We start from the raw sequence: 72089 nt of genomic DNA, 5'->3' as shown, positions 1-72089 counted from the left end.
CACTGATCTGTGAATTATCATAATTCTTGGATTTGTGAGGCTGTGTAAAGATACTGAACATCGTATATGCAATTCGCATACATACCTCAGAGGAACACTGTCAGGTTTTAGGAATGCTGTAGTAATGCATGATATTAAAATTGGGCTGGAATTGTTAAAAATCAAAATGAAACTGATAGAAGAGGAAAGAAACAAAAAGGAGAGTACTTTGTGTTCAGGGAGTCAAGCTTTCTGAATTAGAAGAATAAAGTATTATGTCATTAAAACACAAAGTACATAAAAATATTACTGTTTTAGAGAGGAAGCCAGCAAGACAAGTCAACCTGCTAATATATATCTTAAACATTTAATGTCACATACCTTTTGACCTAACATTTTCATATCAAGGAATAGGTGATGTTCACCTTCTTTTTCCACTTAAATAATACATCTTTTTAAAATGTTTTTCAACTAAAAGTTGCTTTCTTTTGTTGTCTATTAAAATTATGCAATGCTTGATAAATATAAAAGAATATATGTTTTAGAGGTATACGAGTAATGAAGCATACTAATGACTTAAAACTAGTGCATCTGCCATCCAATAAAGACCTAGACCGTTATTTACATGTTCATATTTCTTGCCTATTCTTCCCATTTTATCTGCCTTATATACTTAGTAATCTGAATTTTATCTTTTTTTCTAAAATGGTTTTGTGAGACAGATGTATATTCTTTTCTTTCATTTTGCAAAATTAAGGTATAATTTACACACAGTAAATCTCATACATTGTGGTGTACAATTCTGTGGGTTTTGACAGTCATGTACGCTGTCACAATGAACATACGGAACAGTTCTGTCACCTCCCAAACCCGCCATGCTGCATTGTAGTCAACGCCTCTTCCTCCCCTAGCCCTTGGCCACTGCTGATCTGCTTTTTGTCTCAATAGTTTTGTTTCCAGAATGTCATATATATGGAACCACACATTATGTGGTCTTTTGAGTCCATCTTCTTTTACTCTGCATAATCCATTTCAGATTCAACCCTGTTTTTGTATGTATTACCAGTTCATTTCTTCTTATGATGAAGTAGTATTCTATTGTAGGGATGTACTTACTATAGTTTATTGACACATCAGCTGAAGGACACTTTGGCTTGTTTCTAGTTTTTGGTGATTTGAAATTCATATACACATTTTTGTGTGAAGCTAAATTTTCATTTCACCTGAGTAAATACTTAGATGTGAGATTTCTGAGTCTTATAAGTGCATGCATGTTTAACTTTATAAGATACAGAAAATATTCCCAAAAGGGCTGTATTATGTTGCATATTCACAAGTAATTTATCAACATTTCAGTTGCTCTGCATCCTTCTCAGCACTTAATATTATCATTTATTTTATTTTAATTTTCCGTAAGCCATTTTTTTGCTAGTGAAATTTCACTGGGTTTTAATTTATACTTCTTGAATGACTAATGATGTTGATTGGGTATCTTTCATGTGCTTATTTGCTTTAGTGAAATATTCAAATTTTATGCCCCTTTTAAAAATGGGTGTTTTCTTTCTTATTGGATTTTGAAAATTTTTATGCACAGATACAAATCCTTTAACAAATATGTAATTTGAAAATATTTTCTGGAGACTACAAGATGGCTGCAGAGTAAGTGGAAGCTACACTTACCTGCTCCTGGGATAAACTGTATTTACAACTAAATTTTAGAGCAATCAACCTGAATAACCAACTGAAGCCCAGCTGAACTGAAATATTAAAGCGAGGGTTTACAGAAGAAACCACATAGAGATTGGTAAGAAGTGTGGAGATGTGGAAAGGGCTGGCCCCTGCATTCATGTGCAGCAGCTGAGGAGCTGGACAGGTATCTTGGCTGCAAAATTCCCTTCCTCCAGGAATCCCATGTGCAGGGATCCCAAACTCAGAGCAACAGAGATGGGAAGAGGAGCTTTTATAGCATCTGGTGGTGAAAATCAGTGGGGATTCCGTCTGCCTAGGAGAAAAATGAGTCTACTAGAGACCCAGGTGCCACCTTCCCAGGTTGAGCACTCCTGTTGTTACAGCACCAGCCTGGGGAGTGTACTGCCCAGTCTTCCAGCTACTAGCATTACCACTCTGCTGTGCTCAGGTCCTGAAGAGGGGTTCTGCTGGCTGCGCTCAGCAGGGATCTTGGGGCTCTTTTTTTGTAGAAGCTCTGGGCAGAGACTCAGACAGTGATTGAACTGCGTAGCTTTGGAAAGAGGGCTATTCTTCCCCCAACTCGAGTGCACAGCTGATAGGCCACCACCCACACCAGTGAAATCACTTGGCCTGTCATTCCACTCCCTGTGGCCCTGTCCTGCTGAGTTCAGATCAGTCCCCAGGGGGATCAGAGTGCCACATAGAGCTGGGACTTTCAGAGCAAGGCTTCCATGGGGACTTTTGTCCAGGAATTAGATGGGTGAGTGCTGGGTTGTGTGGCTATGTCATAGGGGCTAATTCTATCTCCTTTGCAAGCTCAGCTTGTGCCATTCTCAAATATGCCAGTGGGAGGCATATTTGACCCACCTTTCCCTGCCGAGTCCTATGGGAGAACCTGAGGGCTGCTGGGAGATGGGACATTTGGTGCGTGTCTCCCCCAGAGGCTTTTGCCCTGGAAGGGGAAGTTCTCGGCCTCCTCCTATAGGTTTGCCAGCAGTACTCTAAATGCGAGATGGTTTGGGTCTGTCCTTCTGAGTCCAGGTGTCTCTGCCCTGTTGAGCTTGTTCCTACAGAGGGGATGGCTGGCAGTTCCCACAGCAGTGGGGATCTAACACTGACATCTAGGTCCTTGAAGACCATGGGAGTCCTCCTAGCAAGTGCAGTCTTGAGCCTCTGGATCTCCATCACAAGCACTTACAAGACAGCTTGAGTGGGGACTCCCATGTGCTCCTTCTCTGAAGGCCAGGTGGTCACAGCTAATACGGCCTTTCAGGAGATGTTTGGCCTCCTCTGAAGCCAGATTCAGAAGCACCAGTGGTCTCTGGCCCAACCCCATGCTGCTCCTTGCAGCTGGAGAGGTCCACAAAGGAAGTGCTGGATGAAGGCCATCTGCCCAGCTTTCCAGGTTCACTAACTTAGAGTAAGGAGAAGCTCTTCCCACCAAGAAGCAGTTCTCCGCGGGCATCTGCCAGCAGGAAGCTCAGCAGACCCAACATTTCCATGCCACGTTTGCTACTGCTGTCACCACTGCTGTGGGATCAAGGCGAGCTGCCTCCGTCTCCTAAGCGGCAATGCTTTGCTGTTGACAAAAACCTGCCCATCTTGGAGAACACTGAGTGTCAGTGTAAAAAGACCTTGGAAGATATATCTGAGGTCATGGCTGACTGCAGTGCCACTCAGCCTGCCCCTTCTTTCTCGGCTTGGCGATTGCAGACACCTTACCCCTGGCCACTCAAACTTGGCAGGTCCCTCCTATGTTACCATCTGGGCTGACCTAGCTGTGTTGCCCCGTAATCTGTTTGTCCCTTTACCTTCTCTGACACCAATTATTGCTCAGGAAACAGACACAGTCCTTCACTCTGCTCTTGCTCCTCTCACTGATTGTCTTAATTCTTAATTCCCACATTTTGGGAATTCCATCTCATGAGAATGCAGGTCTTATCCCATTGTAACTACAACAGATCCTGTTTCTGACCTCCTCACACCTCATAGGATGCAGCCTTCTCCTTCCAGCCACCCTTCTGTCAAAATGAATGCGTGATACCTACGTGTGTGCATTCTCCTCCTTTTCTCTTCGCCATCCCTCTTCCAATCCCTTCTACCAGTAGCCCTGTTACCACTGCCCAGCCCATCACCCCTGTGGCTGTCTCTTCCAACCTTATAGCCAAGGCATCTGCCAAATCAACCTCTCAGCGTACTTTAAATCCTGATATTATTGAAATGGACGCTACTCCCTTTCCTGTGCTGCCATAGTCATATCTTCTCCATACTCGAGGATGAGATTTCTGCCAGTTTATCAAATCCAATACAGCATGGAGCATAGGTGCGCTTCCGTTTCCTTCACTGGCCTGCTTCCTGCATTGAAGGACTCCTGCCCTACCTCAAACTATCCCATTGACCTCTAAACCACACCTCAGCTCACCTTAGGGTCCCCTGATGGTCAGCAGAAGGGAGCCTCACTTCCCAGTGCTCCTGTTAGCACCACACTACCCTTTATGGATTCTGTGTTCACCTATGTTCCAGTAGATAGCATCTCTGCAAATTTCAGTCCTGCTGTGCTGTTGACACCAAGGCTATGGATACCACTCTTTCTTCTCAGGTTGTCCTTTTCCATTCTTCCCCATCTCCTGGTTAACCTCTCCTTATTGTCCATGGCACCGCCTAATTCTGACTACCCACCACCCAGTGACAGCATTTCCTTGGCAGATATCTCTATCCATTTATTTAAAAAATTGTCAGCAAATGGACTGAAGTTTCCACCCCTATCCTTGGACTCAGGAACCACATCTGAGCCCATATCTGGGGCCAATGATGGGCAGCAGCATCTTTAATGTTGGGAAAAGTGCCTGCCCCACCACAAGGTGTGGGCCTGACTTCTGCAGCCCAGCCCGACAGGGGCAGCATAATGCACTCAGATAGTACAGGTTTTCAAAGACCAGATTCCACAGTTGACACCACAGGCAACACCCAGCTGGCCATTGATGACAACTCACATATTCTACCGTTTGGCCCATCCACTGTTACTGATGTTGGAGTTGCCTATAAGACAACTGACACTGGGGGCAGTAGCTCCATCTTTGCCGGTACATCTGCAGGCCCACTTGTAGTTATGGGTCCTGCAGCTCCCATGAATGGCGGGAGCATTGGGGTCAGTATGTCTACCCCAGGTCCCACTCATTCACAGGCATCCAGAGCATCAACATTAGAGTGGACTCAGGAAATCATGAAGCTTCTGGACATGAAAGCTGACAAATCCTTCCTTTCTCTTAATAGTGTCTTTCAAAAAGAAGATTCTTCATTTTGTTAGTGCCCAATTTATCAATTAATTCTTTTAGGAACCGTGCCCTTGTTGTTGTATCTAAGAATTTTTTGTCTAACCCCAAGTCACAAAAATTTGTTGCTATGTTTTCTTCTAGAATTTTTATAGTTGCAAATTTTACATTTAAATTAGCAATCCATTTTCAGTTAATTTTAGTATATTATGTGAGCTATGTATTAATTCTATTTTTGCATATAAATAGATGATTGTTTCAGCAACGTTTGCTGAAAATAATAATTTTCTCAAATATTAAAATATTTTTAAGCTTTCTTTTAATCAGAGCTTTTTATTTTTCATTTTTACATTATTTTTATTGTTTTGTCCATTATCATTTATCCCCCATACCCTCTTCCACCTCCATGCATCCCTCTGTCCCCCGTAATCACGACACTGTTGTCCTTGTCAACTACTTTTGTATCTTGTTTTTGTTGAAAATCAAGTGAACATGTGTGATCTACTTTTGGACTCTCTATAGTTTAGAAAAAATTGATTTGTGTATCTACCCTTTAACCAGTACGATATTGTCTTGGTGTTGGAGCTTTAATTTTTCCTTCCCTCTTTATTTTTAAAGATTTTATTCATTTATTTTTAGATAGAGGGAAAGGGAGGGAGAAAGAGAGGGAGAGAAACATGGATTGATTGCCTCTTGCAAGACCTCAAATTGGGACCTCCTGGCCCACAATGCAGGCAGGTTCCCTGACCGGAAATCAAAACCCGTAACCTTTCTGTTCACAGGCGATCTTCCGTCCACTGAGGCACACCAGCCAGGGATGATGCTGTAGCTTTAAAATAAATCTTGAAATCAGGTAGTGTGAAATTGGGTAGTTCATTAAAAAATTATATTGGCTACATAATTCCTTTTCTATCCATATAAATTTTAGAATCACCTGTCTCTACAAAAAGCAAGCAAACAAGCAAATTGTTGGAAATGTTGACTGAAATTAAACTGAATCTTTAGATAACTTTGGGGACAAATGATATCTTAACCATAATGAGTCTTCCAATCCCTTAAAAGTGGCATATCTGTCTGTATTTACAACTTTTTATTTCTTTGATCAGTGTTATGTAGTTTTTAGCAGACAGATCTTGCACATACTTCTTTAGATTTATAATTAAGTCTTTAATGGTTTTGGTGTTATTATAAATTGCACTTTTGAAATTTCAGTTTCAAATTGTTCATTGCTAGTATATAGAAACACTATTGATTTTTGTATAGACATTTTATCCAAAATTTTGATTAAAATCTCTTATTGTTTTAGTAGCTTTCAAAAAATAAATTTTTGGTTTTAAAAAATCTATATAATTTTGTTTTCGGTGAATAGAGACTGTTCTATTTCTTCCTTTCCAATCTTTATTTATTTTATTTATTTTAATTTCCTTATCACACTGTCTTGGATGCCTGGTATATTAATGAATAGGAAAGCAGATGTCCCTGCCTTGTTTTGATTTTAGGGAGAAAGCATTCAGTTTTTTATTAATAAAAACAATATTAGTTGTAGAATTTTTAGATGCCCTTCTATTCCTAGTTTGCTGTACATTTTGAAAAATTATAAATCATTGCTGAATTCTGCCAAAATTTTCTGATCTTCTGAGATGTTGGCATTTTTTTCTTGTTTATTCCATTGATATGATGAATATATTGATTGCTTTTCAAATGTTAAGCATATTAAGAAAATAATCCTCAGTTGCTCGTGATGTCGTATTCTTTTTACATACCGCTTAATTCAACTTGCTGGTGTTTTGTGGAGATTTGTGTCAAATTTGTATTTTTCCTTTCTTAAATATTTGGAAGAGTTTGACCATGTAATCATCTGGGTCTGAAATGTTCTTTGATGCAAACTTTTGAATTAGGAATATTCTTTAATTAATAGATATGGGATTATTCAGGTTGTTTGGTACTGAGTTTCATTAGTGTCTATATTATCTCTTTTGAATTATTAATATTCATAATTTGTGTCTTCTCTTTTACTGTGTTGCTCAATTTGGCTAAATATAATTTTTTTCAAAGAAAGCTGTGTTTTCATTGATTTTTCTTTATGCTGTTTACTGTTTTCAGTTTAATTGATATCTGCTCTGACCTTTGTTATTTGTTCTCTTTGCTTTTGGTATAATTTGACCTTCTATTCTTAGATCACTTCTTTAAAACTTTAATTCTTTTACAATGTAATCACTTTAATGCCATAAATATCCCTTTAAGTATTGCTTTAGATGTATCTTATAAGTTTTGACATCGTGTTTTTTCATTTTCATTAAATTAAAATTATTTTCTAATTTCCTTTTTTACTTCCTCTTTTACCTTTGAGTTATTTAAAAGCATGTTGTTTGTTAAATAAATATATTAGAATTTTGCAGAAATATTTCTATTAATGATTTCTAGTTTAATTCCATTATGGCTAAGAACATATTTTGTATGATTTCAGTTGCTTTACATCTGTTACTATTTTGTTTTATGATCTGATACAGTCTATTTCATGTATGTTTCATATGCACTTGAAAAGAATGTGTAGTCTGTTATTGTTGGGTGGAGTGTTTTACAAATGTCAGTTAGCCTAGGTTGATTGTTTATATTGTTAAAGTCTTTTCTATTCCTTCTGAGTTTCTGTTTACTTATTTTATTAATTACCGAGAATAGAGTGTGAAAATCTTCAGCAATAATTATATTTGTGTATTCGTCCCTTTAATTTTGTAAGTTTTTGAGTAGTATGTTTTGATGCTTTGTTATTAAATGCATGCACATGTAGGATTAATTTCTCCTAGTGAACGGTTACTCTTTATTCTGTTATTTTTCTGAAGTCTACTTTTTCTGTTATTTATATGGCTACTACAACTTTCTTTTGTTAGTGTTTGCGTGGTGTATTCACTACTATCCTTTTATGTTCAACTTACTTGTGTACTTGTATTTAATGTGAGTTTTTTGTAGACAATATATTTGGGTGTTGCTTTTCTAAATAATCTTAGAATTTTAGCCTTTAAATTGGTATGTGTTTTGGCATTCTATGTAATAATTGATATTTTTGGATTAATCTACCATCTTGCTAGTTATTTTTGATTGTTCCATCTGATTTTGATATTTGTTTCCTTTTATATTGAGTATTTAATAAGAAGATTCTATTTAATAAGATTACCTAGCTATTGGTTTATTATCTTTTAACCCTTAAAATTGTTTCATAGGTGTCTTGGGTTTTAAATCTTTACTTAATCCTATTATATGTTTACATAATATTATGTTGCTTCACATGTAATATAAGGACCTTATAATGTTATACTTCCAATTCTTTCGCCCATCTTTTGGGATGTTGTTATAATTTTATTTTCACATATGCTATAAACACACACAGTAAATTGCTATTATTTTTGCTTTTATAGTCTACTCTCTTTTAGATCAATTAAAATTATAGTTGCTTTCATTAATGTTATTTATAGAGCTACTCATTTTGTGTGTGTGTGTGTGTTTATGTGTGTGTGTTTATATCCCAATATGTGTCTGGTGTCATATTCTTTTTAACTAGGAAACTTCCTTTAACATTTGTAGTGCAAGTGTACTAGTAATGAATTACTTCAGCTTTTGATTGTATGGAAAAGCCTATATTTGGCCTTCATTTTTGAAAGATCTTTTCAATAGATATAAAATTCTGGGTTTATATTTTTTCATTAGGAATCTAAAGATATGGGTTGGTCACAAAGGTGTTTTTTTTTTCTTTTTTCTATACGAAGGCTACAATAGCGCTTAGTTGTCTATAATTTCACTTGAAACAATTTTGTTAGATTGTATTGTGACAGCAGTCTTATCAGCATGCATTTAAAGAAACTTATCAAACTTGGTGAATTTTTGTGTAGCCATTTTAATAGTGAAGATGGAAGAAAATAAGCAATTTTTTTGGCATACTGTGCTTTACTATTTCAAAAAAGGTAAAACACAACTGAAATGCAAAAAATGATTTGTGAAGTATATGGAGAAGATGCTTTTGAAATATGTCAAAAGTGCTTTGTAAAGTTTCATGTTGGAGATTTCTTGCTGGACAATGCTCCGTGGCCGGGTAAGCCAGTTGAAGTTGATAATGATCAAATTGAAACATTATTTGAGAACAGTTGATGTCATCCCATGGGGGAGGCAGTCAACATACTTAAACTATCCAAATCAATAAAGTTATTGATGAAAATGGAAAATATGTCTATTACTTTGACTAAATGAACTTGTTGGCCAACCCAATATTTCATTGTTTTCTGGTTTGTATAATTTCTGACAAGAGTGTGCTATATCATTTAAATCTTTGTTTCTCTGTGTGTAACTTGTATTTTTTTCCTCTGGTTTCCTTCATAAATTTCTCTATCTTGGTTTTCAGGTTTGAATATGACATGATATGGGTGTTGTTTTATTTACTATTTTTTTTCTTGGCCTTCTTTGAGCTTCTTGGACCTGGGTTTTGCTGTTTTCAATTAATTTTAGAATTTTCTTGGCTTTTCTCTTCAATTGTTTCTTCTGCCCATTTGTTTTCTCATTTTTCCTTCTTTTAGTCCAATCATACACATGTTAGACCATTTTATCCACGAAGTTCTTGAAAGATCTGTTTTTCTCCCATCTTCTTTCTTCCTCTTCTCCTCCTCCCCTTCTTTCTCCCCTCTCCCCCTCTTCCTCTCCTTCTCCCCCCTTCCTCTTCCTTTTCTCCTTCTCCTTCTTCTTCTTCTCCTCCTCCTTCTCCTTCTTCCTCTTCCTCTTCTTCAGATTTTAGTTTGGGTAATTTCTATTGACTTGTATTCATGTTCATCAATTCATCCCTCAGCTTGTTCAGATCTCTTTATGAATCTGTCAGAAACATTCTTCATCTGTCATCTTTATTTCTATAATTTTAGTTTGATTTCTTCTCATATTTTCATCTCTCTGTTGACATTGTCCATCTGTTCATGCAAGTTTTCTACTTTTCCACAGGGCCTTTAAAATATTAATCACAGTTCTATCAGATTCCTGGTTTGATAGTTCCAACATCTGTCGTATCTGAATCTGGTACTGTTAAACATTTTTACTCATGACATTGTATTTCTTTTTTAGCATCTGTGTGTGTGTGTGTGTGTGTGTGTGTGTGTTGTAATTTTGGTCAAAAATGGAACACATTGCATAGGATGCTATATGCAGGTAAATACTATTTGTAAATGGACATGCCTATTCTTTTTTCTAGCCCTTGAGTCAATCTGTTCTTGCTATAATTTCTTTAGTGCTCCAAAGTTTTAAAATTCCCCTAGATTGACATAGTATGCAGTGAGAATCATTGTACTTGATTCTCTATATACTTGTAGGATACATTTCTAAAAGTAGAATTACTGGGTGAAAGGCATTTTGAAAGTTTTTGATAAATATTTTATGACAAATTTAAATGTTATTAGAACATATAGAGTATGTTTCTAAAGTTTTATATTTTACTAGTATTTACTTATTTTATAAGCTATTTTACATGATTTCCTACATGGTCAATATTTTCCCTTCAGTGGCAGTATTATCTCATCTACATGGAACATCTTGTAGGAAGGAGATGAGTTATAGTCTTGGCTTATCCATGAACTGGTTTTTTGACTTGAATAAGTTAGTTGACTGCCTCGGCTCTCTGTATCAGTTCATACATAAACTGAAGATGTTGAACTGGAACAGGGGTTGTTAAGTTTTATTTCAAGGATGAGAAGATGAACCTGATAAGTACTGCTTTGGAACCACGGCCCTTAATTCAAACAATGTGGTTGTGCTTTTATCTTTTTCTTTTTTTTTTACAAGAAAAATGCTGAAAGATTTCATTTGGGAAACAAGAGGTTCTGCAATCAAAAGCAGTTTAAAATCCCTTTGCCTAGGTGGATCTAACATTACTTCTAGTTTTAAAATTTTATGACGTATGATTTTGTATCCTTTGGAACTGTTGGATTTTCTAGTATTTAAACTCCAATTATGGCTCTGATTTTTCCCCCTCTGCATTCACTGAGAAAATAAAAGCAGTTATTTAAAGTAAATTTAAATACAGAACACCTTTTTCTATATCTTGGCTTTCATGATTTTCTTTAGTGTATATCCATAAGCACACATATTGGTCATTTTGCAATAGAATGCTTCTGTCCTCAACCCCATCAATTTTTAAGTCCTAGCATACTCTCTTAATCTCAGTATTGAATGCTATCACTATATTTCTTTTGTCTGAACACTACTTCCACCATAATGAGTTTTTGCATTTCTGTGGGAAACACTAATTACAATAGGCACAAGAACAGAACTCTTGGTTTGTCTCTTAATCAGGCTTTCTCAAAATAGCCACTGAGGCAAACTGACTCATGCTCCCACGTGCCTGATTATCCATTTCACAATTTTTGAAATTCACTCAATTTGTATCTATGTTAAGAACTTCGCACCTCTGCAATTTCCACTTTTCCCACTGCCAAAATGTAACCTTCTCTAGAAAGTTTTCTCCTACTAACTAGGAAGAAAAATGTTCTCTTTTCTCTTATTGCAGGCAAAGTACTTGTACTTTGTCTATAATGAGAAAACAATGAAACTTTATTGAAATAGTCTCCAGTAAGGCTGAGTTTGTAATATTTTAACCTTCACTAAACTGAAGTTTAAATATGTTACCTCTGAAAGGAAATTTAGTGGAGAAATATGCATATTAAGATCATAGGAGATACACACACACCCCCCCCCCCACATTTTGAAAAATTTTTAAGATTGAAAACTCTCATTTCTACTGTAGATGACAATCTGTAAAAATAACCAAATATATTTAGGAATAGCTCAGCATATTTTCTGTAACTTAGAATGACCTTTCCTTGCTCTGAATTGTGTTTTACTATACTGCAGCCTACTTACCAGTAAAAATTTAAGTAACTTTAATTAACTTACGATAGTGGTTGCAATGGTACACCTCTGAGATCCCCAGTTAGAACCAAGGCACTCATTTCCAAGCTGTTAGAAATGCTTGCTGAAGAGTCACAGCTGAGTCCCTCACTGAGAATTGCCTTCAACTAAAAAGCATCATCTTGACAAAAATCACATTCCATCTTTGGGGGCAGTTTGCTATAGAGAAAGTATAAAGACCTGGTCCTCTTGCCTTAATTTGGGGCACTCTGATGGGCCATCCCGGCACCAGAGCTCCTCATGGGTATGGCTGAGGCCTTTGTTGAGATAGCACTGAAGCTTGCATTCTCCTTCTGCCACCTGTTTCCTTCACTCTCTTACAGGCATTGTTTCCAAGACACTCCTAGGAAAGTATCTGCAGAGTTAAGATTGCTGTGTAATCTTTCCTCCTCGCTCCTTTGACTATATAATTGTGAAATAAAGAAAAAAATGGCTGTTTTTTAAAGAAATCTTTCTATTGCTCAAGTATTGTGCTAAGAACTTGAGAGTCATTAAATATGAAGTGAGAATTATTATCTTGATTTACAAATGAAGAAATTTCCTTTTGAGAAATTACATTCTTTGTTCCAGTCACACAGCTACAAGGTAGTAGAGCTAGGATTTGAAACTATGTCTTTTGCATTCCAGAGATATGACTCAGTTATGCTGCTTCTTGCATCTCCAGGATATGTATTGAATTTTTGAAAGGGCATATCTGGATAGAAAACTATTTTAGGATTGTAGCAGTAAAAATTAATGACCATGTTTTGAAAATTAGATTTTGTTCAATTTTTATATCATGAGAAGACATCATTTTTGGCTAAATGATTTTTTTGGGCAGTTAAAACCGTTATAATTTCTTTTAAGTTAAGACACAAAATTATGTGTAGATGCTGGGTAAAACTGAAGTTTTATCTGATTCAAAATCAAAGAATATGAAAATTAATTATAGGTGAGGAAATTTCAGTTTACTCACTACTTGACTTTGATAAAGTTTGATCTTTGTTTTAATCAACCACTGATGTGCTAATGTTGTTCTAATTAATGAATTTTCTAATTGTCCCTATTGTAGACAGTAGCCAGCATTCTCTCTATATAACCTGTGACATAAAAATATACCTGATAAAAGTACAGATTTTTTTCTGCTTTTAAATGTATTTCCAGTGGAAATGGATTGACCACATGACACAACTTATTTTGCCTACTATGAAGAAATTTACTTTATATAGTTAAGAAATTCAACTGAAAACTCTTTTCTTTAATAGGCACACATAGAATATAGTCTTATATTAGAGAACTGGCACAAAGTAGAAACATGTATAAGTTGCTTCTTTTATGTATGTGAAATACTATTGATATTTATACATTCTTTGTAATAAAATACTGTATATTTGTATGAAACTGTGAGCTTTCACAAATATTATCTTATATAATTCTCATCATGATTGTGAGATAGCTGGAGTGGGTGTTATTAAGGTCATTTTCTAGACAGGTAAACTGAGTTTAACCTAAGTGATTTCAAATGGCTAAGAGGTCATCTGACCAATACTCTTTTTCTGCACTGACATGAACATATAAATGTCTCTTATTCCTTAACAACTCCTTCTCTTTTGCTACCATTCTGAAGTATAATGTTTTGTTCTTCCTTGCATGGGAAAATTAAAAACAAAACAAAACAACATACATGTGCTACACTCTCAAAATATGAGACCACTATTTTTGAATGCTTTGCAATCTCAAATCTGTCCTCATTATTACAAAAGAAAGGCACTGTCATAGGTTACCAGAAATCCTCTTCTTACAACATTCAGAAGCATTACCACAGATCACAGGTTTCAGATGTCATTACTTACCTTCCTTCCTAAGCATATTATGTGTTTCAAGGAACATTCCTGTCCTTGTTTTTGAAAACCAAAAATGTTTCTTTTCTTCTCTTCATTACCTTCATCAATTCTTTTTCCTATCCTTCAAATACAATTATTTACCAAAGGCATATACTTGACTTTTACTTCTTATTTCTGCATATTGAATTTATCATTAATATTTATGGTTTCATTTATTACCCCCACCTACATGAGAGGCTATATAGTACAGGAGTTAAAACCCTGGCCTCTAGATTTAAACAGAATTCAGTTTGAATCCAAGTTTCATCATTTACTAACTCTGTGACTTTGAGAAGCTACTCAGTTTATGCATGTGAAAAATGGGTTTACCTTGTTTATCACAGGTGGTTGGAAGGACTAAATGAAATAAAGCATATAAAATGCTTGGCCATTGAGATTCCCAATGTTTTGTTTTGATGAAATGTATACCCTTACCATAGTGTCCACAAGACAATTTAACATCTGGCTGCTTCCTATATTCAGGCAAGAGATATCGATGGTGAAGATAATTTGGTGGCAGATTAGATGTAGAAAAGTAGATGTATCAAAGTCATGTTTCATAAGAAGGACATACTCATGTGTGTTAGCTTGGTGATTGCAATGGGGTGATAAAAGTCGGTTGTTCTAAAATAATTCTGAAGTGTCAGTCTCATAAAATTGGATAGGTGGTGGTGGTATTTACTAAGATAAGGGCTACTGGAGGAGGACTAGTATTCTGAGGTAGATTATAAATTAGGTTTGGGGCATGTGCATTTTTAAATTTCTTTAAAAAACCTAGGTGAAATAGTTGACTAGACAGTTAAAAAGGTAGCTAACAGCACTCAGGGAAGACATAGAAGAAAACTACTCCTGAGGCAATTTAAGTTGAGAAGCACATTAAAAGCAACACAAAAAGAGTACTACAGCTGAAAATGTATACATTCATGAATGTGATAGATAAACTTATATAAAATACAAGTGCAAAGATTAAAATTATGTTAATAAATATAGAAGACATATTAGGGAGTTTGTATGTATGCATAATTGGTGATTCTGAAGCGAAAAAGGTAATTGAAATATTAAAAATAAAGATTACTAACCCTTGCTGGTGTAGCTCAGTGGATTGAGTGCAGGCCTGTGAACCAAAAGGTCACTGGTTCAATTCCCAGCCAGGGCACATACCTGGGTTTTGGTCCAAGTCCTCAGTTGGGGGTGTGCGAGAGGCAATCACACATTGATGTTCTCTCCCTCTCTTTCTCCCTTCCTTCCTCTCTCCCTAAAAGTAAATAAATAAAATCTTTAAATAAAAAAAAGATATACTAGAAGAAAACTTTTCTGCATTAAACAGTTTTATTATTGTTTTATTCAAAATATATTCATTAAGTGACTAGTTGTTTTTCAAATGTAATTCTAGGCATTGGAAACATAGTATTACAAAATGATAGAAAAGGTGACTCTTCTCAGGGAATGTGTATAGTACAGCACTGAAATGCACACCATGTCCCAGGGAAAAGTTAAATAAAACAAGACATACTGTTATGAAGTTACTGAATATGAAGATAAAGAATTTTATGGGTATATAGAAAAAGAATGCAAGTCACCTATATGGCTGACAAATAATGGTGGCCTTCTCTATAATAAATCTCAGTAATAAAACGGATGATCGGGGCCTACCAAACTCTGAGAGAAGAAAGTATGCCCTTAGAATTTTAACACCCAACCAATTTTTTAAAAAGTATCAAGGTAGTGGACAAACATTCTCAAGTAAATAAAAGTCAAGCCATACCTTATCCATGAAACTTAGTTGGAAAAAAATATAAGAACTGGACAATGATATTCAGCTGAACACAATACAAAGCAAAATAAAAAACTCAGGATAGTGGACCCATGCTTGGCATTAAATATACCTAAATATAATTATACTGAAATCATATAGTAAATAACTGTGGAAATTTTTCTAGCAGAACAAAATACAAGTGTTATAAATCTTACATTTAAATATTGTAAGTTGGGGAGAGAAGAGATAGGACTTAGCGTTCTTATGTAATTTCCTCCTCTTTCATGGTACAGGTTTAAGGTCATGGCCTCAATTTAAACCATGAGTTTTTTTCCCTTCCTGAAGTAATGATTTTTATTATTAACAAATATTAAATATTTGTTAATATTTAAAATTTTTTTGTAACTTGTAAAGTTACAAAATACCATTGCTTACAGATTCTTCTAGGAATCTGTGTCATACACTAATGAACGAACAGGTGTCCAAACTATAGTTTCTTCAGCTTTATATTCCTCCCTGATGTTAAAATTCAAGTAGATCAAGTAAATTAAAAATATGATTCCATTTGTACTGCTGTTCTTTCTGTCTTGCTCTCTCTGACTTTCTGTGCTTCTGTCTGTATGTTTGTGCAGGGATGACTTTTAGAGTGAGAGTTTCCAGGTGATAATAAGAGTTGCTTCTTGAGGTTGGGAGATGGTGCAAATGTGATCGATGTTTTATTTTCAGTTATAAATAGTCATATATGGAGGAAACCACTGACAAATGAAGTAAAAATCACCTCTGGAAATGGATTTGGAAATAAAGGTAGTATAACAGGAGGATTAACCAAAACTTTTGGTACACTTCAGTTCCAGATCAAAAGTCAGTACACTCTAGATGATCAAGGGCAACAGTATTTTAAAAATCTATAGTATTTTAAAAATAGTATCCAAACAATAGTATTTTATAGAAAACTTTCTAGTTCTGATTCATTTATTGACTGCTTCAGAACTGACTTGGTAATTACTTCAATTTCAAACCTAAAATGATATGAAGATATTTTGTAATTATTTTGAAGTATTATACTGACATTTTTTTTTCAGGAGATTCTGTAGTTGTTATATTGTGTGAACAAATGGGCTGAGATTTTACTTGTTTTAGATCTTGGTCACATCTATTGTTTATATTTTTATTTCATATTCTACACACACACACACACACACATTTTTTAAATAAAAATCTTCTGACATTTGAGACTGATTTAGTAAAATGGACCAATATTTTTCCACTATATACAAAACAATCCTGAATTCGTTCCTTATAACATGCCATTTATTTCATTTCTCAGCATCTACTTTCAAATAAAACTTTGTGACTCAAAATTGCTTCAACAAGGCTTGACTTTTATGTCACCCCGATGCTGTTGGTAGCATTTGAAGTCAGGATTGCATTAGCTATCTTGGCCTTAGAAGTAATCATGCTTCCCAACGTAGGACTTTTGAAAACATAATTCTCTACCTCCTTTTATGGGTCTTTTTTTTTTCAGAAATGTTTCATGTATTTGCTGTCAGAGACCTGAGTGCATAAGGAAGGTAGAATCGGAAGGAACTAGTTGACTTGGGGACCAGGGATGACAGTGGGAACTGAATCTACATCAGGGGTAACTTCCATATACAGTGGTTCAGATGATGCTGTGATGGAACCTCTGCTCTGTTTAACTAGGACAACTTGATGTCAAGAAGCTCAGCTCTTTTCCAGATTATGGAACAAATCTTATCTTAGAAGCATTTCCAAAAGAAATTAGAAAGACTCCTAATAAAATGCCTTGGGTCAGGGATTAGATTCAAGACGCTGAAGGACGGGTCTGTTAGGAAGTAATAATTCTAATCTCAGAGGAATAGGAACCATGGGAGGGAGGTCGGTCTTCTTGAGGGCTAGTCATTCATAAACTTCTGGCAGGCAGAATCTCTCCCTTAATCATTGTGACCTGTCCTGTTTAACATGTTACCTGGCATAGAGGAGAAACAAAATATTTTATGATAAATAAATAATTAAATAGACAAAAAGAAAAAAAAAGAATCCTAGTTTTTTCTTAATGGGGAGCAAATTGTACATTTAGTCTTGGAAATGAAGTTACTAGAATGGTGAATATAAGGAGTCATCTAATGTATGAAACTAGGGCTCCTTCACCATCTTCCCACCAGCTTGCCTCTCCTTTTAGAGATTTACCCATAATGGGGATGTGGCATAAGTCAGACTACCACATCTAAAATACCTGCATCTGGATAAAACAACCAGGAAAGGTAAAACGAACAGACCCCCCTGGCCCCCCAACGACAACAATCAACCCCTCCTCCAATGACAATAACAACAAATTAGGGAAAATGCCTTTCAAAAATAGATGCCATGTTATATTGATGTAATATTTTCCCAGAGTTAAATTATTACATTTAATAAAGATTTTTTATGTTTTACAAAAAGTTCTATATGAACATATTGAAGCCTTTTGGGGTTATATAAGAATTTTATGCCTTGAAAAGATTAAAGCAGAGAACTTCTAAATCAGTGAGCAAGAACAACTTCTACCTACAGAAAATCTTGCTGCCAAGGTAGGAAATGGCAGACCTGTAATATTTTTGCCAAAGACGGAATTTCTTGGGCCCCAAATGATATACCTGGAGATCCTATATTTACTGGCTTTGTTCTTATTGCTAAATGATCTTTTATTACAAATAAAGGTGACTTTAGTTCACCTTTGGACAGAGAAAAATCATTTGCAAAAGCTCTATGCTATCCCTTCTTGAGTTATTTCAAAATGGAAGTTTGGAAATCCATTTTTCCGTAAGTTCAGGAAGAATTTATTTATCAAGAGCCTGTCCAATGTTTCTGGCCACCATATACAACATCATGGAAATTCAATTGCTTCTAAGGTAGTTGTTTTGGGCCTTTGTATCCCAGCTGGCATTTCAGTTTATAGGGCAGAGGCATTTTTGGTTTGGTTATAAAGCTTTGAGTCACATACACTGTAAAGGGAATAACATGTACTATAATCTGCTTTTATGAACTAAATGTTGTTTCTCCCTAAATGTGGTATCTATTCCCATGTGTATTAAAATATTTATTGTAGAATTTAAGGGAGACTTCTGGTTTGTTTTGGCCTTTGATAACCTTGTCTCATTGAAATAAGAGTCAAGGGGAATGGATTAACACACTCCTTAAGACAAAGCTTTCTCCTAATAGAAGTCATTTTGGAAGAGAATAAGGAGGGTTTCCCTGAGGCATCTAGTAGGCAGAGTGGACAGAGGAGACTAGACACCTGGAGTTGGCGGAGCCTTGATTTAGAAGGAAACTCTTTAGTGAGTTATTTTTGACAATACAGTCTGTGTCTTTGGCATACATGTTTCTTTGTTGATTGAAATGCTCTACTATTTTTTTGCTACCTTAGAATCGAGATGATTTTGGTTTTCAAAAAATTCTTTTAGAACTCTGTGATATACTGATACTGATAGAACTTCTGTCTGGACTGCTGGGAGTGGGCTGAGGCTAGGGAACAGGAGGGGCCACTGGGGGAGACATGACCACTTTGGGCCAAGAGGAAGTATGGCCAGGTCCAATGGGTGGGGCCACACTGCCCAGGTAACTGAATGCATGCTTCCCCTGTACCTGGGCAAGATAGTGGTAAGAGGAAGTTCTTACCCTGAGCGTGTGCAAGGCTAGCAAGATAATTGAATAAGAGAGAAAAATCCCTCCTATCCCTTCTGGTACCAGATTGGGGATGTGACCAGGGAAAGCAGGCACGTGTGCAAAAGAAGTTAAAATGGCAGTAGAGGGATGTACTGGACCAAAGAAGGCTGTCAGTCTAGCTAGGGGAAAGCAGGGATTGGTTGGGAGGGGGACATACCCAAAACACATGAAAGTTTAGGAAGTTAATTAGCTATTCTGAGAAAACATTTGGTCCCTCCCGCACCCAAAGCTAGTATAAACCCAGGGAAACAAGGACAGCTCTCTGGCTCCTGCTCATTGTTAGCTGCTTGGGACCTGCACTCAGACTGTGCACTGGCCTGTCCTCTCCATGGGCCACATGATCGTAGCAGTTACGTGGCCCATGGCTTCCAGGAAAAAGTCTCTCTCTCCCTCTTTCTCTTGACAGATGATGGAACATTTGCCAGTGCATTAGTGTGAACTCTGGCCTGGCCGTACAGGAGCTTGCGGCCCTAGAAGCTGCATTGCCACTGGCAGCACTTGCTCCACATGTAGCTTCCAGCAGGGACCTTGAAGCCAGGTGACAGCTGGGAACAAGCTAAGCTACCTGGATCTTTGCTTAAAGACTGCTTCAGACTCCAAAGAATGGTGCTTTAAATGAAACCAGGAACTCTGGAAACTGCATTTTGTTTTGGGCTAGCTGAAGATGGCTGGGTTTTACTCGGATTTCCCGGAGAAGATGGGCTTTGACAAAAAGTGTTCACTGTTCTACAAGATCATGCAGTATCTAAATAAAAACCTCTTTTCTTTCTCACCAGCCTCTGCTTCTAGGTTTGCCTTTTGGTGGCGGTAGGCAGCTGAACCCCACTTTTGTCTGGTAACAAGACAGGTCATTTTAAACCAAAAATGTAGACTGATTGAATTTGGACTTTAAAAAATAAACCTTCTTTTTTTTTTGAAAGATGTTATAGAGCTAAAGTGAAAAAAATATTTGCTGTTTGGTTTCTGTTCATAGGCACAAGCTTTTAGAGTTTAATTTTTTGCTTTATATATGTGTAAATAAATAAATCCAACTATTCCCTGTGATACTCAGCCTGTGACAGAAACAATTCTCTTTACTTAAAAAGCAAAGATCATTTCTCATATAAATTTTGTTATTAATTTATGTTGAGGTAATAACTCTTTAAAAACTGGAATAAGTCAAAGACATACGTTTGACATTTTAGAATGGTAAGATCTTGACTTAACTGAAGATGAGGACTTTGGTTACTGAGGGACATCGTTTTCTCTTTTAATTAATTTCTTTTTTTAACATTTCTCCCATCAGAAGGTAAATTTGTTTGTGGTGCTTGACCTTTAAGTATTATATCTTTTTTCACTGGAGTCTTGCAGTACCAGGAGTAAGTAAATGTAAGATGAGAAAAAATTTTAAAACAAGGCCAAAACTTCTCAAACTAAGTTTGCAGGCAGGAAGTTTTCTTCTTCACTTACACTGAGAACTCATGATCTCAAGTGCGTCTTTATCTTTGCCTTCTTGGTCACTCTCCCCAGCCTTCAGTGCCCATGTATCTTGTGTTCTGTAAATGACTCTTCAGATTTACTCTTTACATCTAAATCCATCAAATGTATTCCTTGAAACAACAACAAAAAAATTATACTATTCGCACTGCTATCCCTTTCTTAGCTCCACTTATCAAAGTCTACATATTCTATAAGCTCACTTTTACTCCAAATCTCTATTTTCCCATCTTTATTATTTTTCCATCTCTCAGTTTGGAATCAAAGATTTGTTCTTTGTTCTCATAAATTTAGTAAATGTGTGGATTTTGACATCTACTACATGCTATTTTCATTTGTAATTTGTTTTTATTTGTTCTTTCCTTGAGGGCAGACCTCATTCTAGCTTTTACAGACATTTCAGCACTGAGGTAAAAGATGTTTTAGCATCTGGGTTGGGATCCATTTACTCCCTTTACCAGAGGTTAAGGGTGGGATAAGAGGTACCTCCAAAGGAAAGAAAAAAAAGGAAGTTGTTGTAGTCTAATCTCATTGTTAATTTAACATCTAGGTAAATAGAATAATGGTATTTCTGAGAGAATGAGACATCAATGACTGTAGTTGATGCCACTGGCCAACAATTACCTATAGTAAATAGAATCTGAGAAATATAAAGTTCCCTGGAGAAAGTTATATGGGCTATACAATAATGTAGGGCAACTTTTTTCTTAAAGGGTTAGATAGCTAATATTTTAGGTAGCAGGCCACATGATCTCTGTTGAAACTACTCAGTTATGGTTTGTAGTGGGAAAGCAGCCATAAACTATATGTAACAAGTATGCCCAGGAAACCACTCCTGTAGTCTTAGAAATTTCTCTATGCTCTGTAGCCTCTTAATCATCCCAGTCCTTGAAATCATTAGTAAAGCTTGATTCTGAGTGAGATCTCTGATTTGTGAGGGCCAGATTTATCAACCCATACCTGGATGTTAGCTCAGGCACTGTGGTGTCTAATAGGAAACATTAACACAAATATATGAACAATAAATATTTGTTGAAAAAAATTACTCTGGGACACTTATCTAAGTCTCCTATGTATCTAAGTGTTATTTGTATTTTTAGTGAAGAGATGCAGGATTACACGTAAACTTTGCTGGTCTGGATTGGGAATCAAGTGGCTTATCCCAGTAGACCTCAAACTATCTCAAGTAGGTAATAATCTTTTCTGACCATTTATCATTGTTGATATCCCTTATTTATCTATGGGTATACTGATGTTCATATTGTATAGTTCTTGAAGGACCTTCCAAATAAACCAAACTTGTATTATTTAAAAAATTTTTCAATTACAGTTTACATTTAATATTATTTTGTATTAGTTTCAGGTGTATAGCATAGTGATTAGACATTCCTATATTTTACAAAATGTACCCCTTGATATTTCTAGTACTCAACCGGCACCATACATGGTCATTACAATATTATTGGCTATATTTCCTATGCTGTACTTTACATCCCCTTGGCTATTTTGTAAGTGCCAATTGTACTTCTCATTCCTTTCAACTTTTTCATCCAGTCCCCTGATATGTCCCCCCACCCTCCAACTTCTGCCAACCATCAGCCTGTTGTCTGTATCTATGAGTCTGTTTCTGTTTCATTAGTTTGCTTATATTTTTCTTTAGATTCCACATATAGGTGAAATTGTATGGTATTTATCTTTGACTGACTTATTTCACTTAGTATAATACCTCTAGTTCCATCCATGGTGTCACAAATGGTAAGATTTTGTTCTTTTTCATGGCCATTTACTATTCTTTTTTTTGATCTTTTATTCTCCTTAAAGAAGTTCCTTTAACATTTCTTGCAGTACTGGTTTGGTGATGATGAATTCCTTTAGCTTTTTCTTGTCTGGGAAGCTCTGCCCTTTGATTCTAAATAATAGCTTTGTTGGGTAGAGCAATCTTGTTTGCAGGGCCTTGCTTTTCATCACTTTGAATATTTTGTATCAATCTCTTCTGGCCTGTAAAACTTCTGTTGAGAAATCAGCTGACAATCTTACAGAAGCTCCCTTATAGGTAACTAGCTGTTTTTCTCTTGCTGCTTTTAAGATTCTTTGTCTTTAACCTTCAGTATTTTAATTGTGATGTGTCTTGGTATGGGACTCTTTGGGTTCATCTTGTTTGGAATTCTCCGCACTTCCTGGACTTGTATGTCTAGTTCCTTCACCAGATTAGGGAAGTTTTGTGCCATTATTTTTTTATGTAGGTTTTCAATTTCTTGCTCTCACTCCTCTCCTTCTGACCTCCCCATGATGTGAATATTGGTACACTTGAAGTTGTCCCAGAGGAGCCTTAGACTACCCTTATTTGTTTTGGATTCTTTTTTCTTCTTGCTGTTCTGACTGGGTGTGTTTTGCTTCCTTATATTCCAAATTGCTGATTTTATTCTCTGCTTCATGTACTGTACTATTGATTCCCTGTAATTTCTTCATTTCAGTTAGTGCAGCCTTATGACTTTTTAAAATGGTTTCCGTGTCTTTTTTTTTATGCTCTTCAAGTTTTCACTAAGTTCCTTGAGCATTCTTATAACCATTGAACTCTATATATGGCAGAGAGTTTAGGAAAGTCCAAAGCATGAGACAAGAGATGTTGTTTGTATGGAAAAGCTACTGGAAGTGGCTTGGGTGGGCCTGCAATTTGGGTAGGATGGGATCTCAGGGAATCAACAGGGTGGGGAAAACTGAGCCAGGTTGATGGAGACTCAGATATGGGTCTCCACTATGTGGGGAAGAGCTCAGAAAAGGAACAGTTGCTTCTGCCAATACTTCTGTAAGAGAAAGCTACCCCTCCAGCCTTCACTTTGAAGGAGACAATTCAGTTCCTCTGTTTATGTTCCTGGTACCTTTTGAGCTTTTTTTCCCCCCAGTGCTGGAGCTCAGAGTGAGTGAGTCCAAGTAAGTCCATGCATTGGCCATCTAGACAGAAAGTCTGGGACTCCAAAAGCCCCTATCTCACTTGGACACCGGTTGGTTTTTACAGCCAGAAGTTATGGGAATTTCTATTCCTGGCACTGAAACCCAGGCTTTGGGATTCTGATGTGAGTCTGGGACTCCTTGCTCCTTAGGGGTGACTTCTATGGCTGAGATATCCATCTCAAATTTTAACTGCCACATGGGGGTGTGGGACCCACCCATTATGCATCTTTGCCCCTTTTAGGAGTCTCAGTGTGGCTTCTTTATATCCTTAGTTGAAGGACTTCTGTTCAGTTAGATTTCAGGTGGTTCTGGATGATGATTGGCTATTCTATAGTTCAGTTGTAATTTTGATATGGTTGTTGGAGCTTCTGAGTATTGTGTTTACCTACATGGCCATCTTGACTGAAACTCCCTATAAAGCTATGTTATTTATTATATTTTGTTATTTAAAAAAGGTGATTTTTCCTAAATATGTTTCTTTCAGTAATACTAGAATATAGGGATTAGTGTCATAGTTTGGTTTAGAGAAGCTTCAATAGGCTTGACCCTTGACATGGCATTTCAGTTAAGCACATAGCTTGAGAGATCCCTTTACCTTTTCTATTTCTTATGCAATTTTAAGTGACCTCAATGTATGGCAAGAAAAGAGAAGAAACTCCTGATTGAATACTCCATTCCTTCAGACACATTATTCTCTTATTTTGGGTGAGAGGCAGAATTAGGCAGAGATGGCACTAAATCTTGTTATGTTACCAACTAGCTGATTCTTTGACCAGTATACATAACTTCTTACAACTTGTTTCTTTCTTGTAAAAATAGGAAGTATACCTTTATATGTAGATTTAAAGAGAAAGCTCATTTATAAGTTGAATGATTATTCTTGTTATATATTGGCTTTTAGACAAGGTATATGCATATGCACATGTATCATTCAGAATTACAGTCAAATGTTGACAAAACTTCCCTACAGATGTTCCTTAAAAAAAAAGGCAAATTTTATTTTTCTAGTATGGTTTAGGAAGCATTCTACTGGAAGGCAGAGGGTGAACTGGAACAATATTTTATTATCCTTTATAGTCCTATTAACCTATTTCATCTGCTTTCCTTTAGCACAAATAATATCTCCCTCAACATGTTGACTTTAAAGGGAAAACCCCACTACACTAGTGCCAAATGCTGGTTAAGTGCTGATTAAGTGAGTTCTGAATGTATATATGGCTTGACTAAAATTATTTATTCAGTCATGGAGGAAACTAATTCACACAGCAGTGCCTAATTGGCATCAGAGAGGCATTTTCACAATGCCCTTAGGAAAAGCAGGAAGTTGATTAAATAGAAAAAATGCACATGGAAATAAGAGTACAAAGTATGCATAGAAGAATAAAGATGCAGTTGTTAAATAATCACCATCACGATTTCTTTTTTATGAGAAGTTACCTTTGATTTAATGCAGGAGAGAGCACCTGGGAAAATTTCAAATTGGAGTCCCTCCCACTTCTCCCCTGCTTATACTAAGAATACATGGCCCAGAATTCAAATACTGAATATAAGAGAGGCAGGTAAAAAGAACAGTGGAAAACAGATGGCAGCAGTTACAACTAGCAAATTCCCAGTTGGTGGCTCTCACATTTAGAAGCGGGCATCTGTTCTTCTTCCCCACTGCAAAGTGGTTTTAACTTGGAGGTGTTAAAAATATCTAAGTTGCTGTTTTATTCATTTCTGCTATTTACTGACTTTAATGACTTACAGTATATCCAATGAAAAGTACAATGTTTACCCAAGTGGCAAGAGACTCAAAACAGAAATATGGGATGCTGTTGAAAAACCTTGTGGTCTAGCAATCAGCATGTATGGTTTTATAGGTATAACTTGCTTTATGAAATATATGGGCATCTTACCATTTGTTTGTATACATTGAAATATGCTTTAAAATACACCTGGAGCACTGGATGGTTCGGGAATCCCAAGAGAGTCATAACCTCTCTGGCCTCAGTTTTCATCTCCACAAAATGGGAATAATAATGCCTACATTGTTATTCTGTTGTGCAGGTCTGCTGTGAACATTAGAGATCGTGTCAGTAAATTGTGTTCAAAGCCCCTCAAATCTTGTAGATGATTAATAAATGATAATGCATTTTATTATTTATGAAAATTTCTATTTTGAGATAAATATCCATTCATAAAAGATTAAAAATGTCAGGTGCGTCTATATTCATGAGTAAGAAAATCTTAACGATGAGAGAAAAGAGGCAGTCTTTATACTTGTGAATAAAATATCAATAGCTTCTCATTTTTATGTTATTGTAAACATGTCTTTCCCATAACCATTTATAACAGGTTCCAGGAACAGAGTCCTATTGAATGTCATTTAGCCCAGTACCTGATAAAGATTAGATGATCAACGGGTATTTATTGACCACTGGTTAACTCATTTTCTTTCCTCTTTTGCCTTAAAATAATTTTTACTTATTGTAGAAAATTTGGAAACATAAAAGCATAAAGAAGAAATAAAATGTATAGTTTGCAACTCAAAACTCTTATACATAATTTTTAAGACTAATGTGTATCTTAGGTTATCACATTGAGGAAGCATTGGAGTAGTAGGATTAATTATGGATATTTTTCTCTGCTCATAAAACCTATACTGAATAATGGATCTATATACAAAGAATGTGTTTGTAATAACATATTCTAACTTCAAAAACACTCTGAATAGTCTTTTTTAATGAGGCATTATTACTATTAATAATCACTAACAATTGAGCAAGAGTCATGTACCAGGCACTATATAAAGGCTTTATATGTATGTGTATAATTTTGTATAAAATATATATAATAAAATAATATATATACACACACATTGAAGCCTCTCAACAACTCTACATATGTAGCACTATTATTTACAAATGAGAAAATCAGAGCTTTTGATATTGTAGGGTAAGTGGAGGCAGTCTGGCTTCCTCATCCAGGTGTCTGGGTAACTAAGGAAAGCAGTTTCTCACAATCTTGAAGGGGTCTGATAAAGCAGTGTTCTCATAGCCTTGAGACTGGGTCCAATAAACGGTTCCCATAACATGAAGTGGGCTCGTATGTGTAGCATCGTGCTGCATTACCTAACAGTGTGGCCTTTTGCTGGCTTTGTTCATTCTAGTACTTAAGAAGGTAGGGACTTCCCTCTGTGCATGCATGCATGGGTATGCAGCTTGTAGCCTTTGTGGCTTGCCCACCTTTGAATAAAGGCATGTCATGCATCCCCATGGCTTTGTGCATTTTTTCCATCTACTTGAGTCTTTAGTGGACCTGCCCAGCCTAGACAGGATGCAACACAGGTATTAAAGAATATGCCCCAAAACTCATGGCAGAGTTAGGATTAAATCAAAATTAGGTGATCTGAGTTAGGATTAAATCAAAATTAGGGGATCTGATTCTACAGTATGCACTAAGCTCTTCTACTTCTCTTTCATGTAGTGGTAGGAGACCAGATTTTGGAATTAGATATGTTAGAGGGAGGTACACTTATTTCCTCACTCCTCATGTGGCCTTTCATGTGGAGGGTGGAGGAAATTTCACTTGTGGTCACATTCTGTCCCTTCATTCTCCTCTCCTCACATTAAGAAGATTGGCGTCTCATTTGTAAGGAAGTCTCAGCTGGTCATCATTGCCTTAGCCTTTTCCTCTCTTTTCTTTATTCGGGGTTTACCTGTGTATACAGAAGCATTCTCAGCTGCTTCCTGGCAGTGCAGTCTCTGTCTTTGTGGTTATGACTAGTACATTTTTATTGGGGGGAGTATAAATTCAATTCAATAATATATGCCAGCCTATTTATTTATAACTGAGTTACCCTCTCCTGTTTAGCTCTTTGTCAGTAATCCATCTGCCTGATAGAAATACACCTAAGTTTGTTACATGCTTAGGCATAGAAAGAAGGGTTATATTTTGACTTTCTATAATTTTTAGAAAATAGACATATATACTTTTCTAATCTTCAATGTCTTTGTTTATGTGAAACTATAGGCTTCTCTACCCTATGCCTCAGTTTCTTCAATTCTACTACAGTATATAATTTTTCTTTTCTCATAGGGTTTCTGTTAGGCTTAAATGAGTTAATATGTACAAAAGCACGGAGAAGTTTTTTTGTTTTTTGTGTGGTTTTTTTTTTTTTTTGGAAAAGAAAGGAGAAACAACCAATATGCAGAAGTTGGCTTCATGTAAGTAGATTAAAGTTAGAGGGGAGAGGTGACTTTGGGTACATTGAATGCTTGTCATTCTGATCATCCTGTGACCCAGGCCTGAGCTTTGCTTATGTAATTACCTCTATTCCACAGAAAACCCTGTGAAGTAGGCATTATTTTCATCATTTTATGATGTGGATACTGAGGCTTAGACAGTTTAAGCTACTTGCCCAGGGTCTCATAGCTGACAAAGAGGAAGTCTAGTATTCCAAACCAAATCTGAAGTCCGTATTCCTTCTAGCACAAGACTCTGATGATTATAGAAGGAGCCGGGGCAGAGAGCAGGGGATCAGATTATAAAGTCTCCTGTGAGTGTGGGCCAGTGTCAAGGGGATCATTAAATGGCAGCAGAAAGCCTGAACCAAGCGGGGAGAGCCAGTGCACAGCTTGCAGAAGTAATGGTTTGCACACAGGCATGAGTGTGCTGTTGTTAAAGAGCAATGATTTTCTATTATTTCCTCTGTTTAATTAGAGTTCAGATTTTAGATACTGGTTTGTCCACATAGGATCATACAGCTTGTGATCGAGTTCTCATCCTTCAGAATTCTACTACTGTGTCTTTCTACTACATACCCTGCTTCCTGCAATAAGATACTAGGAGTCATCTCTTCTTGCACCACTATCAGCTTTCTCAGTTCATCAGAGATGAAAATTATCCTTGCTTTTATAAAAAGGAAACTGGGCCTCAAAGTGATTGAATACTTTGCCCAGGGTCACCTCCCTAGTAAGTGCAGGTGCTGGTACTCACACCTTATTCTGTTTCCAAAGCCCCTGATCTTTTTGCTCTTTCTTGAACAAACTGGTATATTAAACTAGTATATTAAATAGAAATGAGGGAATCTTCACTAGAAGGCTTTTTCCTCAAAGCAAGCCTAGGAATCCCTTTCCTGCTTGTAAGTGCACACATTAGTATGATCTCCATGTCCATCTATAAATTTTCTGTAGTACGATCAATTCTGAAACAGGCAAGGACAAACTTGGGAAAATAGCTGCTCTTTATAGAAAGTCCGGAATTGAAAAGAGAATGGCTATGCTCTGTGCCATGAATTTTTCAATAGGAATGTTGCAAGGGATGGAAGTCTTGATATATATGAATTTTTTTTAAAGCTCCATATGAGAAAATCTTCCACAAGGGACATCCCTTTTACCAAGTTGGCAAAGACTAAAAATGCAGAGTTTCTAGGATCAAAGTGTATTCACGATGTGAAGAACTATCCCCTGACAATCACTGTAGAAGAGGGAGGTTTCCTTTAATCTTTTTTCCTTTGTTTTATTGTTTTTTTTCCTTAGGGGAAAATTCCTTTTATTTTCTTTTGCTGACTAACTCTTCCCTTTAATCACTTTCATCTCAAGACTCATAGCAATTTCCCCCCTTTACATTAAGAATGAATATAAGTGCATATCATTTTGAGTTTCTATTTCAGGGCATTTTTCCCCCAACTGTTCAAAGGTAAGCAACAGAAAGTTGACTTGAGAATAGCACTGAGACTTCAGCAGAGTCGGAAGTTTTCTCTCTCTTTTCTCTCAGTACATTCTAAAGTTGAGGGAAAGAATGTGTCCTGTGGCAACAGAAAAACAATCTGAATCAGTCAAAGATCATTTATAACTTTTATGAACTAGAGAGAAAAAAATAGACTTTTGAAAGATCTTCAGAATTCAGGGAAGAATAAAGGGAGCTAGAGGTAGTTATTTATAAAAAAACCTTAAAATGTTTTGTAAGAGGCTTTTGTACTAAGGGTTTTGCAAGCTTCATTCAATGTGCCCCCATTTTTAGTACAAATGCCAAAGTAAGGCGGAAAGAATTACTGCTCAGAGCTCCTTGTCTGGGGGTCTACCGTGAGTATTCACAATTGATGTCAGTGTTCACTTCTGGATTCTTTTCAAAAAAGTTTCAATTTATCAAGAACAAAATCATCATTATCTCATTATATTATGGGCCCTGGTTATGAAAAAAATTGATTACCTGATCTTTAGTTCCTTGTAATATTCTGTCTATAATTTTGTTGCTTGGGGATTATTGGACTATCAACACTCTTCCTGAATAATCAATCTGGTTAATTTAGCCTATAAACCACTTTTCCCCTTGTGTCTGATGTAACATATTGTTTAGTAATGTGCCCAATAAAGCATAAAAAGTAACTCTCCGAGAAATGGAAAAGGAAGCTGCACTCAGAGTTTGAACTTAGGCATCTTGCATTTTACCCGTCTGCTGGGATGTGTGGTAAATGACACTTTTATTTTGTTTTTAGCCATATGACTAACCTTACCTCATTCTGCTCAGCAGCTGGACAAAATGCACAGTGCTATATTGTGAAGTGCCTACTCATTCTGTATTGCTTTTATGACAAAGCTGTCCCTCCACATGTCTGGTCTGCCCTCTGACCCAAGGCGTTTGCTTCAAGTAAACATGCCAGATGGTAGAGAAAAATGATGGGTCAAAGAACAACCCTTGAGGGTCAAGAGTCACCAAATCCTTCTTCACAAAGCAAACTTAAAAGCAACAATTTCTCCAAATGCTGCGGAGTGCTTTCACAGTGGAAATGAAGGTGGGGAGGGTAGACCTTAATTACATATTTTGCTTTCACAGCCTAATGGGTTTAGGTATGATGTCTATTGGCTAATTTAAACATAAGCAATTTATGGGAAATGATAAGAAAACAAGTTAGACAGATGGATCCATCTTATACCCAGCAGAGAGCAACAAGGTGAACAGTTTGTGTGTGAATGAGCACTCTCAGCTCTGGCTAGAAAATTAGAGACAATTTAGATTCTTTTCCTTTTTTTAGGGGTAATTGTTGAAAGTTGAGGACAAGAAGATGTCATTGTCTAAAATACATTGGACCGCTAAAAAGGCTCTAGTAACCTCACAGGAAGCATTCAAAGGAGATGCTTCTTTTCTTTGTTTAGTGTGGAGCTGTGTGAGTTTAGGTGTATGAGCGTTTGTGGAGTTACTACTGTAAATACCTCAAGCACAAGGATGTAAAGAGTGTTTTATATTGCTGTTTGCAAAAGTAATGTAGCAAAATGTTTATTAGCCACTTTGTAGGACTGTGTATCTTAGAAAGGACATTAGAGCAGTAGTTACTCCTTGAAAATAAGCTGGCAATAGATAGGTAATGTTAATTCTATTGCAGATACATAATGATGATTGTGTAATGTACCAGTAAAATGTATTAGATTTATACATAGAATCCTAAAATACTTTAAAAAATAATTTAAAGTGTGAACAAATTCTAAATTTTTCCCATTAAGGGTGTTGAAATATACCCATGGGCTTCGAATTCTTTCTGGGCTAAGTATTATCATGTACAATTTTCGGGATGACATGTGTCTCTCTCAATTGCTAAGACATAGTGGCTCGTCTTTTAAAATTAATTCTCTAGCTGGAGTACAGTATAAAATAGAGTTTAATTGGTATTCCATATGTACAGGTTTTTTCTAATGCTAAATCTGTGTCCTAATAAGTTACCAAGCTTCTATAAAATACTATCTATGAAAGAAAGGTAATAAAAGTTACTCTTCAACTATTATCAAATAAATATTTACTAATATGAATTTAATATTAATAACTGTATGCTATTGAGGGGTTACTATGGGCTGGAAACTTTGTGAGGTACTTTAGTTCATTCCTAATTTAATTTTCCTTACTGTACTAAAATCAATAACAACTAATATTTAGAGTTTACACATTACCAATTGCCAAGTTTATTGTTTTATGTATGCATTCTTATAAATCCTCAGAACAATCCTAGAAAGTAGGTAAAGTTCTCAGAGCCATTTTATAAGTGAGAAAACTGAAATGCAGACTGATTAAGTCACTAACCTGGATCTTAAAATCTAATCCAACAGCAGAGCTAAGACAGAGCGGCTAAGCTAGAAGTAGAATATAACTCTATGGCTTTCCATAGCCTATGTTTGTCCTTACTGCCGTGCCAAGGATGATAACTTTGAGGGTTAGGAACCATATTCCAGGAAATCCTACAGAAAGTTATTAGGCTTAGGTGGACTTTGAAAGGTGTCCTATTAAATTTCCTACCCTCAGAGAGAACTTCCCTTTTCTTAGATCGATATTAACTTATTTGATTTTCAAAAACTCTAGGGAATGATATTTCATTACATCACATTATGATTATAATTGTTATAAGAATTTTATTTTCCTTAGGGACTCTACCAATATATAATGCCTCTAAGAGGTAGATCTTTTAAACCATAGGAAAGAACAGAAATGATTTAAAATGATACAACGATATTGTTGAAGATGTAAGTCCCAGAACTCATGTAAGTGAAAAAAGACATTAAAAAAATATTTTATTGTTTATACTATCACAATTGTCCCATTTTCCCTGCTTTGCCGCCCTCTGCCTAGCCTGACTCCTACTTCCATGGTCAATCCCCACACTGTTGCCCATGTCCATGGATCCTTCACGTAAGTTCTCTAATACCTTCATTTTCTTTCAATCAGTCCCCACCTCCCCCGCCCCTCTTAGAGCTATCAGTCTATTCCATGATTCTATGCTTCTGGTTCTATTTTGCTTATTACTTTACTTTGTTTATTAGATTCCACTTACAAGTGAGATCATATGGTATTTGTTTTTCACTGATTGGCTTATGTCACTAGTATAAGAGTCTTCAGTTCTACCCATGCTATCACAAAAGGTAGGGATTTCTTCTCCTCCTCCTCCTCCTCCCCCTCCTCCTCCCCCCCTCCTCCCAATCCTTCTTCCCCCTCCCAATCTATCCCCTTTCCCCCTTCCCTTTCCTCTCCCTTCCTCCTCCTCTTCTTCCTTCTTTTTCTTCTCTGCTACATAGTATTCAGTTGTGTAAATGTAGCACTGGTTTTTTTTGTTTGTTTTGTTTTTTTATCCACTCATCTACTGATGGACACTTGGGCTGTTTCCAGATTTTGGCTATTGTGCATAGTGTTGCTATGAACATAGAGGTGTATAAATTCTTTTGAATTGGTGTTTGGGGATTCTTAGGGTATATTCCAAGCAGTGGAATTGCTGGGTCAAAAGGCAGTTCCATTTTTAATTTTTGAAGGAAGTTCTATAGTGTTTTCCACAATAGCTGCACCAGTCTGCATTCCCACCAACAGTGCACTAGGGTTCCCTTTTCTTCACATCCTCACCGACATTTGCTGTTTGTTGATTTATTGATGATAGCCATTCTGACAGGTATGAGGTGGTATCTCATTGTGGTTTTAATTTACATCTCTCTGATGGCTAGTGATGTTGAGCGTTTTTTCATATATTTATGGGCCATCTGTATGTTTCCTTGGAGGAGTATCTATTTGCCCATTTTTTAATTGGATTGTTTGTCTTCTGGGTGTTGAGTCATACGAGTTATTTACATATTTTGGCTATTAAACTCTTGTTTGATGTATCATTGGCCAAAAGAGATGTTGAATAGCCTGAGCAATCTTGAGAAATAAGAACAAATTGGAGGAATCATAACACTTGGTATCAGACTATACTTCAGGGACATTGTAATCAAAGCAGTCCAGTACTGGCACAAGAACAGACATATAAATCAATGGAACAGAACAGAGAGCCCAGAAATAAGCCCATATCTTTATGGTCAATTAATATTTGACAAAGGGAGCAAGAGTATACAATTGAGTAAAGACAGTCTCTTCAATAAATGGTGTTGAGAGAAGTGGACTGGTATACGCAAAAAATGAAACTAGACCTCCATCTTACATCATCCACCAGAATAATGTCAAAATGGATAAAAAACTTAAATATAAGTTGTGATGCCATGAAAATCCTAGAGGAAAACATAAGCAGTAAAATTTCAGATAGCTTGTGTAGCAATATTTTAGCTGATATATCTCCTAGGGCAAGGGAAGCAAAGGAAAAAATAAACAAATGGGACTATGTCAAATTAAAAAACTTCTGCAAGGTTAGGGAAACCATCATCAAAATGAAAGGGGAACTGAATGGGAGAACATATTAAGATATTTTTAAAATAATTCATTTAACCAGTTTTTATTTGTTGAATTAGCAGGAATAACTGCTCTCTTGGAGGATTTCCTGGAGAGTGATCTATGACCATATTTTCTTTAGAACTGATGAACAAGGTAATGATGAACAGGGCCATAATTGCTGTATATACCCCCTTCTTTCAGGATTTGTCAATGTAATTACCAGATCCCCTGTATTAGTTACTGTTGGGGGCTGCTTTGAGAGGTATTGGGGACTGTAGTCCCATGCAAGTGGGGGGCCTGGGAGAGGCTCTGTTAGTCTTAGCCAGAAAACTGGTAATGAGGTTGATAGGCAGGACCCAATTATAGCTCCAAGGGTCCCTGGGGGAAATCAGGTCTAGAAATAAATTACACTCCTTGAAGCATGCTTTGTTTCTCCCTCAAGCTCTGTTATTCTCACACCAGATAACCGGCTCACGCTGGGAAGGAAATTTACATTATTCATAGACCCTGACGCTAAACCATTTGGCATCATTATATTTAGACTCATCTCAGAACCAAGGAATTTGGTGTGTTTACTGCCATTTGTCTTCTTCAAAACATCACCTATTCTCTGTAAACATTAACATACTGTTATAATGAGATTACCTATACATTCCTGCTACCTATTCCCTGCTGGTAACCCTTTCAATAAAAGCCATTGAGCACGAGGGCCCAGGGCATTCCCCACTAGAGGGAATCGCCATCCCCTCTCCTTGACAGGCAACTGTCTCTGGAACAATTATTCCATCTGCAGTGAATCTGGGGACTTTGTGGGCCAGTGTCCCCTATAGTTACTATGGATGCATAACAAATCACCCCACAATTACTGGCTCATTACAATAATACTTGTTTACTATCTCACTTGGTTCCTGTGGGTTCAGAATTTTCTTGTGCTTGCCTGGAAGTTCTAGATCAGGGTCTTTAATGAGTTTGCAGTCAGATATTGGCCGGGGCTACTGTCATTTGAAGGGTTGACTGGGGCTGGAGGACCCCCTTCCTAGGTGGGTTCTCACATGACTGGCTAGTTGGTGCTGGTTGTGACCGAGAAGCCTCAGATCTTCCTTACATGGACTTCTCTATTAAGCTGCTTGAATGTCCTCGTGGCATGGTGGCTGGCTTCTATTAGAGTGGGCAATCCACAAAACCAAAGTAGAAAATAGAATACCTTGACCTAGCCTCAGAAGTTACATCCTGTCTTTTCTACCATATTCTGTTGGTGTCACACAGGGTCATAAGAGGCCATTTTAGAGGCTGGTACCACATTGTCCTGTTTTATCTACCTGGAATCCTGGCAGTGATCAAAATATGCTGTTATTGTAATGTAATGTTTCTCTTCTCTTTCAGAATTTAAGATCTTTTGGTGCCTATGTCTTATAATTTATTTTCTCTTTCTTTAGTACATAGGTATAATATTAAGAAGCCCTTTTTTGGGGGTCCCTTTCTATCCCTTCACTGTGGGCCTGGATTTGGTGACTACATTATTTGTTACTGCAGAACAAACCACATTAAATCTTAGTGGTTTAAAATAACAACCACCACCACCATTTTTCACTTATAATTATGTGGGTCAATAATTTATGCTGGCTAAGTTATGTGGTACTGGGACCATTTGCCTTGCCTGTGGTCACTCATGTAGCCCAAGCCATCTGACAGCTTGAATGGGGCTGGAGAGTCAAAAATGACTTCACTCAGTTGTCTGCTCTTTAGCAGGTTTTCCAGTCTTGGATTCTCCTTGATGTGACTTCTCCGGTTGTCTCACTTGGCCTCAACCACATGTAGGTTTCAGAATTTCAACCACAGTTAGGAGAGGATATAAGCAGTTTTCAGTTCTCTGCTTGTAGTATGTCTATAAATATTCCACTCGCTAAAGGAAGTCACATGGTCAAACCAAGATTCAAGAGATTGAGAATGCTATATCACTTCCTGCTGGGAGGTTTGGCAAAGTCACACTGCAAAGAGAAGTGATACAGCATGGGAGGAACCATTATGACCATCTGTATAGCCTGCAAAAAAGACTTTTTTTCCTGTGTTTTTAGATAGCCTTTTTTTGTCTGTATCACCCTTTCAGGTACATGGTCACTGAGGCAAAGACGTAGACTGGCATATATTTCTGTATCCTGGCACCTTTTCCACTGCTATGTAAATATTTATTAAATTGAATATGAAAACATTTTCAGGGAAAAGAGTTTGTGGAAAGGGCAAGTGGAGGATGAAATTGAAAGACTTGTGCTTTATTGATAATTTTGACTGGATTAGTTACTTAAACAACTGTTCAATCCAGGCAAAAAAACAGCCATTTGATTGTTAAAAATTAGGCTACTAGTAGTTTGTCTGAACTGACTAGTGGTTTGATCAAAAAGGTTGGACAAATTGTGGGGGTCTAGGCAAAATAAAAGTATGATGTGCCAATCAATGTCAGTTTGACAGTACATTCTTATTGCTGGTTCACATTAGACACCTTTTCAAAGGTTACCCTTGATATGTTCAAAAAATGTACTGGGTGGTTAAAAACTTCATTGTTGCCAGTGAATTAGTTACTAAGTAACAAGGATTAACTTGTTAGCAGCAATAACAGTTTTGCCTTTAGTGTTTAATTTAGAATCCTGTTTTTTCATCTGTGGCACTGGTTTCCAATGTGAGACACCATATGCATATATTTAATATTAAAATATTTTTTATTAGGCTGTATAAACAATCTAAAATTCCCAATGTTATTTGATTTTGACTAGAATTTTATTGACAGAATTGCAGTGTGGCAATTCTGATTATTTTATCCTGATCAACATTAAGAAATATCTAATTAATGAGAAAAGAAAATCAAATTGATGCTTACATATTGTAGCTTATTAAGCAGATAATCTTTCATAGCATAAGATCTATATGAACAGATTATAAAGATATTCTTTGCTAAAAGTTGGGAGACTGAGTGAGGGCTGTGTTAAGTGCTTTAAAGTACAGGTTAACCAATATAGCTGTAAAAACTAGGTTTCATGAAAATCATGTGAATTAAGACAGCTATGATAAGGATGGGTATATTAGTTATCTACTGTTGTCTAAAAAATCATCACAAAATACAGTGGTTTAAAACAATAATAATCACTCTTGCCTCTCATGAGTGAGGAATTTAGATAGGGTGTAATAGGATGGCTTGTTGTGGCCCCACATTGTTTGGTGTCTCAGCTGGATTAAATGAGAGGAGTGGCTGGAATAATATGAAGGCTTAGTCACTCTCATGGTTGATGCCCAGGGAGCCGAGGTGGATTATTGTTCAGAACACCCACATACAACGTGGCCTGGGCTTCCTCACAAAATGGTAGTTGGATTATAAGGATACAGAGACAAGAAGAGATAGAGATAGAGACAAAGATAGAGATAGGTAAGAAAGGGAGAGAGAGGGAGAGAAAGAAGCCAAAGCTGTGTTGCTGTATATGACTTAGTTTTGGAAGTCATACATCATCACTTCTGGTGCATTCTATTCATGTAGACATTCAAAAATCCAGCCTGGCATCTAAACATGGAGAAATAAAATCAGTCTCTTAATGGGGAATGGCAAAATGCTAAAATAGAAGCATATGTGGAACCAGAAATATTGCTGTGGCCAATTTTGGAAAATATAATCCTCTGTCATGGAGCAGAAATAATCATGATCACATTGTATTTTAGACTTCTTAAGATTTAAATAAATTAATTAAATAAATAAATAAACAAACTAATATAGAATTTTTTGACTTGCGGTCTATATAAATATAATTAATAGTGCTGGAAAGAGCCCAGAATGTTGATTCTAGAGGGAAGGTATTAAATAGAATATCTTTTAGAGAATTCAGGAAACATGAGCAATAATTTCTTTTTGTCGTATTGGTGGTACATTTTTATTGCAAGTGACAGAAACTGAACTCAAGTTGATTTCATCAAAAAGGGAATTTATTGACTTATGCAACTGAAAAATTTGGGGGATAATGACGACTGTAAGTACAACTGGACAAAGGCCTCAAATGATGCTTTCAGCAATGTTTCTCCATCTCTCAGCTTTGCTTTTCAAATTTTATTTCTCAGGCAGATTTTCCTTAAGTCTTAGAAAAGGAAGCTAGCAGTAATTCTAGGCTTATTACTTTCAGCTTAGCAGCTCTTATTGAAAGAGTGGGTCTTTTTCCCCATAGCTCAGTCATAGTTCAACGTACCGAGACTCATTGGGCTGGACTGTTAAAAAAATGACTATGAATGCACCAATTTCTGAGTGCTTATGACTGACTAGCAAAGTTGAATCATGCAAATTTAATGAATTGAGAGCCATACACCACCTTGCACGGGTCTTTCACAGGAATGGTAGGGGTACAATGCTGATGTACTGGTGCCTGCGGATAGAACCCATTCTGGCTATGGTAGAGGGGATGACTTTGGTGGTTGTCAAGAAAAGACTGAGATACCCAGCGATCAATGCTGTATGGAAGAAATTGAGAGCTGGAGTCTTTTGATTGATTTAATGAGTTAAGTATCAATCTGGCTTCATTTTTATACATTTATTTGACACATAGTTATTGAACATCTAATATGTGCCAGGAATCGAATTTTACATAGTTAGCTAGTAGTGGAACTTGAGTCTAAGTGAGAATCAGACAGGGCAGGGCAGGTCTGGCAACTGTATGGGGGTCAGGAGGGTACAAAACAATTGTGTGAGAACCTCAGAGCTTCTTGGAATGTTTCATGCTGAGAGGATGTAAGTTTGAAGGAAAGTGAACACCCTCATTATTGGAGGAGAGAGGCAAGTGCAGCATTCTCTCTCCCATGCAGAGCAATTCCCTAAGCCCCCCACACCACCTCCCTTGATTTATATATTAACCCCATAGAAAGCAGTGGCATTAGAAGTCAGTATGAAGGAGTTGTAAGACTAGTAGCAGTGCACTACAACATCCTCCTGCAGAGAGAAACCCCAAAGAAAAACAATCTTCTACTTAGCAACTGAATAACTGAGTAGCTTTCATATCTTGAGTACAGCAGTGTCTCAGATGGCAGGAAATAATAGTTCCTGGTAAAATTCCAATAGGCATAATTCATGCTGATGGGAGAGTATTTATTTATGAACTTCCATTTGATATTCTCTAGGTACCCCCCAAAATATCCAGGAGCACTTTTTACAGCATAAAAGTAAAGGTCATTTGTATTGCATATAGTTTGGTGTAGTTCAGTAGTTCTTAGTACTTTTGGGTATACTGTTTAGCTGTCTTCAATACCAAGGGCTATAGAGTGGCCCAGAATTAAAAGACTTCAAAAAGTCTGAATTTTAGAATAATGCATGAAAAACTATAGTAACATTTAGGGGCATGTTGGAAGTAGCCACATTGTTTCTCAAATATAATGATTACATGAACAGTGATTTAAAAGATTATCATGATTATCTAATGTATCTTCTGGTATGCTGTGTCAGAAATGTTTGGTCTTGTTTAAGATCTTGCACAGAAGATGGTCAAATTTACTCATACATCTCTTTAAACAACTCTATTATCAGATACATTAAAGAAACGAAGGAAGCTTAATTAGCATGGTGCTAGACCAGAAAATATAAAAGCATAAGACATTGAAATTACACTAATAGTTGGCTCTAATTAAAATATACTTAAGTATACCATACCAGAGCAAAGGGAAACATACAAGTTCACAGGGGAAGCTACTTGAATTTGACTTTGAAAGACGAGTTGAAACAAAGAATCCTATTCCCATTTTGCAGACTGTTCATCTAGGGGAACCAGGGCTTTGATTTACACCTTAAAACCAGTCATAAAATATTAGAAATAAATTGTATGTAGAGTTTATATAAAGCTGTACCTTTTATATGCACCTCTGATTTCAAATGAATGTTCATCAAAACAGTTTCATTTATTTATTAATTTTATGAGGAAATTTACATATATGAACTTACACATATGCTTTTAAAATAGTCAACTTTTTATATAGTAGAACACCAAGCAAGATTTTATTTGAGAAAAAAATTCTGTTCTTCATAATGAGGTTGGAAACCGTGGAGGCAGAAATATTTTAAATTGGCTATTTAACTTAGAAACGAGTTCCTATTTTTAGGATCTTTAGTTAGTGCTGAATTTTTTTTTCTTCCTGTTTACAAACTAAGTGATGTGCTTTACAAGTTATAAGTGAAGGGTATCTATTATTCTGGTTATCTGCCTGTGTAACACCAAAAGACATTTGTAGAAGAGGAGTGTTGAGTGGTCAGGTCAACTGCCACTAAGTAGCTGAGTGATCTGGTCAAGTACCTTCAGCTCTCCATGCCTTGATTTCTAATGGCAATACCATAGCAAATGAAACAAGGATCAGAATGTATTGACCTCTTGGTAAATACTTATTTCATTTCATAGTAGATTTAACATTATATTATGATGTATAACACAGGTAGAGATTCTGATAATTATTATTGTTGGATTGAAGATAGTGGAGTCAAATTGTCCTTGTTAGTGGTAGTTTTCAATAATAAACTAAAATAATAAAATAAGTAAGGCCTCAGCTACTGAGCCAATCATGGGAAAAGAACCTTATAAAATTAATAGATTATTGGTCATTAATATAGGATACCCTATCATATATTTGACAGGACTCTTGAATCCATGTGCCAAAAAAATATTTTGGTTTGCTTTAGGGAAAATAATTCACTGGCAGACAAATGGAAAGCCTTGCATGCAGATCTGCGAGAGCTCCTTGGTATGGCCAGATGCAAGGGTCAGATTATGCTTTTGTAATCTTTCTCTCTTCTGCTCCTTTCTTACTTACCTCTTTCCTTTTTGCTTGACTCTTTTTTTCTGTGGTTGCTTCATTTTTAGCCAGGTTTTCTCTCTATTATGACATGTGGTAAGTCCAGTGTAATATCCTACCTCTTTAACAATTCTTGTAAAAGTCCTCGGTGTCATCTTTGTTCTCTTATTGCTATGGACAAGGGGACCGATGTTACATGTCCATTCCTCAGAACCAGTTGTTGGGCCAGCCCCAACCAAGTATCACAGGCTGAGAATAGGATAAGCGCTAGCCTTCCCAAAGGAGGATATAGCTTCATTCACCAGCAATTGGAGTGCTGGGAAGGTGCTCTTTACTGTCACTTCCTAAGTGGTGGACAAGAAATTAACCTTTCTAAACCTCACATTTATCACCTCTTCTTGATAGGAATAATTACTCCTGAGGTTTAGGTTGATAATTAAATGGCTTAAGGTATTAACAAGCTTCCCACAGTAGTTGGCATTAGGCATCCTTAGTACATCTAATTCTTTCCTAGTTTTCAGTAGCATGGAAATAAGATTGCTGAGGAAGCCAAGTGTAAAATAGGAGTCTGAAATTTCTTACGTAATTTCACTTTCCTTTTCATCTCATACACTTATAAATGGAAATCATGAACATCTGTATACTATTCCTATATGTTTGAGCTACTTTAGGCAACAAGCAAACACGTCCTGTGCACAAGGAGATAACCTTAGCTCTAGTCCTCTTTCAGCACCTTGCAATACTCAGATAGTTCCATTTACCTACCCATGACAGTAGAAACTGTCAGACCCTAACTGTCCATGTCAAAAATGTCACCAGAGGCAAAAACTATCTGAATTACCTCAATATCTGTTACCTTCTAGAGAATATTAGCCACTGTGGTCACTGGAGTCTAGAGAACTGTGGGGCTATCAGTCAATGTGTTGATTGGTAATTTGCTGCTCCCCTGTCTTGTTAATGTGAGGACAAAGCTGTGGTAATAATGACACAACCTGAGGAACAAGCGGCAATTTCAATGTGCTGTTAAAGCCATGGTTATGTAGCTTTAGAAGTGCTAAAAGTAATTAGTTGTAACTGATCTTAACTGTCAAAGAAATGCTTGGAAGGAAGGTTGTGAGGTATCCTTTAAATTCTTGATTGATTTTTGCTGTAGGTTGTTTTTGTAATTTTTCTAATAATAAACACTGTGTGACAGTAGCCTTTCTTCTAGCATGTATTGTGATCTTCGGTTTCTTGGTTCTGACATAACCCATTAGTGGCTGCATTACAAGCCTGGGTTAAAACACAAAGCTGGTCAAGTCTCATTACAATGAAACCTTTGTTTAACAAAATGGTTCTCATGTCTCTTTCCATGGCAATAATAAATTCCAGTGGTGTAGAATAAAACATTTTTGTATCACAAAGTATTTGAAGATTTTTTCCAAAATCCTCTTAAGTAATTATAAAATCATTCATTGCTTATTCAACAATTAAAAAATATCTTCTGTGTCTACTGCTTAGCATTGAGCCTACAGCAGTAGATGGAATAAAATCCCTTTTCTCAGAGATACCACATTCTAGTGGATGGCAAAGACAATTATAACAAAATATTTATATTGTTATATTTTATTTATATTACAATATTATATTAAATTATATAAATATATAATTTATATAAAAATAAAATATATAATGTTATATAATGTATTATAGATAGCATATAATATGTATATATTAATATATATTATTATATTATATATTACATAATATATAATATAATATATCTTAACATATAATATACAATATATAATATGATATAATAAATAATAAAATATATTAGATAATAAAATACAATATATTATATAATAAAATATATAATAATACAATATAATATGTAATATAATAAATGATATATATTATTATATATAATAAAAAATATATATGATTATAATAGTTTGCTAGGGCTGTCATAACAAAATGCTGCAGACTGTGTGGCTTAAACAAGTGAAATTTATTTTCTCTCAGTTCTTGAGACTAGAGTCCAAGATCAAAGGGTCACAGGTTTTGTTTCTCTAGAGGAATCTCTCCTTGATGGGTGGATGACACCCTCTTGCTTTTTCCTCAAATGGTCTCTCCTCTGTTTGTATCTTTGGTGTGTTTCTGTGTGTTCAAATTTCCTCCTCTTTCAAGGACACTAGTCGGATGTGATTAGGGTTTAATAGGCTCTTTAAAGTCTCTATCTCCCATCCAAGTGCCAACCAGACCTGACCTGGCTTAGCTTCTAATATCAGATGAGATCCAGCATAGTCAGGGTGGTATGGCCATCCATCAGTAGATGAGTGGATAAAACAAATATGGGACATTTATGCAGTGGAATACTACCTGGCTGTAAAAAAGAAGAAAGTTTTACCCTTCGTGACAGTATGGATGGATATGGAGAACATTATGTTAAGTGAAAGAAGCCATTCAGAGAAAGACAAATACCATATGATTTCACCTATTCATATAGTGATGAATGAACTGAACTGACAAGCAAAATAGAGACAGACTCATAGAGAGCAGGGTGACAGCTAATGGGGATGGAGAGGTTAGCGGGTGGAGGGATTGAACAAAAAGGAAAGAGGACTCATGGTCATGGACAACAGTGTGGTGATTGCAGGGTAGAGGGGTTATAAGGAGAGTAAAAGGTAATGGAAAAAAATAAACAAAAATAAATGAAAAATAAAGTCCCTATCTCCAAATAAAGTCACATTCTGCGGTACTAGGGGTGAGGGCTTTAACAACGTGCATTTTTTTTTCATCCCAGAACAACAATGAAAATTGAACCAATGACTATGTGTTACTTAAGATGGTATCCCAATGCTATAAGGAAAAATTAATCAGGGCAACTGATGGAGTAAGGAGGGGGTGCATTGTTGTAAACAGGATGGTCAGAGAAGGCCTCTCTGTTGAAATAACATTTGAGCAAAGAAATGAAGAGAATGAATGAAACATTGTAGTTCTTGGGGAAAAAGTGCTTCAAGCAGAGGAGATGGTGTTCAATGTGGTAGAAAAAGAGCCAGGAGGCAGTATTGCTGGAGAGGAGAGAGCTGAGGGCTGAGATGAGATCAAAGGTGAGTGGGCCCACTTTAGAAGTCATAGAGGCCTCCTCATGAGGGAGTCCACCTTCTGGGGATGACAGATAACTAAACTCATGATCAAGGTTCAGTGTGATCTATGCGAATAAGGTTGTGCTGGGTATTGTGGGCAGGCCTGGCTACATAATTTATGGGGCCTAGTGCAAAATGAAAATGTGGGGCAACTTGTTCATATGTCAAGTTGCTGACAGCAGGATATTAAGCCATGAGTAGTGTCCTTTGGATTTCAGAACTTTGTGCAACTGTGCAGGTCCCACATCCTGGCTGTGGATGTACAATGGGAAAGTGGCTGGCTCTATATAGATGCTTCTTCAAATGGTTGGAAGTTGTGTTGTCTTGTGGAAAGTGTTCTCCTGGAGTTTGGATTTGTAGTCTCTCATAAAGCTTCTTTGTTTTTATTAATCAGTTCTCTACAGAGAAATAGACTAGTAAGATAAAATATATAATCTTTGTATGTATAATTTTATATGTGTGTGTGTGTGTGTGTGTGTGCACGCGCGCGCGCGCGTGTATGAGATCTGTCTGGAAAAAGTCCAGCCACTGTTAATATAATGAGAACAGTTTTCATGACATTGATTTAACCTGGCAGCCCAGGAAAATGGACTGGAATGTGCATGCTTGAACAGTGATGACTTCACTGTACTAGTCAGTGGGGGCAGTAGACGCATTCAAAATGACTGAACCAGTAGAGCAACGAATCTTCATCAAATTTTGTGTTAAGCTTGAACATCTCTCTGTGGAAACTATTCACATGATTCAGAAGGCCGCAGCTGTGGGCAACTAGTGATTGGCAGCTTCATTAAGACAACATGCCCACTCATGCATCACATCTTGTGTAGGGTTTTTTGGTGAAACATCATATCACCCAGATGACTCAGCCCACCTACAGCTCAGATTTTGTGCCCTGTGATTTCTGGCTTTTCCCAAAACTAAAGGGAAGAGATTTCAAAATGTTGATGAAATTAAGGAAAATATGGTGGGGCAGCTGATGGTGATTGGGAGAACTGTGTGAGTTCCTAAGGTGCCTACTTTGAAGGGGATTGAAGCATCATTGTCCTATGTACAATGTTTCTTGTACCTTGTATTTTCCTCAATAAATGTATCTATTTTTCATATTACATGGCTGGATAACTTTTCTCTCTCTCTCTCTCTCTCTCTGGATAAATATATGGTTCAGCACAAATAACGCCCCTTTTTTTTTACAAAATCATAAATATGTAATTCTGTAACATAACAATATCACACTCAAGCATATGATATGATATTTTAGATAAAATGTTCAAATTAAAACTATAAATTATTACACCCATATTATTACCCTACCAGCCATACTTAAGCAAGCATTATTTTTGCCGGACCCTGTATATGGATTTGGTTTGTGCAGTTATGGAGGCTGGGAAATCCCTGAATCTGCTTTCTTCAGGCTGGAAGTTCAGGAAAACCAGTGGTATAATTCAGTCCAGTCAAAAGGCCTGAGGACCAGGGGAGCTGATGATTAAATCATCTTCTGAAGGCAAAAGAGATGACATGAGATGTCCCAGCTCAATCAATGAGGCAGAAAAAAGGGTGACTTTCTCTTTACTCTGCCTTTTTTTCTATTGAAGCCCTCAATGAATTGGACAATGCCCACCCACACTGTGGAGGGCAATCTACTGAGTCCACTAATTCAAATGATAGTCTCATCTGGAAATATGTGCCAGAAATAACTGTCACAAACAGTGAGATCTTGGGAATATTATATGATCCAATTGATCTCAGATTTCTCACCTGTAAAAGGGGTATAATAGACCCTGTCTTATAAGATTTGACTTTGGTCAAATTTAGCCTTATAATGGTGAAAATATTTGGTAAATGAAAGGATTCTATAAAAGGACTATGATTTAGTAATATATTTAAACCGTTTCTCCTTTATATTCTGTTTTGACATCTTTTCCCTCTGTAATTTCAGAACAAGGAAAGCATTTTGTGAACTAATGGTGATAATTTATCCTGAAATAAAGATTATTCACCTCTTTCTTTTTTAATATAGGCAATCAGTCTCATTATATGATACATTTTATTATGGGCAAGAAGCCCAGGCATCAGATTGAATGTTATGCTTTGTCCCATCACATAACTGAGACTGTATGTATATCAATGGTCTTTGCTCCTCTGCAGCAATTATTTGGTAAAATGAACCAATTTTGAGTGGTCCTGGCTTCCTCTTTTTGGCTTCTTTCCTCTCTGGGACAGTCATTATTTTCTGTCTCTCTTGCCCAGCTCTCTTCTCCAGCGAGCAGCTGTATTTGCATGTCTCACCCTGAGAGGGCAGGCAACTGGCTGCCATCAAAGGCTCTGTGGTCTGGCCAGTGGGGAGCCACGAAGAGCCATCTGCTTTTCTCTGCTGCAGAAATTGAGTGTCACCTCTGCAGTAGTCTTGTTTACAGGAGGATAATAGAGTTATTCTTAAATAAGTCTGTTGTTTGCCAAAGAAAGGGGCATATTTTCAAGCAGTAAATAAGGAAGAAGATGTAACTAATGCCAGTAAGCTTTCATACGTTGCTGCATATTTTAGTTTTCCTATAATCAAGAGATGACAGCAGGCATAATGGGGACATACCTCCTACTAAATGCAACTGTAAGCAGTGTGGCTCTCTACATGCGAAAATAAATGACAAGAATGCTTGACCTGTTGGGACAGAAATTTGAAGGAAATTATTTATTTTTACAAATTGTATTAATTGTTGTAACTCTCAGAGTCTCTCTTTGTAGCATCACCTCAGTCCTATCTGTTGTGCCTAAGGCTGCAGGTACAGTTGCAGAGTAGGGTAATAGAAAAGCATGAAAGCATGGGCTTTAGCCCCAGTTTGGCCTATGTTCAGAGCCCCACTCCTTTACATACCAGGTGAGTTAAGAGGCTAGTCAAAATCTTTGGATTTTTTCCTCATCTGTGAAATGAGCATCATAATACTTACTTTAAAATATTGTTAGAAATAATATAGTGGTTTTTAGAGGAGATACTTGATGATCAGTAACCCTTATCTTTTATACATAGAGTTAAGATGATTTTTTCATTATTCTTACCTGTACATGCACACAAGAAACTCACCACAAAAAATATAGTCATCTAACTAACTGAATAGTTTTGATGGTAGTTGAAAACTTGAATCAAACTAGAGGTACAAAGATGAACACTGAATCCAAAAGTTGTTGGAATGGTCAAGACATGCAGCTACAATGCTATTAACTCTTTTTCAATTGGCTGATACCCCATTTCTCTATAAAATCTTCTTTGATTCTCTCTGCTGAAAATAATCAATCCTACTTCTTGATCACAGCTGTATTGAAAAGCATTTCATTACTTGAGTGAGACTCAAACCTTTTTTTATGATTTTCTTTTGATGCTGAGTTGCTTAGATTGAGCACTCGTTTAAAAAACATATCAATATTCTTATCTAATTTTGAGATATCTTTTTCTTGTTGCTTTATACTATTTCTCAATGAAAGAGCACAAGTATTGAACCTAGCCTAGTGTTATATAAGAGAAGACTCACAGCAGGTGGGAATGAAAGTGAGGAAAAGAAAAGAAATGAGACTTAAAAATCAAGAAATTGCTGAGAAGAGAGTAAAAGGAGTATCTAGGTAAAGAGAAAATGGTGGAAAAACTGGAGAAACAGATAAGGGAAAAAGGAAGACAGAAAGGAATTTAAGTAGAAATACAAGAGGAAAAGGGAATTTATGTCAGAATATATGGCCATGTTATACAATCTTTTGTCATATTTTTGGTTTGTGAAGAGGTATTCCTTGCTTGAAAAAATACATTTTTAAAAGATTTTATTTACTTATTTCTAGAGAGAGTGGAAGGGAGGGAGAATGGGAGAGGAACATCAGCTTGTGGTTGCCTCTCGAACCCTCCGCCCCCACCAGAGACCCGGCCTGCAACCCAGGCATGCGCCCTGACTGGGAATCACACTGGCGACCCTTTGGTTTGCAGGCCAACACTCAATCCACTGAGCCACACCAGCCAGGGCTGAAAAAATATTTTTAATCAGTGTTTTTGCCTCTCACCTATATTTCTAGGAACATTTAAAAATCATGGTCAATGATTTATACATTTTTAGGATCAAACAGAAGTTTTACAAAATTGTTGCTGTTTGATCTCAATTGAATATAACATCAGCAGCAGGTGCCACTGACTGAACTCTACCATTCACAGAACTGTTTTTTTTTCCTTCCAGTAGGGCAGGATTAAAATGATCATTTAGTTAAATGAGAACACGAGGGGTCACTGCCACAATGGTCAATGGACTGTGAGATTGTTTTATCAATAAAATACTTTTCAGTTTTCTCTATAAACGGTGGACTCTCATTCTTGAAACTCTAAGCACTCAGTATATTTAAATAATCAACACAATGGGAAGATTGGAGACAATATTTCTTGGCAGAGAGGTATGCTCTGATTTCTCACCTCATTTCCTGAGTTGATAGTTGAAGGTTTTTATTTTGAGGTATAGATTCCACACAAGTGCAATATATGGTTTTGTTTTTTGTTTTTAAATCACAGTAGAGTTGTACTTTTATGTCATTTGTTCTCTTTTTAATTGACTAAAAAGCAAGGTACATATTGGAAAATTCCCTGGGACATTTTCAAGGGACTCATTTTACTCTCTAGTATTGAACGGCATTTATGTTTTTAAAAGCCTACCATGATGTTAGAGAGAAATTTGTCACAAGTCAAAGAAAGGGGTTTCTCTTTGCATGAGTTTATCAATAAAATGCCTGCAAAAATAAGTTTCCTTTTAGAGTTCTGAAATGATAGTAACACCCATTTTTCATGAACATATTTGACTGTTTAGAAATAAAATTAAATGGGTTTTATCTGCCTACAAGATATTTTTGTGAAAATGTTTCTTAGTTTTTATTCACTAATAAAAAAGTTAGAATACCAATAATGTTTGATCTTTCATCATTATCTATGAGTATTTTCCTCTGGAAATACTCCCTTTCTTACCCTCAGAATATCTATTTTCCTTGATAGTAATCTAACCATCAACAGAGCTATGAGACATACTAAATCTTATTTCTCAGCATCAAAGACACAACACAGAAAATGAGATCTTCCAATCAAATTTTCCTTTGACAGTCCTAGGAGAAATATTAGTGTCAATCTTCAAGTCTCTAATAGTTTTTTCAAATGTCCTAAAAAAGCATTTGATATTTTTTGTTCATCATGACTGGGAAAAAAGAGTAGGGAAAGTATTTCTTAAGCCAACAGGAAGCTTTTAGAACTGAAGTATTATTATTGTAGCATTACTATCAATATGAGTCTTTGTAGTAGTAATAATTGAAAGTGTTCATAATAATTGAAAGAGAGAGAAATTTAAGGCTAAAATTATAAAAAAGTATTTTGTTAGGACTCTTAGTAAAGACTTTTCACCTGAAAAATGTCTGTTGGATAAAATGCATTATTAAAAATTGGTTTCTTACCCTTGGTAGACTATTTTTAAAAGGTCTATTGTCATATACATATTACTAAATAAATTGACTCCTGAGAAAAGAATAGATTGTGTTATATATTCTTCTCTTAAATTTGAGTATTAACATCTTGAGTAAACCTAAAATCTACATGGATGATTCCATGAACTCCCTGGTACATTTAAAATGGGGATCTACAAGCAACTCTCCAGATTTAAAGCCTTCTCCAATGTCAAGCTCTGAATAGATTGTGCAGCACAGATTAGAACTTGGACTCCTTGACCTTCAGGCTTTTCCTTGTCTGTTCCACTTTACTCGGTTGTATCACAATCCTAGTTCCTCCAAGAGTTTAAAGAAATGAGGGGAAATGATATGAACTAAAGAAGAAACATGGGAAGATATCTCATATGGAGTCCATAGAATGAATCAAAACATTAGTGGACAATTTCCATTTATAATCAGTTAAGCTCCAAGAAAGAAAAGCCTAAGCTAAGAGGGAAAGGGACCTCTCAGGCGAAACTCATTCATTGGGATTTATTGACCACGTGCCTTCATTTGTCCAGATGCACTTACTTACTTCTCATAGGCTGGTCTGCTATGGACTTGGTTTGTGTTTGTGTAGAAATGCTAAGGCTATTGGCTGAGGCACATGATTGCCTCTTTACAAGGTCTCTTTAATGATTGCGGACTATGACATACACAATCTCTTTCTCTCTCTCTCTCTCTCTCTCTCTCTATATATATATATATATATATATCTCACACACATAAATATTATAATATACATATATGGTAGGTTTAATCAGGATATTAGTATTCAAATTTAAGACTAACAAAATTTGTTCTTTTCTCAGGAGTCAGTTTCTTTAATAATATATATGGCAACAGGTTATACACACACACATACACACACACACATATAAAATTTCATTTGCCTTCTTTATCCTTTGATTTTAGAATGCTTCTCTGGATACCTGATTCCCACATACCTGTCTCTTTAGTGCTTGCATCTATATTATTATTGCTTATCTGTTTTAGTCCATAACCTTACCTCAAACTCTGATGCAGATATGTCCTGATTTCTTGTGTGGATTTTTCATACTTTAATTTAATCTCCACATATAACTTACCTAGCTCTTGAGCACATGGGGTTCTACCTTAACTAATAATTCAAGGAGTTATTCCACAGTAGTGTCTGTACCGAGCTCTATCCTTTACTTATCTGTTCTGTTTCTTACCTTGTCTCTGAGATCTACTTGCCTCCCACAGTTTTAGAACAAATGTTCATCAAAACTTCTGGAAAGAGCTTCTAGATTCCATAACAACACTGCTTCCCTCCTTAGTGAGAAAGCCCTGAACAAATATCCCTTTATCTGTAGTTAGTCCGACTGTCAGTACAATGATATTTATAACAACAACAACAATAACAAAAGAAGTCCTGAAGGGTAAACATTTGGGTTTGACGCCAAGTCTTCTATTCTCTCTCAGTTAATTAACACAGCTTTGGCTTAGATATGGTGGTTGTGAACGGCTCTGAGTCTGAGGTGAGGTTTATAAATCTCTGAAAAAAATTTGTTTTGCAATTGTGTATAGTAGTAATATTGCTGTGCAAAAGCAGGTGCCAACCAGAAACATAGCTTTGAAGAAAAGCCTCATAGTTGAGTTATGAGACAGCTGGAGAGCAGCAAAATAGATATGGATCCATAGCCCCACAGGAAAAACAACTTTAATCAGGGTCTGACATGTTGGGTGATTGTAACGAAGTCCCTTGGTATGTGTAAGCCCTGGATCAAATGGGACCAATTGACTATTGACAAGCATTACGTTAGTGCAAAACTGGATGAAAAACTGGCTGTTGCACTGCACAGACTCTAATAATGAGAAATGAGTTTCTTGTGAAGGAGAGGGGCTTGGTTTGTTTTTGAAAACCATATATACACTGGCCCAGGTGATATCTCTGGTGGTCTGAAATTCAGCTAGGCGCAGCCTTCAGACACTGCAGTGGCATTTAGTGCTGCCTTTCCAAGTCTCTCCATGTGACAGGCCTCTTTGACTCCTGAAATTGATTCCATGGCTCTGAATATCAGTAGCTAATGCTGGCAGTCTGACTCAGGAGTGGGGAGCATCGTTCCGCCCTGAAAGCCCCTCAAATGGATTTTACAAGGGAGTAGTGCATACCATGCTTCTGGGTGCAGTGAAGCATGTTTCTAGCACTTTCACAGATCATAAATTAATTTGAAGTGAATCTCTCTCCTCCCACAAAATATAATACCGGAGAAGAACTGTCATCATGGTGTTCTGTAGTATAGTGCCTGAGGGGGGAAAAGTCATTTTCTCCTGCATTTGTTTACTGGCCACGTGACAGGAGCCAAATGCTATGCTGTCCACAAATGTGTGGCATGTGTGTCCAATTCAAAATAATTTGTAGTTTGGAGTAGATTTTCCACACCTTCAGCTCTGAACCTGAAGAGTGGAAAGAGCTGTGCATATTCTGTTCCAAAGATGGGTGTCATGTAAAACCCAAAACAGATGTGTAAGGACCTCCAAATGTTCCGTCTTCACTGTTTCTGTATTGCAAATATAAGTGGGTATTCCTTGATAGTTATTCTGGAAAAGGTAAGGAGCAAGTAGGACATGCAGCCCTATTTTATTTTGTGTGGGTATTTGGTAAACAATAAAACAATGCTATATCCTCTTCAGTAATGCTGCAGGGTGGGGAGCATGAAAGCAGTTTTTCAGAACTCAAAGTTCAGAGTGTTTCTTTAACTTGTATGGAGCACCTACTGTCTTAGATAAAACAAAAATTTACTAAATTAATTATATTAAGCTCCATTGTTAGTGTTGTTTACTTATTTTCTTTTTTTAAAGACTTTATTTGTTTATTTTTAGAGATGGGGAGGGAGGGAGGAAGAGAGGGAGAAAAGCATTAATGTGTGGTTGCTTCTCATGTGCCCCTTCTGGGGACCTGGCCTGCAACCCAGGCATGTGACCTAGACTGGGAATTGAACCCGTGACCCTGTGGTTTGCACGCTGGCGCTAAATCCACTGAGCCACACTAGCCAGGGCTACTTATTTTCTTTTGCTTAGTGTATTGTAGGGGCAAAAGAAAGCTGTATTTGATTAATTTTATTCTAATTGAAAGTGACTGTGGGCCAAAGAGAATAGGAAACATTGAAGCAAAAGTGAAGGGAGAGGGAAAAAAGCAGAGGGTAGATGTTTTGTTAGCAGCAAGTATCCAGGACACTCTATAAACTGTCTAGTCAGTGGCCTTCTTTTTTCCTGCCTAGATCTTTCCCTGATTGCCAGAATGATGTATCCAGCTATTCAGACAACCTTTCTCCTATGTTCCATGGATATCTCAAATTTAGTGTCCAAACTGAACTGTTCATTTTTCACCAAAATATATTTATCGTTTCATAGTCCCTGTGTTAGAAAACGGTACCACCATCCTACCAAAGATAGAAACCCAGGAGTCATCCCTGATAATTTTGCCCATCTTTATGTTCTCCTAGTAGCCATAAATGGCTTGACTACCCTTATCTCCAAAATTCCCTACGCTTTTATAGTCAAGTCTACAGCTTTAGCAGTTCTTGCTTGGATTACTAGCTGAATGGACTCCCTGACTCAACCCCTCCACCTCATTTAATTTAGCCTTCATCCTGCAGTCATTGCTTTTTAAATGCAACTGTGATTAGATGTCACTTCCTTGATTAAAATTTTTTGATAGTCCTTATTGCACCCCAAATTCTTCATGATATAGCTGTGCTTGTGTCTCAAATTTTATTTACTATCACTACCTCTGGACTCCTTTCATTACATGAAGAGAAGTTTTTAATAAGTATAGTGTTGTTTCATGCTTCCATGTCATTGCATATGCTATCTTCATTGCTGGGAAAACCTTTTTATGTTTGGTAGCTAGTTGGAGATTGGAAGTCCCATATGTTGTGAACACATTCCTTCATCTGGGAAGCCCTCCGTGACTTCTTAGTGGGAGTTATGCCCTTCCTCTTGCCCTCCTAAGTACTATGTGCACAATCCTAACATTGTATCCATTGTGTTAGTTTAATTGTGTTAGTCAATATCTCCCTCTTTCTCATTTATTCTAAGTTCTTTGGAGTCGAGGACAGTGCTCTTTATATTTTTGTACTCATACTGCAGTACAGTCCCTGGTATAAGATGGATGCTCAATTCATAATTGTTGAATCAACATATGGATACAACAATGAAAGCAGAACTTGGTTGGGATGATGGATGAAGAGATATCAGCTTGGAGAGAAGAACTCTATTGTCTGGGGGGATTGGGAAATATGCAGACTTAAAAGCTAAAAGAGGACCTGATCTTAATTCATACTTGATTTGGATGTCTGGGCCATATTGATCCTGAGGAAGCCAATGACATTTGGAGACCACTGTACCCGTGTAGAAGTAGTAACCTTCCTTGAAGAAACTGAAAAAGACGAATTTCTTTCTCCCTCTCTTTCTCCCTTCCTCTCTCTCTCTCTCTAACTTCTTCCAAACAAGATAAAAGTAAATATATTAGAATATATTTTTAGGATGGTTATGCTAATATAAAATTTTATGTGTGTACATATATATATATATATTAAAAACTTTTAAATACAGTGTACTTTTTGCCAAATAGTTTTCTGTTGATATGGGTAATGATCATAAAGAGTGTTGGTGTGAGGAGGGAGAAGAGAAGTCAAGTAATGGTAAAAATGAATATATATTTTGAGAACTAGCCTTGGGGAAAAGGAAGAAGGATTTTATTTCTTTATCAGTCAAGGGGGTTGTGGTGGATACAAGGGCTAAAGGAGCCTGGGCTTAACGCTGCTCTGGGTTCACCCAGGCTCATCCTCTCCTGTACCATGGACAGAGCTAAGGCTGCATTCTCCGGATCCTGGAACACACTGCAGAATCTACCTCTGGGATGTGGGGAACATTTATATATATATATTTGCTGTATAATATATAGTATATATATATTTGCTGTACCAAACTAATTATGAACTTAAGAATCACCAAAAGCTTTTTCAAGCTCAGGCATCCTCTGTTCATACTCTGCAGCTTTAGCAGATCGGAGAACTGGCAGTCAGCATGTTAGAGTAGATATCCGTTCTGCTGTAAATCCAATCCCTGGGCTCCCTCTCAAATTGGAGAGTATGCACCTAGGGAAGAAATGAATACAATGACTTTTTCAGCGAGGGGTTCATATAAAGTTGGATAGCACTTCTGGGGATTTGAAAGTGTATATGGCCTAAGAAGTAAAGTAACGAGTAGGTGGGATACTTCTTGCTTCGATGCATAAATGTCATAATAAGATTATTTTCACAATGTGGCAAAAATAAAAACAAAGCAAAACAACATAAATAAACACACACACACACAAACAAATAATGTATATGCTTTCAGAAGGAAAACAAACCAGTTCTTATGTTTTAAATACTTGTCTAGGCACTTTAATCTATTCTTCCTAACATCTTTCTTGTATGGGTGTATCATCCTGATTTTACCATAGAAGAATCTGGGTTTCACAACCACTACGTTCAAACCTGGGTCTGGCAGGCTTGAATCCTCATCACATTGTTTCTCAATGATGCCTTCCTTGCCATCACACCCTGGCAGGCAGAGAAGAGTCCTATGTGACAGGAACCATGAAAAGCCTGGAGTTTTCAGCTTGCTAGGCAAGCGGCAGTGCCATCGAGGTAAGTCACTGTGAGCACTGTCATTTATTTCTGTCTGCTTTAAATCTCTTATCTGTAGGGCGAAAAGCATTTACAAAGCTTTCAGAAAAATGCTTTGTGATTACCAGCACTAGGAGAGCAATGGCTTGCCTATTTTCCACAGATAGCTGCAAAATATGTTTTTTAGGGAGAATTATCTACTCTTCCACTTAGATTCATATACAAACACACTGACGAGAAACATGGTTTGGAAATCTCATAGTCCTAGTGTGAGGAGATACTTTCTATTCCAGGTTGCACTGAATCAGATGAAAAAAAAACCTTGAAAAACAAAAAGGTAAAGTTAATATTCCATTACTTTAGTAAATGAACAAACAACAATTGTTACCTCTTGGTAACAAATTCTTGTTCTGTGGTTATTCTTAAGTCTAGGAATTTCAAAGTATAATTCTACTGGTATGAAATAGATGTTTCCTATCCATATGCCAAATAGTTTTGGGATTTTTGAGAAAATAATGAGGAAAGGGCTATTAGCTCCTTCTCACTTAGAAAACATATCCAGTCAGCCCCTCTTGGTAGGATCTACTTAGGTGATATTTTTGTGTTACAATTGGCATCTCCCTTGGCCTGATGAAAGCTTGATCTTCATTGTCCTTTGTATTTTCTCCATGTAGACTTCAGCTATGGGAATAATTTTTAGCAAATTGCACAGTTGACCTTCTATAAGTGAGCCCCTTTTGCATGATTAAAAAATTTAGAATTTCATGAGACTGTGGCAATTCATGAACTCCTAGACACCTTAGACCCCTTGCTCTCATATCCTTGAGAGCATAGAGCCCGAGCTCCTTGCTGCTTTCTTGGTAGATCTTCAGAGACTTCAGGCCTAGAGTCCAGGTCTTGCCACCCTGCTGTGCTCATTCCCCTCCTGCTTCAGCTTCTGGGGTCAAGGAATTACAGAGGGAGGAAATTCTGAATACTTGATAAAAAGACAGTTTTTGTAAATTCCCACTGAAAAGGATGAACATAAGCTTTAAAGGGTAGAGAATCTGTTATTCGGGGTCTTTTCTTTTTTTGATATTCAGAACCTACTGATAGTATTCGAGATCTTTTCCTTGCAAGGTACACCACCCTGCTGGAAAAGGCTTTAATAAGCCAGGCATGGTAGGGTGACTGCTTTGCTCTACTTTGCTTTGCTGTTAAAACATTAAATGTAATCTGATGTGTCAATAGATTCACCTCAGGCACTCAGAATCATTTTAATTCTTCTTGCCATCAAAACATAGTGTCAATACTGTCACAAATTGGCATTAAAAATATGCAAAATTACCTGGAGAACAGTACTTTTTACTGATAGGAGGTCTCTTTAAAAGCAGTCTCCGTCAATTTAAACTCATTTTTGGCTTTGAATTTTACAGAGTAGCTTAAAAAAAAACCTGACCCGCTTTGCATCATGCAAACCTCTCAGTGGAGGACATAACCTTTTCCTTTTTATTCTGATCCTATGGGACATGTTGTACCTTCCCAGTGTGTGCCCCAAAATGGATGTGCAAGATGACACATAAGTGGTTAATACCACTCATGGATGGTGATTCAAATCTTTCCTGGGACTCACAAAATACACTCAAAAGACAGTGGAAAGGAGTGATGATTGGAACTTTCTTATATACTACACCTTGGTGCGTGTTTTTACCACTCTAGGTAGACTTTAATGTGGGAAAATAAGAATATATAAAATCAAAAAATGTAAATATAAAAACTTGAGATTTCAGTTTTGGAGATATGTAAACTTACAAATATCTATATATGTAATATATTACATTTCATATACTTTATAGTTTACAAGATTAGATATATAATATATACATTTATGTATATGTAACACATAACATATATACAATATACAATACATGTGTTTACTTTGTATCATATATATAGAACACAATGCTATAGGAAAAACAGGAATATAAATATTTTATTTTTTGATATAAGCCATATTCTTTGCTAAGTGGAATATAGAGATTACCTAAGTGGTTTTTATAAATATATTGTAGTATTATATTTGAAGAGGTACAGTGATCCACAAGCAGTACTTATTAACACTTGATGTATATGCCAAATGTATACATATTGACATTTGGAACACACATAATTATTTAATTTTTCTGCTTTGCAAAGATTGTGCAATGACTGAACTGCTGGACTGAAAAGTGAGCATCCTTGAATTTCTATCTTTGATAGCAATGTATTCTGTTGAAAGGAATGACTAAATTTTCTTTGTTGTTTGGAATCTAAGAGCTAGTCATTGTTTTTAAAAAAAATTTTGCTAATGTTATAAGGTGGGGTGTGTATGTTTCTATGTGTGTGAATGTGTGTTTGGCAGCAAATCACTCAGCTGACCTTTTTTATAATCAACTACAATAAGCGAACTGCGTGTGTATGTGTGTGTGCCTGCACTTTCAGTGTGATGGACAGTTTGCTTAAATATACGGGAAAAGTTAATCCCTCTGCCCCTGACCTTTGGCACAGGAGCCTTGTACTTCCACTAGAAAGTGTGGTAAATGCCAAGTCCTTTGGGCAGAGGATGTTTGCATTAATGTTTTCTGTGCTGGAGCCTGAGCCATAGATTTTCTGTCAGCCATCCTTTGCACTGCTGATATGGAATAGGTTGAGCAGTATATATAATATAGTGCCTGATGCCATCCTTTTTGACACCCAGAATATTTTAACTCCAGCCAGTGTATTAAAGGAGAAAGCTTTCCGCTCCCTCTCATGCATGTGATTACCATGTAGTACAGAAGGTGGAAAAAGTCATGCAGCTTAATGTGATTGTCAAAGGGTCAGTTGTCATGTTAATTATCAAGAGCTGAGTGATTATAATATGATGCAAAGAAGGAGGAGGATGGGCAGAGTGCCTGCCAACCTTGCAACTACTGTTAACTCTTGATTTTCTTGGAATTCTAGGGTTGTGACACTCTTGTACAACAAAGGCATACAACTCTGCATGTGCTTCTCTGTCTGCTTGGACTGTTTGGGTTATAGGGAATACACATTGCAAACAGGGTGAGGAAGCTTATGATTCTGCTTTAGAAGATGGATAAATGTCCAGTCTGGTGTCTGGTTCTAGCAATTTAGAAGTAATCCTTGACTCCTCTGTCATATTGCCTCCTTCAAAGAGACATCAGTCCCATTGATACTAACACTTAAATGTCAACCAAATCTATCCCTTTCTCTCTATTTGCATTTCCATTGCCTTAAATTCTCCTTATTTCTTGCCTAGATTTTTTTTGCTAGGTTACTAGAAGCTACAGAATTTTCATTTTTAGCTTCTCCAATTCATTCTTCAGTGTGATTTTTCAAAAAATGCAAACCTACCACATCCTTCTGAACTATGTGTTGTTCTCAGATGCACCATGCTTTCCCATATCTCTTGTTATTTTACATATCATTCTCTCTACATTTCCTACATCTGTACCTTCAAATAATCAGAAAAGTTAGTACTAGCTGTGAGGGGTTGAATGCAGAAGTAAGGAATGAGAAGATCAATATGTGTGGGAAGGGAAAGATGAGAACAAACAAGGAGATAAAATAGATTATAGAGATCAGTAATTCAACCAAGAAAACTTGGCAACAAGAACTCAGAAATCCAGGGAAGGAACTGCTATACCAGTATCAAGAAACACAGAACTTTAGGACTGAAAGATGTCTTTCATGTCATCATATCTATCTATACATTCATTATTTAAATAATGCCCCCAAATTATCCCTCTGCAATATCAGCTCCATGTAGTTGCCTTTATTTCCAATGACAGAACCCTCACTACGTATTGCCTCAATACATCCATTCTATCTTCGGATACCTGTAACTGTTCTGCTTAGAGTGAAATTTATTTATTTTTGTTAATCCCTAACCATATTTTACAAACTTTGATATAACCAATTCATGGCATTTTATGGTTGGAAGGAACACAAAATGTTATTTTTCTGCCATAGTTTCTAGGATAACTGTTTTCCTAAACATAAATGGCATAGTTTTATTGTTCCATAGTAGGAGTGGCCTGAAAAGGGACTTGATTTGGGTGTCTGCCTCCTGAGAGAAAATATGGCAGACATTTATCAATGTGCTTGTTTAATATTAGGGAACAAGTCAAGTCACTTGTGCAGTAACTTACTATGGCAGGTTTCATGGTTGTCCATTCTGTTTGGAGCCAGCTGTTCTGTTTGAGCATAATGGAGATAGTCCTATGACCACAGTAGGTGGCTGACAATATGTATGAGGAAGTCTTTTCAGACCAGAAAATAAGTCCATCTATCTCACAGTACTCTTAACATTCTATCAAGTACTTGTTTAAATGCTTGGCTCTAACAATCCTGAGAAAAGATGAGAAAACAAAGCTGAGAAAAATTCTTGCAAAGTGCCTTACAGGTATGCTCTTTCTATATACTGTAATGGAGGACTGGGACGGCCTTTCATTCTAGAGGGAATACTGGTTAAGTGATTCAACATTTTTGAGTAGGAAGGATTGCACCTCTACTACCTTCTTATTTTTTTAAAAATGTAGATTTTATTCATCTCATCAAATCTCTTTAAATATAAATCCTTACCCACTCAAATAAATGCCAGTGGCATGTGTAATTGCAGCCCTGTTTTAGCTCCCACTCTCTGATGTTCATCCTGCTATGTCCTTGTCATAATTTCCAACAAATTTCTTTCTTGTAGTCTCATCCTTTCTGTATTATGAATCCATTTTTTGATTGGTTTGGGAAACCTTTTTCTTTTATCCATTTTTGGACACATTTCTGCTTTAGCTGTTTTTCTAAGTGTTTGACCTCTAGCTCTCTGGGTTAGAATCACCACTTATAAGGCAAATGCTCATTCCCTGCCCTTGCCAGAGAGATGAATTTGACAGATAGAACCTCAGTCTGTTACAGAAGGCCTTTACTATTGGTCTGGCGATTCTTCTACTATTGGTTTGGCAATTCTTCATTCCTTACCAAGTGCCTTCTTGAAAAGAGTGATATGTAGAGATGTATAAGAAATATACTGTCATCTATTATTATTATTTACTACACTTATATTACTATATATGCATTGCTTTTATTTTCCTTATATTAAGCCACAAAATGTTGCTATAGTTGAATTAGTTATCTTACCCTCTTACAGAGATACTGTGAGAGAGTTATGTTTTAAGTTTATGACCTCAGCTGTGATTGAGGTCCACTACAAGAAACAACCTACTTTGGACTTGTGTTTTAAAACACGATTGAAGATATTGTCCATTAAATAACTTATTATCTCATATGTAAAGCTTCAAAAATATATGTTTTAGAATAACAGGAAAACATCTATCTCCATGCATGTTTCTCCATTCTGTAATGCGAAATTCACATTTACAATGTACCTCATCACATTCTCATTTATTTTGCCTTGTGTACCAGGAAATTCCGAGCAAAATGTAATTGTTAAATATAGCATTTATATTATAGTTAGTACAAATATTCTCCCTTTACCTTGGTTCTCTATTTATATTTCATTAAGTTTTTGTATGTGTATATGTGTTTATATGCCAATAATCTCAAATGTTGAAAGAGTCAAGATATTACATAGATTTATAGTTCTAATATCTTCCCTGAACAACTGTCTTTCTTGCTTGGCAAAGATAAGTCTCTAGTGATCTATTGCTAGAGTTTCTAGAGCATCCTTGAGTGATTTCAGAATGAGCCTCATTCTGAATCCTTGCATGGGTAAGAGCACATGGCACACCACTAGATATGCTGTAAGTCATGCCCAGACTAAACCAAACCCAGAACAACCTCCTTCCTCAGTTCCATATTTTTGAAGAAATAAGAAGTTTTAAGGACAAAAGGGAAATTCACAGACACTGTCAGAGTCTAGTAGAGGTACATTTATGTGTCTGTCCAGAGAAGGCTTCAAGGAGAGAATTTCATTTGATGTGGGATCCAAAATATGGATATATTAGAGTATGTGATATGGAGAGATGAGGGCAATTGCATGCTGGTAAACCACGTCTTTCTTCCCTCTTCTGCAAAGCCCCAATTTGTAATGTTTTCCAGTTTCCATGGTTAAATAGTTCTGTATGGTCAATTTAATGCTACCAATGATTTAACAATTGGCTTGAAAAATTCCTAAATATTCAAAAATTGGCTGTCATGAGTTTGTTTGAACTAAGTCTTGTAAATCACTGAATGAATGCTTTACAACATGTGATATCAGCAAGGGTATATGGATTTGTGAGGTTCCATTAAGGGAGAGAAAGCAGTCCTCACTGGCTGCATCAGGAATTTCTTTTTGAGAGAAGTTGATAACAAGATGTAAGAGTAAAGTTGAGGCAGATTTTGGAGACTTTGCTCTGTAGTTGCTCTTTATTCTTCAGTTTGTAGGGAGTTCATGAATGTTTTTCAGTAGAGAAATGGCAGGAAAAAATTAATATTTTAGGATGCTTGACCTGTTGTTAGTTACATGTTGGGCAGTTTTAGGAGAGTATAAGAATGCAAGAAGGTAGGAGCTTTTTGAAATACTGTAGGTGCAAAGTGATGAAGAACTAGATTTGGGGAAGAAGTGGCTGGTGTGGGAAGGAAAGGCTGGAACACAGAAAGACAATGGGGACAACCTATTTCTGCTCCATGCATTAGCTGGGTTAGTTTGGAAGCTTAAACTGTAATCAACTCAGAGTTAATTTACTTATTTGGGGGTGGATATTGACTGTCACTGGCACTTTCACTGGGGCTGTGGTGAGAACACAAATACATAGTTTTTCCTTTTTTCTTTTTGGCTTCATTATAGCATAGTGGCTTAGTACCAAAGCATCCACCCTGAGAGATGGGCAGTTAAAAGCCACATTGCTTTCCATGATCTAGATTTAAGAGTCATGCAATGTTTCCTTGCTGCATTCTAGTTGTTGAATCAGTGGCAAAAGTACAGTCACTTTCAAGATGAGGGAGTGGTGGAACAGCAAGGTTCTGAAAGACCATGTGGGAGTGGCTCACAGGATTTCTCAGGAAGTGATTGCTTTTCTTTTATTTCTTTCTTCAAAATTTGCCATGTCAATTGTTTGTTTTCTTTTCTCTTATCCACTTATTTGTTGAATATTACTTATTTATTCCTTATAATTGACATACAACATTGTTAGTTTCAGTTGTACAACATACTGGTTGGATATTTGTATGTTTTGTGAAATGATCACCACAATAAGTCCAGTTACCATCTGTCACCACACAGTTACAGAATTTTTTTCCTTGTGATAAGAACATTTAAGATTTCTCCTACAGCTTTCAAATATACAATACTGTATTATTAACTATAGTATTCATACTGTGCATTATTTCCCATGGCCTATTTATTTTATAACTGGAAGTTTGTACTCCCTTTACCCTTTTATCTTTACTAAGTGGGTTTAAAGGTCTTCAAGAAATTGGTTTCTTCTGGAACATGATGAATATTTCCAGGAAATGCCTAGTATATGTTAAGTAACAACCAGGAAATAGTAGTTATGTAGCTCTTATTAAGTGAATGGTATGATCACATGTGGTATTATTGTACTAAACTGAAGAAAATCCCGTTGTCCAACAAGGGGAAATAAGATCTTACTCGTGTGATAAGCTTGTTTTGGGGTAACTGGGAAAAAGTCACATCATGATAAATCTCATCTTCTCATTGCAAGTTTACCTTGTATTATACTCAGCAAATAATTCTATAAATTATCTCATTTAAGATTTATGAATTAAACTTAACAGTAAATATTATTAACCCCATTTACAAAGGATAAACCTGAGGTTCAGAGAAGTGAGATAATTTGCCTGGGGACATGTTGTTAAGTAATGAAATCTATATTCAACCAGGCTTGTATTTTTTTAACTATTATGAAATAGGGAGAAATTAGAATGGAAATAGAGTCATTTCAACTGCAAAAAAATAGGTGTTCTAGGAGTGGGACTGTTGATGCTGCACCTGAAGTGGTAGACTGGGGAGGTGTACTGGGATCCAGGAAGCAATGGAGTAAGGCAAGTGCCCTGCAAACTTTGCAGTCCTTTGAATTAAAATGTATGTCTCAAGTTATAATACAGAATGAGATAGACCAGAGAACTTCGATACATGCTTATGGAAGAGTGTACCCGTCTTCACACATCTATCTCAGCACTAGCAATATTAAATGTTAAAAAAATGTTCATATATCTGCTTCTCCCAGTGGGCTCTGAGCTCTTGGCAAAGGGCATACAGTACGTTATAGACAGTTAATATATGTCTATAGAACTAAATAGAAAAAAATTGCACTTTACCTTTCTTTGACTGCATACTTACTTCCATATTGTTTTCTCTAGTTTTCCTTTGTAAACTTTCTTCAAAGTTGCAGTGTGTTCTAAACAAAACCAAAGCATGGGATCTCTCACTTTTATCGTTCTTAGTCCAATGCATAAAAGAGGGAGAAGCATATTTTTGAATCTTCATTTCATGATTGTAATGATCTTGGTGGGAGAATCCTGACAGGAGGATGAATCACAGAGGAATGGAGGCAATACATTTTGATGGTCCTTAGAGAGAGTCATAATGTTTGTCTAAAATACCATGTAGGTATCCTTCTGCAATAAGAATTTGGAAAGAAGAGTTCAGTCATTCATCCAGACACAACAGTGTTAGAAACTTCATGACTTTGTGTTCTTTTAAGGTACCAATATACTATATTTTTGGGACATTTTATCTGCTTTTACATTTTGTCATCTATGTGGTTAACACCTTTGGCAATGTTTGAAATTAAACGTAGACTGAAGGGACTCAGGTAGAACAAGGATGTCCTAATTTTCTTGGAGAGTAATCTCTCTCTCGAATTTATAAAAGTAAATTTTTCCTTGGTGTAATTTTGCCTCCTAATCTCTTCCCTAAGTTACAATTGAAGAAGAAAATTAGGATATCAATGAAAAAATGCACTCTGATTTACCACTTCTGAGAGAGGAGTTCTTTTTCCCAGACTGCTTCTGAGTCTCTTTCTTTGGAGGACCCAGCAGGTGAGGGTGACTAATTCTCAGCTAGTGGCAGCTTCCAAGAGAAGAATTATATTCAGAAAAATATTTGAGATTAAAGATCATCAGAACATAGGCATCACATCTAATCAAGATATTCAAATTAACTCACTATTCAGTTTTTAAATGTTAAATCCTGATATCTCAAGATTGGAGTTTTAACATCTCCTGTTTCTTACAGATGGAAGACATAAACCTCCCTAACAAGGATATCATTTAAAGATGGAACTTTCCTTTGGGAAAACACAGAGACTAGGATTTAATGAGCATTTATAAGCCAAGTGCCTATGTGTTTGTGCTATTTTTTAAAAGATTTTAATTGTCATTCTATTACTTGTGCTTTGATTGTTATTCAGTTGTTCCAATTTATCCCCCTTTGTCTTTCTCTGCCACCCCTTATCTCTGCTCCCACAGTCAATTCCCACTCTGTTGTCCCTGTCCATGGGTCATTCATACATGTTCTTTGTCTAGTCCCTTCACCTTCTTTCCACCATTATTCCCCTCCCTTTCCTCTCTGGTAACTTTCAGTCTGTTGTTCTATTTTGTTAATTAGTTTGTTTTGTTGATTAGGTTCCACTTATAGGTGAGATCATACAGTATTTGTCTTTCACTGACTGGCTTATGTCACTTAGCATAATAGTCTCCAGTTCCATCCATGCTGTGGCAAATGGTAGGATTTCCTTCTTTCTTTCTGCTGTGTTGAATTCCATTGTGTTAATGTATCAGAGTTTTTTACTCCACTCATTTACTGATGGGCACTTAGGCTGTTTCTAGCACTTGTCTATTGTAAATTGTATTGCTATGAACATTGGGGTGCATAGGTTCTTTTGAATAGGTGATTCGGAATTTTTAGGGTATAGTCCCAGCAGTGGTTTCGTTGGATCAAAAGGCAGTTCCAGTTTTTAATTTTTTAAAAGGAAAATGTGTTATTTGAATTCTGCATCAGTATTTGATGCAGGTATAATGATACTTGTTTTGTAGAGGAGGATGCTGAAGCTGAGATAGAATCAGTGCCCTGCCCAGGGACATGTAAACATAAATAGAAGAGTCAAAAATGAAGTGCAGACCATTCTAAACCAATGCTTCTCAAAACTTTTCTTCCTTTTTAATAAAAAATAAACCCAAGAGAATCCAATGCCCACATGATCACCTCTCTTTCCCTGTTTAATTAGTAAATACTACTCCTTAATTCTACTAGTCTAGAAGATTGTCCTTCCCTCCTTCCTCCCTCCTTCCATTTATCCCTACTTCCCTTGTTTTTTCATATCTGTCAGGAAGTTAATAGATTTTATTTTTAATTTTCATTATTAAAAATATTTCACCTGCATTTCATTAAGTCTATGATGCCATTGCTTGAAAGACACACATATGATAGCTAATCTCCTTTGTACACATCTTAACCTGATACAGCTTCATCTTCTTCTGGTATTTTCCTTTTTTTTAGGTTTCATAAAACACATGCTTATTGTTTTGTAAGAAAATATGGGGCTGTAGTCATACCTGATATAATGAATATTTGCTTTACTAAATCAAATTTATTCCCCATTCTTCTAGTTCTGTATATTTTTACAGATATAATGACTTCTGCTTCAATACCAGATCATAATGTACTCCTATGGAAAACATTTTAAATGGCAATTAAACACAGCACTTGTAGCCCCCCAAATATTCAAAATTCAATGGAAATGTGCCAGTGTGAATATTTATAATCAAGACAATGATAACCACATCAAAACTGTCACCTGGCTGGCAATGACTGCAACATGCCACTGATCTAAGACCCGTCTTAATTTTTGAGATTTACAAATGGGAAAAATTATATTTCTTAGAATCAGTGAGCTAAAGAAATATTGCATATGCTTTTGGGTAGCCCCTATCTTCTGCTGCTCAGATGCTGATCAGATCCCTGCTCTGTTGTCCTGAGGCACCTTTCCCCGCTATGTAGCTCCCCCTGCAGGGAGATCCTGCTGTGCACTGTGCCTCTGACCATTGGCGGGTGTTCTACTTTAAGTTGCATTTGAGCATTTCCTGCAAGGCCTGTTATAATGTTCAAAAATTAAATTTTTATTTTCTCCTTAGGGAGAGACAACCTAACTCTATTTCAACTTTGGGCAGTGTAAATTTCCCATTCCCATTGTGCCATGGTCATATTTAGCCCTTTGCTGATAGATGTAATGAGCGTAAAGGGATTTAATTCACATTGGTTAATTTAACTCAAAACTAAACTTTTAAAAGAACCCTAAAATTTATATATATGAATTATTTTCCATTATTAAATATATTTTTGAAACATTTTTATATGTAACTAATGAGTACTTTTTGGGGGCCTTGAGAAAAGTATCAATGCAGTAGCTGATTGTTGACTTTCATTACACATTCACTTTTTTCTTTTGCCTTCATTCTTTATATTTTCAATTGCTTGAAATATAATTATATCTGCTTACTGTGCCAACCCAAACAAAATATTGTCAAAAGTGAAATTGATGATGTCTTACTTTCTCTTCTTATCTCATTCTCTAATATAACCATTGTAACCTACTATTTTCTTTGTTATATATAAACATATATATGTTTTACATATATTATATAATTATCTATATCTATCTATCTATCTATCTATCTATATATATATAAAATAAAAATTGTGGACCCTAACAAGGATCTACTATTCTTGCTTAATAGTATATGACCAGCTTATTCCTAAGTTAATGCATAATGATCTATATTGTTCTTACACTGGCTGTTTAGTGTATTATAGTATTAACATATAATGATTTAGGCAACCATTGTCCTATATATGGACATTGTAGCTTCTTACAAAGATTTTTATTATAAACCTTTTAGATATACTTTTTTGGGTCAGACTTTAAGAATATCAGATATTGCTGATTTTTTTCTCTTTTTCTTATTTCTTTTTGTCTTATTGGTTAGACTCTTAGAAATGAAAATAGCCAGGGAGTATGCACATTAGAAATATTAATATTACTAGTTTTATTTCTGAAATATTAGAAAAATGTACATATCCACCAATAATAAATGAGAGTGCCAGTTTCTGTAGGAGTTTATTCACACTGAATGTTTTCAAACTTTTATATTGTCATGAGTAGGAAAAATAATTGGTATCTTATTTTAATTTGCATTTCTTTGTTTGCTACTGAGGTGGTATGTTTTTATTGATTTTGATCATTTGTGTTTCCTCTGAGGATTTGCCTACTTCTATTTTTGATACATTTTAGATGTCTTTTTCTTATTGACTTGAAAGGACTCTTTACATGTTTAATATTAATAAACACTGCTTATTTATGCTTACTATTTAAACTGACCCTGACTTTAAGTACTTTAGTAACACACCAAACAACCTTATAAGGTATGCACAATTTTATAGGTGAAGAAATTGAGACAGAGAAAGATTAAGTCATATGTCCTAAGGTCACACAGCTGGTAAGGGCAGAAATGGCATTCAGATGAAGGCCACTGTATCCAAAGTCATGTTCTAACCCCTGTACAGTGGGCAGCTCAGCAGGAAGGGTAGGTCAGTGACATCTGAGCACAGAGGGATGCCATTGCTGGGTTCCGAGCAGCTTGTGACGGGCATTTTTCAGAGGGTATTGGAAGACAAATATTTGTGTCTCAAGTCTGATAAGAATGGTACTTCTTTTTAAGAAAAAAGTAAAAACTGTACGATTTCAAAGCAGATACTTGATGATGTATTTGGTTTAAAATGAACCATGGGGGATACTGAGAAAGTTGATGAGGCAGAAACTGAACAATGAAGGCAAAGGAACACGGGAGATTTTTTTTTCTCTCACTAGGCATTGAATCCTTTAATGAAGTGAGGTTAGAAAATAATATAAGAACTATGCTGTTATTTGTAGTTTAAGTAAATTGTATGTAGTTTTCATTACATTAGCTACCCTTAATTAATCCCTTTGTGATCTGTATAGAGTTCTCAATTAGAGTAAACTAACACTGCCCCCACCCCAACTAAGGATTGTTACAGAATAGATATGTTTATAACTGTTACATTTCTTTTAATAAATTCAGGTGTGCCAGAAGTATAACATTTTTAAAATTCCTCAACAGAGTTTTATTTTTGGAGCCCTCATCTTGCTTGATTGCAACAATAAAAATTTTAATCCACGATAAACCAAGGTACCTCAGTTTAAAACTCATTTAATTTAGCAGTCTCCTCTCTAACCTCTTTTTTCTTTTTCCCAAGAATTGTTCAAAGTTCCAGGGGCTTTGGAGCATGGGAGTTGGGAAATAGATCTGGTTCAGGGATATTTTTCTTCTAAGTGGGAATTCACAAGACACTACAATTCTGTCTAATCCTTGGATGTGGCTGAACCTCCTCATGACCAGGTCTTCTGGAACATTTGTTTTGGACTGAGTTGTGTGTTCCAAAAAGATATGTTGAAATTCTAACCCCCAGTACCTCCGGATGTGACATTATTTAGAATTAAGGTCATGGCAGATGCAATTAATTAAGATGTGGTTCTACTGGAGTAAAGTGGGCCCTTAATCCAATATGACTGCTGTCTTCTTATGAGCAGACAATGTGAAGACAAGAGGGGAGAAAGCCATATGCCAATGGTGGCAAAGATTGGAATTATGCACCTATAAAGCAAGGAATGTCAAGGATTACTGATGACAGCAGAAGTGGAAAGAAAGGCATGGGACAGATTCTCCCCTTGAGTTGTGAGAGAGGGAAGCCCTGTGACATCTTGACTTTGGACTCCTAGGCTGCAGAACTTTGAAAGAATACATTTCTGTTGCTATAAGCCACTAGAGTTGTGGAACTTTGTTATGGCAGCCTTAGGAAACTAATATTGCATCTAAACTCACACTACTTCTGTGGTATCTTCTTAGTCTACCTGGTCACTTGCATTCAGAGCTATATCCACTCCACCTCGGTTCACTTGGGGAAATGTTTGGCTGATTCCAGGGTCCTGTGAAGCTGCCCCTCTGCCAGAGTACTTCACGTAGCTTTTCCGCACTACTTGGCCAGGGTGTCATGGACGCTTTCTGGAGTGTTTGCCAACTCCAGGGCAACCATATAGGAAACCAAGCTTAAATGTTCTCTATTCCTGGATCCTGAAACCCTTCTGGGGATACTATAATTCTCTTATGCCTTAGAGTTCACCTTGGGTTGTAGTTACAGGGCAGGCAGGATCGATCTCCTGCATGAATCCCACAGCAGTATGTTTTAGCACTGCTCTTCCTTCTAAGCCTCCCCTATCCATACCTACAATTCTTATCCACTTCTCATTTTCCTGCTCTCTTAAAGTCCTGTAATTTTTGTGGGATTTTTATTAGTCTGGGTAAACAGAAAAGAATTGCCTCCAAAATCTGTGTCTATACCATTCATCCATGAATTTTCTATCAGACATCTGAAAGTGTAAATGTCTTGAATTGGCCATCTTTTTTACTCTGTTCTTTAATGTTTCTTTATGACATTCCCTGTGTGGACATTGGAGACTTCAGTCTTGTAGCTAATTTGGAAAGAGTCCCCACTAAAAGAAAAGTGCAGGTACATAAGACCTGGAACTGTAAAGCTCTAAGGAAAAAATGGGAAAGCTCTTGACAGTGATTTCATGGAAATGATATGAAAAACACAGACAACAAAAACAAAAATAAACAAGTGGGACCACATCAAAATAAAAATAACCTCTGTACAATGGAGGAAACAACAGAGTAAAGAGGCAACTTATGGAATGGGAAAAATGTTTGTGAACCATATATTTGATAAGGGGCTAACATCCAAAATATATAAGGAATTCCTATAATTCAATAGCAACAAAACAAAACACAAGACAAAAATTTATAACTCAATTAAAAAATGGTCAAAGGATTTGAATAGACATTTCTTTAGAAAATGTGTACAAGTTGTTAGTAGGTGTATGAAAAATCCTCAATGTCACTAATCATTAGGAAAATGCAAATCAAAACCAAAATGAGATATCACCTGACACCTGTCAAGATAATTATAATTGAAAAACCAAAAGGCAAGTGTTGATAAGCATGTGGAGAAATTATAACTCTTATGCACTGTTGGTGGGAGTGTAAATTGTTGCGGCCACTTGAAAAACTGTATGGGGAAGTTTCTCAAAAAATTAAAGATTGAACTGCCATATGACCCAGCAATCCCACTTCTGGAAATTTATCCACTAATCAACATTACTAATCAACATACATAAAGTTTCAGTTAAGCAAGATGAATAGACGCTAGAGATCTGCTGCACAACATTGTACCTATAGGCAACAATAATATACTATACAAAAATTTTTTGTGAATGGAGTAGATCTCATGTTAAGAGTTCTTTCTTAAAAAAATTTTAATTTTTAAATCATGTGTATTCTATTACACTTGTCTCAATTTCCCCCCCTTTGCTCTCTTCTACCCATCCCACCCCCACAGTCAATTCCCACTCTGTCGTCCATGTCCATGGGTCATTCATACATGTTCTTTTTTCAGTTCCCTCTTCTTCTTTCCATCATTGTCCTCCTTCCCATCCCCTCTGGTTACTTTCAATCTGCTCCATGTTTCCATGTCTGTGGTTTATTTTGTTCGTGAGTTTATTTTGTTGAATAGATTCCACTTATAGGTGAGATCATATGGTATTTGTCTTTCACCGACTGGCTTATTTCACTTAGCATAATATTCTCCAGTTCCATCCTTTTGCAACATCCAGGGTGTTGCAAAAGGTAGGAGTTTTTTTCTTTTCTTTCTTTTAAAAAATGCAGATTTTATTTATTTATTTGTGTCAAGATCCATTATAAAATATTAAAAAATTTAAATCCATTATAAAGTCTCAGCAATTAAAACAACATGACACCATCATAGAAATAATCAAGTAGAACAGTAAAATAAAATGAGCATTCTTGAAACATGAATATATCTGTCTAACAATGGAATATATGATTAAATTGATATTTCAAATCAATGGGGAAAATAAGACTTACTCAACATATAAGGTACATGGACCACTATTACTTGAAATAAAGCATATATAGAGCCCTATTTCACATATTACACCAAATATATTCAGGTGAGTTAAAAATCAACATGTAAAATCTAAGGAGTTTTAGGAGAAAATACAAAACAATATTTTTCTTACCCTGAAGTAACATATTCAAACCCAGAAGCTACAAAGTAAAATATTGACAGTATGACTATATTAAACATTTAAGACTATACAATAATATTCATGTAAAAAAAGTTAAAGGACAAGTAATAGAATAAGAAAGTGTTTGCAACACATCTATAACAGGGTTAATAGTTTTATTTTTTCCGTACTTTTTTAGGGAAAAAAATTCTACAAACATTTAATAAAAAAAATGGATAAGGAATACTAAAAAGTCATTTAAAGCTTTTTAAAAATAAAAGAAATATACAAGAAAATTACAAAAACAGGTTTAGTTTCAACAAATAATGAAGTAACAACTAAAATAACACATCATTGTCACAATCAGATTAATAAGTATTAAAAATATTGGCAATATCAAGTATTGGTGACTGTGAAAGGAACTGGGTATTCATAGACTTTTTTTCTTCATCTTCTTAAAGCAGTCCCTTTAGCATATTTTGCAATGGTGGTTTGGTGGAGGTGTATTCTTTTAGCCTTTTTTTTGGTCTGGGAAACTCCTTATTTCACCTTCCATTTTAATTGAGAGCCTTGCTGGGTAGAGCAGTCGTGGTTGCAGGCCTTTGCTTTCCATTTCTTGGGATATTTCTTGCCATTCTCTTCTGGCTTGTAGTGTTTCTGTTGAGAAGTCAGCTGCTAGCTGTATGGGGGCTCCCTTGTATGCTACTACCTCTTGCTGCCTTTAGGATTCTCTGTTTGTCTTTGATATTTGCCATTTTAATGATGATGTGTCTTGGAGTGGGCCTCTTCGGGTTCCTCTTGAATGGGACCCTCTGTGCTTCCTGGACTTGTGTGACTTTTTCTTCCCTCCAATTAGGGAAGTTTTCCATTATTACTTTTGCAAACAAGTTCTCTATCCCTTGCTCTTCTTCTTCTCCTTCTGGTATCCCAATTATATGGATATAATTATGTTTCAGGTTGCCCTGCATTTCCCTAAAGTCCTCTTCATGCTTTTTGAGTCTTTTCACTTTCTTGCTCTTTCTGGGAGCTTTTTAATACCTTATCCTCCAGCTTGTTGATTCGAGCCTCTGCTTCATCTAGCCTGCTTTTGAGTTCTTC

Source organism: Pteronotus mesoamericanus, unplaced genomic scaffold (genome assembly GCF_021234165.1).
Source record: "Pteronotus mesoamericanus isolate MK-2021 breed Mesoamerican mustached bat unplaced genomic scaffold, CSHL_Meso_final contig_124, whole genome shotgun sequence".
Taxonomy (NCBI): domain Eukaryota; kingdom Metazoa; phylum Chordata; class Mammalia; order Chiroptera; family Mormoopidae; genus Pteronotus; species Pteronotus mesoamericanus.
The sequence above is the reverse complement of the archived record's forward strand: the minus strand, read 5'-3'. Positions refer to the sequence as shown.